At 42.2% G+C, this 68,434-nt stretch overlaps 9 protein-coding genes across 24 annotated transcripts in view; 4 read left to right on the top strand and 5 right to left on the bottom strand.

The window, feature by feature from the left end:
* Positions 1–3,319, bottom strand: part of LOC101775296 — a 14,943-nt gene extending 11,624 nt beyond the window's left edge. Inside the window, exons 1-2 of one of the 3 annotated variants that reach the window (XM_022827113.1) lie at positions 2,832–3,319; positions 131–2,728 (exon numbers count right to left, since the gene is read on the bottom strand). In XM_022827113.1, coding sequence (XP_022682848.1) covers positions 131–2,728; positions 2,832–3,192 — 2,959 coding nt within the window. In that variant the 5' untranslated portion in view covers positions 3,193–3,319. The remainder of the gene's footprint in view (positions 1–130; positions 2,729–2,831) is intronic. The other 2 variants (XM_022827112.1, XM_004968880.2) reach the window with 2 other exon arrangements.
* Positions 3,320–6,034: 2,715 nt separating this feature from the next.
* Positions 6,035–9,982, top strand: LOC101774086 (probable protein phosphatase 2C 5). 2 transcript variants are annotated; one of them, XM_004968878.3, is made up of 11 exons: positions 6,035–6,394; positions 6,485–6,613; positions 6,719–6,821; positions 6,943–7,056; positions 7,956–8,035; positions 8,149–8,202; positions 8,939–9,055; positions 9,166–9,220; positions 9,320–9,352; positions 9,491–9,537; positions 9,646–9,982. In XM_004968878.3, the coding sequence occupies exons 1-11, from the start codon at positions 6,075–6,077 to the stop codon at positions 9,770–9,772; spliced, it is 1,179 nt and encodes a 392-aa protein (XP_004968935.1). In that variant the 5' UTR covers positions 6,035–6,074; the 3' UTR covers positions 9,773–9,982. The 2 variants fall into 2 exon arrangements, with proteins under 2 accessions (XP_004968935.1, XP_004968936.1); XM_004968879.3 differs by having other exon boundaries at positions 6,037–6,394; positions 6,946–7,056.
* Positions 9,983–23,282: 13,300 nt separating this feature from the next.
* On the top strand, positions 23,283–25,006 carry LOC101773387 (zinc finger Ran-binding domain-containing protein 2). The gene is made up of 3 exons (XM_004968875.3): positions 23,283–23,920; positions 24,456–24,529; positions 24,674–25,006. The coding sequence occupies exons 1-3, from the start codon at positions 23,583–23,585 to the stop codon at positions 24,676–24,678; spliced, it is 417 nt and encodes a 138-aa protein (XP_004968932.1). The 5' UTR covers positions 23,283–23,582; the 3' UTR covers positions 24,679–25,006.
* Positions 25,007–26,617: 1,611 nt separating this feature from the next.
* On the bottom strand, positions 26,618–29,668 carry LOC101772977. The gene is made up of 4 exons (XM_004968873.3): positions 29,531–29,668; positions 28,896–29,436; positions 28,099–28,780; positions 26,618–27,522 (listed from the first exon to the last, which is right to left on the bottom strand). Exons 2-4 carry the CDS (start codon positions 28,916–28,918, stop codon positions 27,247–27,249), a joined length of 981 nt encoding a protein of 326 aa, XP_004968930.1. The 5' UTR covers positions 28,919–29,436; positions 29,531–29,668; the 3' UTR covers positions 26,618–27,246.
* Positions 29,669–30,185: 517 nt separating this feature from the next.
* Positions 30,186–32,299, bottom strand: LOC101772570. The gene is made up of 3 exons (XM_004968872.3): positions 32,030–32,299; positions 30,840–31,071; positions 30,186–30,754 (listed from the first exon to the last, which is right to left on the bottom strand). The coding sequence occupies exons 1-3, from the start codon at positions 32,230–32,232 to the stop codon at positions 30,458–30,460; spliced, it is 732 nt and encodes a 243-aa protein (XP_004968929.1). The 5' UTR covers positions 32,233–32,299; the 3' UTR covers positions 30,186–30,457.
* A 3,062-nt stretch (positions 32,300–35,361) lies between these two features.
* LOC101771372 (peptide deformylase 1A, chloroplastic) lies at positions 35,362–40,107 on the bottom strand. Of its 2 annotated transcripts, none has more exons than XM_004968871.4 (5): positions 39,703–40,107; positions 39,500–39,589; positions 39,332–39,399; positions 38,935–39,211; positions 35,362–35,990 (listed from the first exon to the last, which is right to left on the bottom strand). In XM_004968871.4, the coding sequence occupies exons 1-4, from the start codon at positions 40,078–40,080 to the stop codon at positions 38,971–38,973; spliced, it is 777 nt and encodes a 258-aa protein (XP_004968928.1). In that variant the 5' UTR covers positions 40,081–40,107; the 3' UTR covers positions 35,362–35,990; positions 38,935–38,970. The 2 variants fall into 2 exon arrangements, with proteins under 2 accessions (XP_004968928.1, XP_004968927.1); XM_004968870.2 differs by lacking the exon at positions 35,362–35,990 and adding an exon at positions 37,391–38,049 and having other exon boundaries at positions 39,703–40,106.
* LOC101756525 lies at positions 35,832–36,715 on the bottom strand. Its single transcript, XM_004971859.1, has 2 exons — positions 36,320–36,715; positions 35,832–35,990 (listed from the first exon to the last, which is right to left on the bottom strand). Exons 1-2 carry the CDS (start codon positions 36,713–36,715, stop codon positions 35,832–35,834), a joined length of 555 nt encoding a protein of 184 aa, XP_004971916.1.
* A 740-nt stretch (positions 40,108–40,847) lies between the features above and the next one.
* Positions 40,848–62,655, top strand: LOC101770976. Of its 7 annotated transcripts, none has more exons than XR_002677770.1 (19): positions 40,848–41,651; positions 43,301–43,703; positions 43,790–43,861; positions 43,951–44,013; positions 44,925–45,110; positions 47,499–47,847; positions 47,982–48,176; positions 48,795–48,883; positions 50,377–51,123; positions 51,322–51,597; positions 56,729–56,884; positions 57,681–58,078; positions 58,201–58,651; positions 58,724–59,062; positions 59,317–59,865; positions 59,967–60,006; positions 60,069–60,145; positions 60,255–60,313; positions 60,973–61,045. XR_002677770.1 is itself a non-coding variant. In XM_022826803.1 (19 exons), exons 1-19 carry the CDS (start codon positions 41,269–41,271, stop codon positions 62,444–62,446), a joined length of 5,667 nt encoding a protein of 1,888 aa, XP_022682538.1. In that variant the 5' UTR covers positions 40,848–41,268; the 3' UTR covers positions 62,447–62,655. The 7 variants fall into 7 exon arrangements, 4 of the variants coding, with proteins under 4 accessions (XP_022682538.1, XP_022682539.1, XP_022682541.1 ...); XR_002677769.1 differs by having other exon boundaries at positions 60,949–61,030; XM_022826803.1 differs by adding exons at positions 62,155–62,193; positions 62,264–62,655 and having other exon boundaries at positions 59,317–60,145; positions 60,949–61,398.
* Positions 51,666–54,841, top strand: LOC101770312. Of its 6 annotated transcripts, none has more exons than XM_012846421.2 (3): positions 51,666–54,042; positions 54,130–54,192; positions 54,381–54,841. In XM_012846421.2, the coding sequence occupies exons 1-3, from the start codon at positions 53,727–53,729 to the stop codon at positions 54,422–54,424; spliced, it is 423 nt and encodes a 140-aa protein (XP_012701875.1). In that variant the 5' UTR covers positions 51,666–53,726; the 3' UTR covers positions 54,425–54,841. The 6 variants fall into 6 exon arrangements, with proteins under 6 accessions (XP_012701875.1, XP_022682545.1, XP_012701874.1 ...); XM_022826810.1 differs by having other exon boundaries at positions 54,130–54,216; XM_012846420.2 differs by having other exon boundaries at positions 51,666–54,063.
* Positions 62,656–68,434: the final 5,779 nt, after the last annotated feature.

Raw genomic sequence — 68,434 nt, 5'->3', positions numbered from 1 at the left:
AAATGTCACTTATTTTTTTATTGGATGGAGTCTTAAAAAACAGGAGTCCATCTCCTATGATATTAACAAAGCTTGCGATCAATGCAGATTGAGAGAGAAAATATTTAAGGTAAATACAGAAAACCCACACCTGAATAAAGATACTGTACAAGTGCTCTTGGGTGATACGATGCCACAGGTCCACTCAGTTTATCAGCTATATCCAACAAGTTCCATAAACTATGAGAACAGTGACTATCATCTTGGTCTGTTCGCAAGACACTGTTGCTACCAATAGTCCCGCTGTTGTAATTTTCTGGTAACTTGAATTTACCAAAAGCAGTTTCATTGAAATTGTTAGCGCATGGTAACATATCATGCACATATATTGGGCAAGCACGTATCTGGGTAGTGTACTCATCAGCTCCTGTTACTAACCATGAACTGAAGAGTGAAAGATGGTTCTCATGAACAAGCGTGATAGTTGCCTTTGGCCCCCAAAGAAAGCCAGCAATGTCATGATGAGAGTGTGATAATGCAATACAGCTCCAAAGATGCTCTTCTTTTGAATTGTCATTGTGCAGCACATTCTGGACAGAAGCATGCTTATGAGAATATATACACAGCTCATTAGGTAGACAAACTGCCAGTAGAAATCGTCCATCACCTAAGGATAGCCCCTCTATACCAACAATATAGTCTTGCAATATTAGTGCATCTTCTAGCAGAAAACTGCCATCCCCGATGAGTTTAACTGCTTCCCAGATATGAATAGAGGTGCTATTCTTCTTCAAATTTCTGCAAACAGTAACAATTCTACCACAACTTGACAGTACAACCATACTAACTGGTCCTCGGTGAGCACCATACATGCCTACTAGTTCCCAGATGTGACTCTCTTTCTCAGTCTGCAAAGGGTTATCTGCACAAGACATCTTCCAAAGTTTCACAGTGCCATCAGAGCACCCAGTAGCAATATGATAACCTGGAACAGCTCTGTAAGGTTCATGTTGTATAGGCAAGACAGTATTGTTCAGCGGCACTACAGAAATGCATGTGGGATATTCTCCCTCCAGGCTAGAAGGAAAAACTGAAGAAGCTTCATAAACAACTGCTGAAAAAGTTTCGTTGTTAAAGCAAGTTACATGCCTCCCTTGGCTTGTGATAGAAAGAGAGCTCTCATCAAAACCACACGAACATCTTCCACTGTCAAATTGATTTTCCGAATGCAAGACTACTTTCCATGAGAAAGCTTGGAAGCTCTTCCTCCATATGCATACTACTAGAAAGCTGTTGTTCGCAAAACACCCACTACATTTAGAAGCCAATGGTATGGTATGAATGCTGTCAGGTGGAACTTCTACATTTCTCTCTCCAAGGAAGGGGATTGTGAAAATCCTCTGGCATGAAAGAACCTCTTTCTTAATTCCAACTATGAAACAATCAGCTCCACTTTCACCTCCAAGGACAAGAAATCTATTATCATGACTAACAGAAGGCGCCCAACACAAGCATGAGTATTGCACATCTTCAGAAATGTTACGCAAATCAAATTTGCACAAAAGATTCCATAAAGGATATGTAGGTGCATTCAACGTCGGTATGAGAGTTGAAAAGGTTGACAGAGACCAGAAAAATAACATTCTGTTTGAATCCATTGAAACGGCTAGCTCTATTTCACAGCAATACGGATGGACAGACACCTGTCTGATGCTACCCTTATGCCCATCTTGTTTGACAGGTTTGTTCAAACAACATGAGAAACTATTAGCAGACCCATTTGAAACATGGGTCCCAGAATCAGGTACCAGGCTGTTGGATAAGGCTGACCAAACAAACGAATCATCAGGCAGCAAATGAAGCAAAGAGCATGTTGTAGGTGGGCCAGAACATAGCCTTCTTGACATGACAGCCTCAACAAAAATTGACTGCTCTAAATATTTTTGAGGATCTGATTTAACATAAGACTCCCCCCAGCTACCCAGCAGTTTGCTCTGTTTCCATGAAGTAACCCGTGGGTACCTCGGTGGAAATACATCATCCAGACAATGAATAGCCCAAAAGTTAACACAAGGCCCTGGTCCAACACTCACAAGCCACTCACATTTGCCAACTTGGCTCTCCCTCGAATCACCTGAAAACAACTCGAATTTACCTTCTTCATCTCTCGAAACAACACTACCAGATTCCATAGACCATCTGACAGTAATATCAACTCCAAGGACTCCATTCAGAGTGTTGTTCGCCTCAATTACTGCAATGACGCTGAATGAGATTTGCAAACCACGCTGCTTCTTCGACTTGACCAACTCATCTTCACTCCAAAGCCGGACAGTCCCATCTAAGCAGCAAGTCATGAGAATCTCTCTCCTGACCTCAGACCGATCACTGAAACACAACGAACAGGGTCGCCACTGGATCATGCAAACAGGCTGCGGGTGCACAAGCTCGGCTTGCTCCAGGCCCCTTTTGGCATCACTCAGAAACACAAGAACAGGCACACTGCACTGAGCCGGAGCAACAGTTTCGACTGTCGCGACAGGGCCCTGCACAAACCGGGTAGTGGAGACAAGGGATTGTGGCACCTTCGGAATAGACCTCCAGGCGAGCTGCCAGGAGGACTGGGCTCTGGTCCACATGGAAACACCTGCGCCAACTGCCACAATGCCATCGCCCGCACTCGTCCATGCCACAGCAGTAATGGCAAATGTCTCGGTGATAGACCATCTCAGGAGCCAACCAAAAGAACCTGCAGGTTCCAATCTCCAAACACTGAGCCGTGCCACACAACAACCGCGTAAGCCAGCTAACGATGAGATGAAAATTGGAGGAGCTGGCTCGCAAGAGCAAACCTGGGGAAGAGGCAGCGGGCGCCGGCTGGAAGATGGAGACGGAGTTGTCTGCGGCGGCGGCGACCTCTCCGCTCCCGCTGCCGCACCAGGCAACGGCGGACACTGGGGCGCGGAGGTCTATGACCTGGCGGAAGAACGGGGAGCAGCCGTCGTCCCCAGCGCCGTCGCTGGTGTCATCCCGATAAGGGGAAGGGATGTGGGATACTACGAGGAAGGATCCGGCGGCGTAGGCGACCCAAGAGAGGCCACCGAGGTCGGGGAGGAAGGCGATGGCGCGGGGGTCGCGGGTGGGCGCCGGCGGAATCAGATGCGGCGGGCCGAGGGCAAGGGGCAGCGGCGGAAGCGCGTCTCGCTCACCCATCGTCGCACCGGCTGCTGCATGCGCCGCTGCGGCGGCGGTGGTGGTGGTAGCTTGGAGCTGCGGATCCCTCACCAGTTGCCGCGGCCGATCTCTCAGCCAACCGGCGACCGACCACCGTGTGCGCGGACGTGGGCAAGAAAACGGCTGTTGGGCCACGACGTGGGCTTTCCGGGCTAATAGTCTTGCTGTTGGGTATTTGGTCCAAGAGACATCTCCGACGTACAGCAGCACTCCAACCAGGTTTGGGTCCATGATCCTCCATGTATCGACAATGTAACATGTGAACTCTTCCCAGAAAGCAGGCGTTTTGATCCCTTAATTTTTCCCTGAGGATCAAATCATCCACTCAACTTTTGAATCCGCCAACATAGTCCCTCAACTATTGTTTTAGGGTCAAACTCATCCTTATACTGATGTGATAGTCCATAATGGCATGAGACTATTCCAAAAAGTCAACCTTGCCCTTAGGTCCATATTCCCATCCTCAATTTCCCCATAGTTGCTAGTGTGCGGATGCTCATCAATCTACTCTTTGCAAAGTTGAAGGACCAACATGCTTATTTTTCCTTCCCAGAGCAAATAAAACCCATGCCTTCCTCTCAATAAAAAAGTTTCTCAAAGCACTCTAACCAGGAAGAGTTACAGCTGTTGCCGATAACATCCTTACAAATGTATAATTCAAATAAAAAGACCATACAAAATTTAAGTTTGAATAAAAACTAGTTAGAAAGATAGATGAGCACATGCACATGAACAATGTAGGTAGCAGATCAGCTACACCGACTTGTTGGAAAGATTGATCAACACATGAATATTTATGTGAACTAAGGTCAGCTAGTAAAATTGCTTATGGTGGAACTTGTCTGACCAATTTTGGGCACTCGACTCAGCACAAGTAGTTATACTTTTCTAGATTTATTTCAAGATTTATTAATCAGCATTATCGGCGGCATGCTCATCAACAACAAAGTCAATCTCTCGAAGATGCTTATGGTATAAAACAAACTTATCTCGAGAGTTACACGGATTCTTGTGTGTATCTGTAGACTCTAGGATTATATGGGTTGTGTGGGATGGTCCAATGAATAAGAGTTGGATTTCGATGTGTAATAAAAGTATAGTTCTATATAGAAATTCAAAAATTGAAGTTGAGGGTATTACAACTTACATATGTAAGTGACACGGTACGCATCAATTAGGCTAGTATTTTATATTAATTTTGGCTTGAAAACCTAGAATAATGCTTTAAGTCATGCAGCAAACAATGCTCTAAGATCATATTACGTGAAGAAGAGTTTGATCCGATGTGTGAGACAAGACATAGTTAGATTTTATCTATATTTTAAATTGATTATGAGAAGCATAATAACACTTAACACATGGTACGTGGTTGAGTTAGGTTTGGACTCTGGGTTGCTGTGGACTTCAATAGACACCAGCTTGCAGGTTTGACGAGCTGGATTGGACAGCTTTGCGCACTTCAATGTTATTTCTCAATAACGAACTGAGCGTAACATAGTGAGTGAGGTTTTATGGTAAAACTTGCTCACCTAGCTTCGAGTTCTCGATTCGGCAATATGCTCGTATTTTTCTAAATTTATTTTAAAAATTAACCGATGCTATTTTTATGACAGGTGACATGTCCATCTACATCAAGACGCTAGTTTAAATTTGCTGGTTCAATTTCTTAAGGGTGCTCATAGTGGTAACGTTTTGTGCATGTATTATCCATGAGGGTGAGCTTCCGTGCATATTTGTGCGCATTACTTCTAATTATGTTTAAAAGAATAATAGTAGTCGATCGAGAATTTAAGGTAAATAAAGATGGGTGAGATTCAATACTGAACAACTCTTCTTACTTTCTCGCAAGCCGCTAGTCGTACCATTCAACTGTAAGATCCCATTTGGTAGGGCTCCAGCTCCTGCCAAAATGGCTCTAGCTCTGACTCTTTTGGTGGAGTGACTTCTCTAGTGAAGTTGAAGTTGTTTTGAAAAATGTTAGGTAAAATAGCTTCTCAATGGTAACATGGATACTTGTAGTCAATTAATACTTGAGAGGGAGAAGAAGTCGGTGAAGCTACTTTTTTGTAATTAATGGCAACATGGATTCTTTAGGGTCTTTTGGTAGGACTTCTCAAAATGCTTCTCCACCAACTTTTGGTGGAGCCCCTACCAAAAGAGCAACTTCAAAATGGCTCCACCACCGAAGCCGGGGAGAAGCTACAAAACGGCTAATACTAAGAAAACTAAGAAAAGGAGCACAAAATAGTGGCTTCACCGGCTTTTCCTCCCTCTCCAAGTATTAATTGACCATAAAATTACCCATATTGTCATTGTAAAGCTGGTTTACCTGATGTTTTCCAAAACGACTTCAGCTCCACTAGAGAAGCCATTCCACCAGAGGAGCCGGAGCTATTTTGGCAGGAGCTGGAGCTCTATCAAATAGGACCTTAGTGTAAGCTGTTTTGTGCCTTCTTCTCGACTTCGGTGATAGAGGTATTTTGAAGTTGTTCCTTCAGTAGAATTTCAACCAAAATCGATGACGAATCACTTTAAAAAGCGCTACCAAAGTAGCGCCCTAAATAAACTTGTTTCAACTCTCGACAGAGAAGAGAGAAGGGTAACCCGTACGAGATGAGATCACGGTACGTGTGTACTGCAGGAACGTTGCATTGCAGGTGCCTGTACTACCCCAGGTCGCCGCTGGTGTCGACTGACTACGAGTGTTTTGGACAGGAGAGAGCGAGTGATTAGCAGCGAACGACGTGACGTGGCAGACCCACGGTGCAGCCTCCGCCGCAGACGCAAATTTCGTGTGCGGTGCCGCTCGCCTCTTATCCCTCCCCGACCGAACTCCAGCGCCGCGCACGATCAAATCGAAAATGGCGCTGCTGAGCCCGCGCGTGCCGCGGCTGCCGCCCTCCACCTTCACCGCCGGCGCCGGCGCCGCCACAGCCGCAGTCGGGATCCGGTGCTGCGGCCGTGGCGCGCGGTGCCAGGCGACGGCAGCGGGCGGCGTGGCGGCCGCGGGGCCCCCGTCGTCGGAGCTGGAGGCCATCAAGTGGGGCAGCGCCAAGCTGCAGGGCGCCCGCGACGAGATGGAGGACGAGGTCGTGCTCCGCACGGGCTGCCTCCTCGACGGCTTCTCCTTCGCTGCCGTATTCGATGGCCACGCTGGCTTCTCCGCCGTCAAGTTCCTCAGGCACGCCCCCAACCCACTGCCTTACTATTTTTTTACCCAATTAAATGCAGTTCCGTCCTGGCTGCTTTGCTCACGGTCGTGGCGGTTCAGGGACGAGCTGTACAAGGAGTGCGCGGCGGCGTTGGACGGTGGCAAGGTACTCAGTACCAAGAATCTCGAGGCCATTACGGATTCCATCCAACGTGCCTTCGCTGCGGTGGACGCCAAGCTCTCCACCTGGTCAGGCTCCTAGTTTGTAGGATAGTTTTTTCTTGCCTTCTCTTTTGGCTTGTCAATTCCTTGCTGCTTGTTTATACATGTTGTTATGCTTTTGCTTCCCTTCAGGCTCGAGCAAATGGAGAAGGACGACGACTCTGGCGCGACGGCCACGGCCATGTTTCTCAGGAACGATGTCCTTGTTGTTTCGCACATTGGGGACTCTTGCTTGGTACCGACATTTCTCTCTACCTGTCTAGTATCATGCTGTTGTTATGCCTCTCAAGTGAAAATAGGACTCCACAACTTACTTTTCTGGTGATGATGACAAGGTAGTTTTATATCTTGATTAGCAGGTGATATCCCGTGATGGAAGACCTGAAGCTTTGACCGGCTCTCATCGACCATACGGGAACAACAAAACGTCCCTTGAAGAGGTCAAGCGGATCAGAGCAGCAGGTGGATGGGTGTGTTTCCTCTGCCAGAGTTCTGCTCGATATCCTATATTGCCTCTAGACTGATGCATTAGCAGCCTCATAAAGTTCATTACTCTGTTACTATAGGGTGGTTTCAAAACCTTATTCTTTGCTCCTTACTACTCGCATGCAAAAAAAAAAGAAGAATAAGAACATGTTCCTTTCCCCCTCATGTTTCGGTTCATTTTCCATTTATATAAGAACAATGATAACAAATCGATGCTGAGGCCAGGATACTTTCTTCCATTATCTGTAAACAATGATAACAAATGTCCTGCAAAATTTATAGCACATCAGTAGCATTTGGTGCCTTGCTTTGTTGCCACACCTTTTGTGATCGACAAACCATCTGCTAGATATGTGATAAAATTTTTACTAAAAACTGTGTCAATAACAGGTGTGCCACAATGCTAACAAACAGTATAGGGCACAATTTTGAAGTAATTTTTCTGCTGCACCTATTGTGATCTGTAACATAGCTAATCTATCCTGTGGATATAAACCATTATATTGATACCAGCACATTCTACATTCACATTCCAGTCTAATCGCTACTAATACTTCTGATTAGTTGGTGCTATTCATGCAAACTAAATAATGTGATGATAATTGCCATAGCTGTACTAATCGCTACTAATACTACTGATTAGTTGGTGCTATTCATGCAAACTAAATAATGTGATGATAATTGCCATAGCTGTACTATGTTTCTTAAGGCTGGATTCATACATTGCAAAGAATAATAGTTGCAACATTAAGCAGTCTTAGACATTCAATTGGAGTTAACGGTATGCTGAATTGCTTGTGTTTGCTACTACTGTGTTGATCTTGTTGCCGTGTCACCTTCATGCTGACTCTTGTTTTAACAAAGTTGAAATATTTCGCTGCAGATTGTTGATGGGCGCATATGTGGAGACATTTCTGTATCTCGTGCTTTTGGGGATATAAGATTTAAGACACGAAAGAATGAGTTAGTCTCTTGTTCCCACAGCACTTTGTCCATGCATTACATACTCCTTTTACCACATTATTTCTCAATAGCAACTTCTTTAATCTTTAACATTCCATTATGGTTTTATACAGGATGCTGATGAAAGGAGTTAAAGAAGGAAGGTGGACTGAAAAGTTCATCTCACGGTAAAGTGCTTAAAGCCTTTACTCGTACTCAATGAATATTCGTACATGCCCACCTTTGTTTAGACATTCATTAGGCCAGATGTATCTCTAGCATGTATTGACTCTCAAAGTTCATGTCATGTTTAAAGGTTATTTAATAACCAATATTCATGGTTAGTTCATAAAACCATGTATTAGCAAGTGTACCATTGCACATGACAAATAAAATAAATCACTTCACATTGAAAAATTACAGTAATTCTATGTTTGTAGCATCAGAAAAGTTTGCTATTTTGAGGAAACTGAGTTCTTCACAAGTTTCCTTGAGCTATCTGAAAAGTACTTTATTTGCAACTCCTGTCCATTTTTCTCTAAACCATGGTAACCAGAGTCATTCCTTCATGCTCACCACAAAATAGATCATTCATCAGGTGAACTATTTATGCAACATATCTTTAATTAGATCTTATGTTCTTCAGGGTATAGGGTGGATATGGCTCTGAACCATTTAATTTATTCTGATTCTAGTATATGCTCAGTATCAAGTAAACTATTTATGCAACATATCTTTGTGTCTTTTGGCGTTGGTATTTACAGTTATGGTGGCCGTACAACCTCAGATTTCTAATCGAAAGAGAGTATTGAAAAAAAAACTCCAATTGCACAACTTAAAACTTTTAAGATCTGTTGGTGCGCTTTCCAAACGAGCTCATTGAGGTCTATCGCTTCTAATGTCGTTGAAGCTCTGTCTCTGCAGAATAAAATTTAAAGAGGATATAATAATATCGTCACCTGATGTATCTCTGATAGAGCTTGGACCAGATGTGGAATTTGTTCTACTAGCTACTGATGGTCTTTGGGATTACATTAAAAGGTCTATCCAAATATATTTCATATTTATCTACAGTTTTCCACTGTTTTAAAATATTGTTATTCATTATTCAAATTGAGATGTTCTACATGTAAATTGACTGTCTTTTGTAGCTCTGAAGCTGTAGCTTTTGTCAGAGATCAACTGCGTCAACATGGTGATGTCCAGGTATTCAGTTTATCCGAGCTCAGAAAACTATAACAGTCACAATCATCCCTTTTGCAGCTGATTCTGTAATTTCACTTATTGTTCATTTGGTTTGTGTAGTTGGCCTGTGAGGCACTTGGTCAAAAAGCTCTGGTATTAATGCCTGCCACATTCATTTTTTCTGTTGTCCTTTCTTATATGTCGTAAAGCTGATTTGAGTATAATTTAATTGGTGTTCATTCCAGAACCGAAAATGATGTGCTAATTTCTTCCTTTTATTCTCAATTGCAGGATGAACGGTCACAAGACAATATTAGCATAGTCATAGCTGACTTGGGGTACTAATCTGAGAACTTTTAATTGATAGTTTGGTTGCTGCTGTATGCATGCTTCTACTTCAGCATCAATTGCAAAGTTTGCTTATAATTCCTACAAATTAATGGCAGGAGGACGAACTGGAAGGCGTTGCCAGTTGAAAGGCCAAACTTGTTCTTGGAACTAAGTCAAGCGGTTGTGACTCTAGGGTTTGTCTCAATTGGAATCTGGTTTTCGTCATTCCTTGCATTACAGTAAGTAGGACTAGTTCTGTTCAGATGTGTACATTACTTATCGAATTGCATCTTCCGCTTGTATAGCTGCAAGTATATGTACATTCTTATAGGGTTGATTAATAGGGTAATCTATCTGATAATTGTGAACATGTGAAGTACCGACGAAGATCAGCTGAGTGGCATTGAGTCCGTTGGGACGAAATGAATTATATGTCTGGATTTCCTTTTGCTTTGTGATGTTGAGAAACTGAAAGCTCAGGAAATATATTTGTGCCATTGCAGAAAGTATCAGGTTCAATAATAAAAGAAGATGGCCCTCTCGCCTTGAAATTCTCATCAAAAGCAAAACTTCTGGCCCCCAGTCCACCACTCTCCGCATGCCCATATATTGATATCCTGGCCAATCACAGCCGATGGATCTGAACTAAATGCCCTGCTCCTCCAATTTCATCCCCACGATGCGACGGCCCTCCGCAGGACTGGAGGGGCGCAGCGGTCGTGACGGCGATTTGTATGATTACCAATATGCAAACCAATGCCCTCAACGGCCACTAAAAAAGATCCTTGGCTTTGGCTAGCCGTTGGTACGTCACTCCTTCACCATCTGTCTCCTCTCAGAGTCTTGATGTGCAAGGAGCGTGTAAGCATCCTGACCCCTCTGTTTCTAAAAACAAAAGCTCAATCGCAGACCTATACTGTTTCTATCTAGATGTGCACCGATGTTTTTCTTTTCTTTTTTCTATAGAAGGTGAGTACAAGTAGACTAGATGTTGGCCATTTGAACATATCACCAGATCTTTCATTGATCCAATGAACTCCTCATCAGCAGATCTTTCATTGATCCAATGTAACTCCTCATCAGAACATCCACTGAGGTACTCTTGTCGCCATTTTGTCTGACTTGCAAAGCTTTTGTGAACTTGGATGGTGCATTACTTTGGTGTATCACAGGATCATCCCGTGCCACATTTTTCTCTTCAAGCTTTGGATCCTCAACCCTTCCGGGATTGCTCCATTGTGTTTATCAATCCAGTGAGCATCTTGCTCATCACTTGCACATTCGGTGAGTAAGAACTCACCGGGTTAACGAACCGGTGAGCACCCCATCACCAGAAGACCTGGTGAGTGGAATTTCCGGGTTTTGATGACTGCATTTCTTTACTGTCTTCTTTGATCTTTTACTGGCAAACATTGTTATTCACATCAACCATGTTATCATTCAACCATCAAAATTACGTTAACCCTATACTAGGGTCATTAACTCTTCAGAGTCATCTCTAGGCAGCTACAAATGATTAGAACTCTATGAATCTGTTTATATTTGTCACAGATTTATTGATTCTTTTTTTTAGGAAATGCAACAAGCAACAGCTGAACAGCTAAATAATTACAAGATGATGTTGACCAACAAATATGGAAACATGTAATCTTCAAAATGACTTGGGAAGGGGACGATGCATCTCAGACGATAGCATTTTTTTCTGAAACTACCGACGATAGTATATTTGTGCAGAAGTCAGGCTGGTTTGATGCATCATGCATAAGTAGTTCATACAGGTGTATATGTAGCGTGGAGAGTATTACATGATAATTTTGCATGAGGACTTTTTTACCATATATTATAGAAACAGAAATGCTCCCTTTATACCTGATGGGGATTCACGACAAAACAAAAGATTCTATTTCAAAATTTCCACTTTTGCCACCACAGCAGAAACACTTAAAACTGTTTTTTTTAAGAAAAAGAAATAGTCTTTATTCTGGCCCCTGCATGAGTTGTGCACTCAACCATCCCAACCTCCGGCTGATAAACGAATGCTAGCAAATAGCAACACCAGTTTTGAAAACAAAAGTACCAACTCAAACAGCAATAACTAAACGCTAAACCTATTAGAAGACATCCATCCATGATTAGCGAAGATCTCCATCACTGCTGTTTCTACATGCAGCAGGCCCACTTCATCGTTGCACGAACGCTCTCCTTTTGTATCTGTGACCAAAAACGGATCTGAGCAAATATAAACACAACTGTAGATTAGCATACATATGCAAGGGCGACTATTAGTTCTTTCCGAAAAAATAAAATTACTAGTTTGATGACAATCTTGGGAAAGGGATTGTTGTGACAAAATGATTTCTTGGTGGCGTCATATGGATGGATTCCGCCGTAGATGGAGAGAGATGACCTGATCCAACTATGACTTTAGATGAATGCATCTTCAAGCTCAGATGAGAACGACTAGCTATAACGTCTACACTACCAAATAACGAAGAATACTCAAAACTGATAGGTACGTAACCGAAAAGGAAAAATAACTCAGCATTTCTAACAGTGGGTTAGAGGTGTCTGCTTCCTGCTTGTCATACTTGGCTACAATTATTTTAGCCAAATTAAGCTCTACCAATCGAATCCATAAAACTTGCCTTTGTTTGTCGATGCCAATGCCAGTATGTGTATGTTCATTTTTCAGCCCAAAATATAGACTAGCTAACAAATTGCCAATTGGTGAACTTCCAAGTAAATAAGGTTATCTCAAGGATGACGATCTAGAAGGCCGAAAGGCCCGAAAACGGTTCCTCCAACAAAATAAACCTATCTGCAAGAGATATTTTCAAGACAAAAAAGATTGATGATTGAGGAAAAGAGGTTCAGAAAATTCTTCAAGCTAAGAATCAAACTGAATGTCAGTTATGTTATCATTGAGAAGATTGATCAGGAAAGCTAGAGCATGCCTAGAGCTAGGATAGTCTAGGATAATACTATTTAAGACACACCTATTTGTGTAGGCAGGATAAGGCACTTGATAGTTGATAATAATGGGAAACGCATAAACAAGAACAGAAGGATTCCCCCAACAACTGCTCGTCATCAACAAATGTTCACTGTTTCTAAGGTTAACCTGGAAAGGAGGAAAGGAAAATGGGAGAGATGGGGACTTGGAAAGAAAAAAAGATGCGCTGTCAACAAGGGAAGAATCTATCAAGCACTTAGTTGCTTTTTCTTTAGAGTTGTTCCTTTTGTGCATGCAGCTAACATTTTTGTCAGACTAGACAGTTACCAATTCACGCAGTTACATCTGGATGTATCAACTGTACATACTTAGAATATTGCTCGAGGATGGAGAATGGACGGCTGTATGCATCAGCTAGCTGCGAGCATGTAAGCTAGGTCCTCCAAGTTGGTAACACTTGTAAGTTGGGCTTGACATTGATTTCTTCCGACAAAGATAGATCCCCTATCATCAAGTTGTCTGAGAAAAGAAGGGAAACACAAACACCATGTTGAATAAACACTCCCTTACATGCTGGAAGCTGTAGCAGTCTTTTGTAAACAAATTATTGCTTGTATGGCATGTGTTTAAACTTTAAAGCTACACATGTATATTATATATACGTATATACGCAGTTGTTCTCCTCATGATCTCGTCTGGAATATAGGAATATTTCTCTGCCCATGTGGGAATTGAATAATTTTTCTCCAATGGAGAGGAATTCCCATATTCCTAGCAAGCTCTTGCATCACTCTCACCAGACATCTCCATCTACCTAGGGATCAAGGAACAATATGTTGCGGCAATAATGGAGCCCGTGCCGGGAGGGATCAAGGAGGGATGAGGAAAACCAAGAAAAGGAGAGGTCAACAAGGCCCACCACAAAAATCCTTTTCTTGAAATAATCACCACAAAATTCTATGCCCAAGCACGCAGCAGCAAAGCAACGCTAAGCCAGTGACTAACCTCCCATCTATCCATCCGTTCGTCCATTATGTTCATCATCAGCTGCTGGAGCCTGATCGACGTGTGGATTCGATTGATCTTGCAAGTGGGCATCCCATTCCCGGGCAGCCCGTAAAGCCGGCGAGGGCTCGGGGCATCTCACTTTAGTTTCCCTCTTACTAACTCCCGTTCACCGTCAAACCATGGTCGTCATCAGCACCACTATTACAATAATGCTACGTGCCATTTGCATTCACAGTATCATGGATTTGTTTATTTATCGAAGAAGAAGGACCAACTTGTTATTAGCCCAGATCTGTACTCATGTTCATGAATGTTCACTGCGTTCATATTTCTCTTAGTATTCCTCGCACCAGAGGCGGAGCTAGAAATGCAAAAGAAGGGTGGCGTTGGTTGCTATTATGGTCGGATAGGTGGTAAATTACTCAAATTTGAGGTGTCAAGCTTCGTGTTCTTGTTATAATGCAAACATACACAATTTACTCTATCCGTTCCAAATTATAGTTCACTTTAATTTTATCCTGAATCAAACTTGTCTAACTTTGATAAAGTTTATAAAAAATATAATAATATCTACAATACCAAATAAATGGACTATACAGATATATTTCACAGTGGAATCAAGAGAACTAATTTAATGTTGAAGATATTGATACATTTTTCTATAAATTGAGTTAGAAAAGTTTTTACTAAGGACAAAGCTTGGCTCCATCCCTGCCTCCCACAACCCTACAAATGCTTGCCTCCCCCTCTTCTGGCCCTAACCTCTATAGACAGTTGCCGCAGAGTACATAATTGAACGAGTAAAATCAGTTTGAAAGAATCATTACTTTTCATGTACTCCTTTGCGACATACTCGCAAAAGAATCATTAGTCTTCATGTCCTTTGCGATATACTCCATTGCCATTACGTATGCGGTAGCCTTTCTTTCTTTCTTTCGTTCGTTCTTTTTCAGGTCTTACATGCATCTCCCAATTTTAATTTCTTTGCTTTTTGAATGAGGATAAACATGATAATGTCCTTTTTAGATATCACTCGATAATGAAATATTTCTTTTCACCTTTTGTGCTCTCCAAGCATGCATCATCGAACAGCCGCATCACATGCTCTTGAAAGCCACAGATGGCCCATGCACACCTTTGAACCTTATATAAATTAAATTGGAGAATAATATCTCTTTCATGCATCCAATGTATAGCGCGGGAATCTGCATGAGTGCTAATAGGAATTTGACAGGTGGTCCGATCCGCCTCATCACCCTATGTGCTTGTGCCATCTGCTACATCCTAGATCTTCAAATCTCTCACCTGTCCCTGCATGCATGTCATGTGTTCACCGAACCAAAACTCTAGAAGGCCATCTCTTCGCACAGGTGTCGAAGTTCGGACTGATCAAAGGCTAAGCAGTAACGCTAGCTCTGAGGAAAACCATATCCCGATTTTGTGCTCCAAAAATTGGATGCACTATCAACAGGGGTTGATGTGAGTAGCTTGCCAATGACTTCTAAAATAAAATAATTATGCTCATTGAGCAAATGCAGGTGGCGGTGAGCGGAGTTTGAGCATACGTAGTGAAGAGCAAATGGCGGTGAAATGCAACAATATGTAAGCAAAACTTCTCCAAACCCCTCCATCTAACGCGCTCGGTCTGACCATTAGAGTATTTCAGAAACATATATGCAAACACCACTTCCCAAAAGTTCGGCTTGACTAGGAAGATGTGATCTAATTCTCTAAACCATAGAGCTGAAGATGAAGAACACCTGAAAAATCACGCAATAGAGCTTTGGACCGAACACACTACAGGGCAAAAAAAAAAGCTCAAAAATCAAAGATCCAAAACTCCAAAAATTAAACCAATCAAATGATCTTTAAATCCAAAGAAGTTTTAATGAGTAAACAAAAATTTCACCAGGTTTCATGAAAACTCTAGGAAAGGCAACTTTGGATAACATCCATACATTTGAAGTGCTCGTGAAGGGATTTGGTCTAAGATCAATGAAGAGATGTGTTCCCATATGCCATAGCATTGAATCCATCCAAGAAATCAATCGAAATTGCTCCTGATTGTTAGTTACAAAAAAAAATCCAAGAAAAAAGCTTTAAAAAATCACAAACAGAGAAAGAAACTCGAAGAAGAGGACTCAAATTAAATCAACATGAATTTGCAAATTCCGAGAGTAATTGGACTAAATGTAGTCAATCCGTATACAAGAGTATCGGTTAGAATATCGCCCTCATCCTATCTTTCTTGAGGAAATTAAGAAAATGTAGCTTGCCTCTCTCCCTTCTCTCACATGAAGTCTTAGTAGTCTAGATGCAAAGAAATAATAAAACTACGATTCCAAGAGGTTGGCTACAACTTAACTAGCCATCTCTCGCATAGATAGGTGAATCGGACATCTCTCGAACTGCTCTACTACTTAGTACTAGGTACATACCTCTAAGCGGAAAATCGTTCAACTTTTTACTCTTGCATCAGATGGACCCGCCACCTTTACAACTTTTTTGCTTTGCCTCTTGACACAAACTTGTTGATGGTGCCACTAGAGGCGGAGCATGACATGAAACTTAATTAGGAGAATCCAGTTCGCAATGCTTTTGACTGCTTCCATTAGCTCAATCAAGTTCCACATATAGCTAACGTACTCATGAGAAGAACAAAAATGCAGTGGTGGGGGCTGCATGCATGAGAGCTCTTAGCACATGCCTTGTAGTTGCAGCTGTGCTCGAGCGCAGATGGAGGTGAGTCGAGCATGTTGATCTGTAATGGTGGCAGCGCAAGCACAGAACGAGGTCGGAATCAACCACCTTGCATGTTAGCCCACATTTGGCACCGGTGCAAACTTAAGCATCTTATTGAATTTTAAGCACTGGATGCATGCAAAATTGCAGATGATGTGATGAAAGTTTTTTGGACTAAGCACCTAATCTAAACACCTCCATTCTATATATATGCTCTAATTAGTTCATTATGTTTTGTTTTTCTAATCTAACAGAGGGCGTGCTTGCATATGCATGTAGCCCATGCAGCACGACGTGCTTGCATCATGGGTGATGTCTGCATGCATATCTGTGTATCAAAACTTTGTTGCTTTCTATACGGTCAACTTCCGAATAACAACTGTCGGCGTAACACGAGGAATTCAACACTAGTAGTACTGGTACATATCCTTGGCTGCCCGTCTTCGTTATCCCCGTTGAAGAGAATATAAGATGTCCTCATCGATGCATCTCTAAAAGTCACCTGAGGAATGAAATCAGGGACGTCAAAGACAGCGGCGTGCCTGCACCTAGACGCCTATGACTGCTACAACATGCATGCAAACAGCAAACGTGGTCTGCCAAAGACGGAAGCAGCGTGAGATCGTGACTTAAGCTTTGATTATTTGTGATATAGAGCTTCAAATTATGTCTCCAATATGCAGCGTGTCGATCAATGTCGTAACAAGGAATTTAATTCACCAAAAAGGGTAATATGTAACTAAGGATCGAGTTTTACCAAGTAACAGCAATATCGATTATGGTAGTGACGATTAGATGCATATGTCGGCTATTTCCTGACTAGCTGCTCCTGTCGGTCATTTCCCCACCGTCAGGAATCGTATTCTTGACAATTTTTTAGGCTTTCTTGACGGTTTTTGGCCGTTAGGAACGTTCCACCCTCTGGTAGTGATTTGATTTCAAATATGTATACGTCCTTTTCCTCCTCCGGTTAAAAAGAGTAGCTTTGATCATTAATATGTATCTAAAGCATAACATAGATTAACAATGTAATATGCTCCCCCATCGTCATGAAACTGTTAGTATAATGTTTGAAAAAAAATCCACAAAAAGTGCTTTAAAAACTGGAGCACAAATTGGACCTACTTAATTACCTTGCGTCAAGCGGCCAAAACAGATTTTTTGCTAGCCTTAATTGCATTGTATGATATGGTTTATACTATCAAAAAAAACGAAAGGCAGGACTTCTAAATAGGTAGACTTGGGTAACTAATAAGGGTACAAAGGTCATTTGGCAATAATACTAATGTGTCTGAAAAAACTATAAATGCACTCTTCATGGAACGGGGGAGTGTTATTACTAGGTGGTTCATTGGCACTACTTTTTATTATATTTAATATAAGGAAAAAGTCCTATTTTCACCCTCCAACTATGGTAGAAGTCTGATTTTCAACCCACAACTACAAAACCAGATAGAGAGAGCCATCCAACTATCAAAACCGGGCAAATTTCACCCTTTGGGTGGTTTCAAGAGTGGTTTTGCGTTTTCTAAAAATTTTAAAAGTTTAAGTTTAATTAAAACATTCATAACTAATTCATTTCAAATTAGAAAAATATCAAATTGGTGCAAAAATTTCAAAAAAAATATAAAGTTGGTGTTCTATTTGGCATTATTTGAATCTTAATTGTTCATGTTCCTTAATAAAACACTAGGAATAGTAATAAACATGATGTAAACAACTTCAAATTGAGTACCAACAAATAATCTATATTTTTAGAAAACTTTTGGTACCAACTTCACATTTTTTGGATTTGAAACGAATTAGTTATGATTTTTTTATTAAATCAAAACTTTTTAAATTTCTAGAAAATGGAAAACCACTCTAGAAACCACGTAAAGGGACAAATTTTCCTGGTTTTGACAGTTGGATGGCCTCCACTGTCCGGTTTTGTAGTTGTGGGTTGAAAATCAGACTTCTGCAATAGTTGGAGGGTGAAAATAAGACTTTTCCATAGAAATTGCTAGTCAATTATATATCTTGTGAACATTATCAGTACCATATATTTTGAATTGGAGAAATTATTAATTTGTCAAGGTTTCCATTAGAGAGCATATTACAGATATTAGTATACCAGTTGTGGAAAGAAGGCATGTATATATGAGGCATCAAATGAATGCGCGCAAATGGCAAATGGCATTAACGTTTCTTTGGTAATTTGTAATTTCAAAATTCAGAATGTGATTTATAATTGAAGTAGATGGAGTACTACGAAATTCTGCTTCTCACTTTGGAATTACAACTCTATCATGCTTGGTAATTTTGGTAACAAAATACATGAGATATATAGTTTAAAATTCCATGCATGTAAAGCTAAGTGAGCACAGGAAGGCTGATTTGTGGAGACTAAGAGTGAGCACGGTGATGTGGTGTTTTTAAGTATTCTATCTACTAAAAGTTCTTGGTCTCCAATGCATGTCCAATCGCGGAACGAATCACCAGGCGTGGTCGAGCGAAATGGGTCTCCAATCCTACAACAACAACTAGTTTCAATGCACGGTTTGTCATCCCCGTCACCCCATCCAGATCTTTTTCATTCAACCGTCATACATGCTGTGGCAGGAATCCCTGGCAGGGGGATAGCATTTGCACACATGGTCATGGGCGGTGAATAGTTCCATCGAAGAATGGATGGAGCGGTCGAAATCAGGCTCCAAGGAGTGGCAGCGCTAGCTGGAGGGCTCTGAGCTTTAAAATTATAGGAGTGGGCGCAGAGCGGATCGGCTATAGCTCGCTCGAGATCGGAAACGATCAATAATGGGGGCCGATCCGTCGCCGTCCTTCCGACAGCGCGCAGCGGAAGGATTTGATTCCCCATGACACGTACGCGCAGCATGGTGACATGCCGAGATGCCAATTGGCCTGCACCGTCGTACCGGCGAACGGGCGGGCGAAACGAGTGAAATGAGATCCTCCAATTCTATCTGGACCTGCACATACTGCACAGGCAGGCAGAGGCAGGAGGCCAGCCGTCTGCACAAGTATGTAGCAGGCTCACATCCTCTCCATGCGTGCCATTGTCGTGGAATCATGTCGTCGGCGATCGACGCTATCTTGATTCTTGACCGCCTCAAGTCTGATCCGTCGACAACTCAATGATCCAAAACTGATGCATTACCTGAAGATGTGATGTGTTATGCAGGCTGAGATAAAGACTTGATAAGAGAGTAGGCTTTGGTTTTATTGTTCATAATGTTATTGTCCATCCAGGTTCGCGTGTCTAATTAATTAAGCAGCATGGGTGCTTGCATTTATGGCTAGTTATTTTCGGTGGTCGTAGTGCAGGAGCCACTACTCGGGTGATGGACGGTGCCCGCAGTGGGAGCATATATAGCTAAAAGATCACTCCTCTCTGTCTTAAAAAAATAACTTATTCTACGATTCAAAATTTGTCCCTCAAGATTTGTCCCTCAAGTGTACATGTGCATGTGGGCATACGGCAATCAATTAGCATCAAATATAGCTAATAAATAATAGGGATAATCAAGATCATTTTACCTCTTGTTAATCGGTTCTAAAATTCCTAGGATAACCTGTATTTTTTGGGATGGAGGGAGTAATAGGCAGCACAAAGTTAGTGGTTTGGTAGTCGGTAGATGAGCATCTGACAGGTTAATTGAGAAATTTAATTTCGAGACTTAGAGGGCGAGTTTCTCACTAAACAACTTTGGTTTTGTACAATTTATTTCCTATGCCCTTGTGTATTCTTGAAAAAAAAAGGTTTTACAAAGTAGAAAGAGAGAAAAACATGCATATGATGGGTGTTTCAAAAAAGGGGGAGAAGCACATGGTTGTCTTATAATTAAAAACAGCTTGAGATAATTAAACACATGTAAAGTGACATCAGTGATATATGCTACGCTTACACAGTGGCAATACTCCACGTATAATAGCAGAAGATACGAATCCAAACCACCCATGTAGCTAGATGCATGAGGGGTTTGTGTGGACATTACATGATGGAAGGGGAAGGGGCCGGGGCATCTACCTTGGGGATGGGCCGCTGCATGATTGTGGGTTGCTATACAGCAGAGAATATGCAACCCCCACATAAGACCTGCCTTGCATACTCTAGTCCTCCTAGATAGCTTTCCTAGCCCCTCTGCATTGCAACATTTTTGACACTGAAATAGCCAATAGCGATCGGTCGATCCTCTTCGCCTTTTCTGCACGATCAGCTAGCTCGGAGCAGGCCCTTTCACGATCGGAATCACATAAAGCCTCCCGGCCGGGTATAATTTGGGGGCTCATCTTGTCTCAGGGTCAGAGCATCAAATGTATACTGTATACCACATGTGTTATACCACGTCTCTGTCGGCCCCACACCCTACTCATTGTACTAGCCATAGCTATCTGGTTAGCTGCGTGCCCTCAGAAGTAGCACCGGCATTGAGTATGTATGGTATAGTTGAGTGGATTTGGCAAGAGAAAATTTAGCTGTTGAGAAAAGGTGGGACAGTATACATGTACTTTAACAGTATAGCATGTAACTAATCTTATTTTTACAACATAACATGCGACATCATTAGCATCGTTATACCAACCGTTTGTCGCTGCAACATAGCACTATCATCGCTAGCTACAGCAGCTGCTACGACCAAGTAGCGGCTGTCCCTGTTCCCCCTACAGGGTACACAGCTATGGCTCCTGCCGGCCGGCATTGTAACGGTACGCACCACTACGGCACTGCTATTCATCTTATAAGCAAACACCGTCAGTAAATCGAAGCAAAAACTATGTATATGATTTTATTTGGATGAAGAACGCACATGTTCCAGCTAAACTATACATAAAAGATATCTCCCTGCTAGCTTTTGACCTTTTTGTCTGGGATGTATTTTAGCTCTCCGATCCCAGCAGCAAACGTTTTACATGTGCCACTCAGCAATTAGCTTGTTGACCGCATGCTGCACGCACGCGTGCATCAGTATCTATATATACATTATTCATGCATGGCACTGGTAATAAATAAAATTGGGATAGGTTCATTGTGCACATGGAAAAAAAAACTTTTTGGTCAAAGATGAAATATTGATCGTCCCCATTATACATTATTCATGCATGAGCTTTAAACTTTTTGTGCCCCCCTGCTCCATGGATAAACAAGAACACGGTCTCCGACCAACGTATCTCACTTTTCAACAATGATGAAATATTTTATTTAATCAAATGATACTCCCTCCGTTCAAGTTACATGTCATTTTAGCTTTTCTATTATGCATCTAGACATAGAGTATATCTAAATGTATAACAAAGTCTATGAATCTAATAAAGCTAAAATGATCTATAATTTGGAACAGAGGAAGTATATAATATAACTGCTTGCTGACGTACTAGCAGAGGGGACACCTGGGAAATCTGAAGAGTTTGGGAAATTAATACTGCCTTGATGGCTTGCTAGGGTGTTTGATCTACTCGGCTGGCCACCTTCTTTCCTAGCTCAGCAATGGCGGCGGCGACGACGGCCGCGGCACCTCCTCATCACTGGACCTCATTGTCATGCCGCCTCCCCCAACTGTGATTCCAGTCGCGCATTGTATTCACGCTGGCACCGCACGGTATGGAACAACCTAGCTTTTCTTCCTCTCCCCTTTATGAACCAACCTAGTTCAAAAGAGTATATATGTATGTATGTGCTTGCTTTTCGTTTTTTCAGGCCACACATCACGCTCATGCACACCCTTGAGTATGCCACCATCATACTTCGACAACATTCCGCTGGAAGCCTGAAAATACTCGCGCGCGGGCGTGTGTGCGTGGGAACCAGGGTTAAAATTTTAAATAACCCAAGACGATGAGGTTCCCCGTGTGCTTGTTGCTTGTCACAGTGTTTAATTTTGCATACCATTTTCTATTCTTGTTACGACGTTCGCATATGAAAAACAAATATATTTTCGATTGAAAAAGAAAAAATATATAGCTGATTCATATTCCTCACGCTTTGAATTGATCGATTTATCACCCAAATCAATAAAAAAATTATATAAAAGATGAAACTAAGAGAAATATCCTTCAGAAAAATAATTGAGATTTTGAAGAGGTTCCAGATATAGAAAAGAGTACCTAGTGTAAATTAATAAATCGGTAATAGGCCAATCTAGAGAAAATCTTGACTAATGCAAATTAGAGAGAATGCTTTCGCCATAGTTCAAAAGAATTAACATGTTTTAAAATACAATAAAGCAAGAAAGTAATAAAAGTTTAATAAAATTTGTATGAATTTTTTTTGTCACTATTTCAGTTTAGAGACCAAGCCCAAAAATCACTGAATTTAGTTTTTACTTAAGAGAATTTCCAACTGCACAGAAAGGCCATGGCCACCTTTGGCCACAACACATTAAGCTCCGCCCCCTTGCTGCCTCCTTAGTTTATATTCGCCTTACACATTTTATTTAGATAAATAAATTGTGGGCATCAGGGTTTTACTCCTGTTGGGTAGATCGTAGTGTCTACACTTATGTTACAAAGAAGAAATATAAAAAGGAATGAAAAATTGGCCAAAAAAATATATGACAAGAATATTTCCTACTAAAAACCACATATTTTTTAATTTCATCCAAAGTTTAATTTTCATGCGAAACTTCAGAGACAAAGGTTAAATGCTGGTAGTGTAGTACTCTTGAAACTAGACATGAGCACTGAGCAAAGACGCACCACTCAAAGGTCAAAATGTGATCAGTACCAATGGCGACATGGATGCACCTGGTCCCAATGCAAGACGAGATATCGATCTCACAAGCTAGCAAAGGCATTGGCATTGCATTGCCTGATGAAGTTGGGAACTGGAGGAGGCAGGTGGCATTTGGTTCCTCATGAGTCATGACACACCCCACAGCTATCTAGCCCAGCTCGATCTCGTGCATGCTGAGAACGCATAGGTCCCCATCAATCGTGGAGATTCCCCAGTTATGGCACAGTGATACAGTATAACTGAAAAGCGATATGTGATGAGCCAGACAGACAGACTAGAGCGCACACTCAGACGACTCAGCTCGCACACCAACTTTGCCTCGCCTCCTCCAGCAGCACACCAAACCCTATATAAAAGCCCGCGCGCGCCTCCTCCCTCTTCAACCCAAGCAACAAGCCTTCCATCGCCACTCGCCCAGAGCAAGCGAGCTCAGCAGCATTCCAGCAGCTGCAGCTAGCTCGACCGCTTGCTCTTGCTCTGATCCCGATCGGCATCGATCGCCGATCGCGTAGGTAGCCAGATACATACAAGAGAATTGAAGAGTAGCTAGAGAGATTTTCTGGTAGATATACACTTCTTTTGGTAGGAACAGAGAGCAGAGCCTAGAAAGGCAAGGCGAAATGGAGAAGATGAACATGGTTGCTAGCAGGAAGCCCGGCGACTGGAGCTGCCGGTCGTGCCAGTACGTGAACTTCTGCAAGCGCGAGGCGTGCCAGCGCTGCGGCGAGGCGAAGCTGGGCGGCGAGCGGACGGACTACGCCGCGCTGGGCGGCGACTGGGACGTCAAGCCCGGCGACTGGTACTGCTGCCGCTGCGGCGTCCACAACTACGCCTCCCGGGGCAGCTGCTTCAAGTGCTCCGCCGCCAAGAACGAGGCGGCCGCCGCCGTCGCGCAGGGGTGGGGGTTCACCGTCGCCGGCCAGGCCGGGATGAAGCCCGGCGACTGGATCTGCCCAAGGTTAGAACGAACCTGCAGATATATACTTTACACAATTATCGTCCATGATTCTTGCTAATCCGTGCTGCTCGGCGGGAATGCAGCATAGTTGCATGCATGATGCATGCAGCAGCACTTGCTTGCAGTTTAATAACTAGCAGTGGGGTCACTTAGCTAATTAGTTATTCTAGTACTACTACCTTTATTTGGCAAGGAACAGATTAAAAATGCTAAACAGCATGCATGAAGCCCCCCTACTTACTTTGCACAAATATTAAATGGAGATCATGTCGTGAGGAGAGATAAAGATTTATATTCATTATTGAGCCCTTTTGTGCTAAAAAGATTTGCAACTCAAGTCCCCTGGAATATTCTGCCTACAAGAATGCTGAGCCGCCAAATGGAATTTCTTGTCGTGTCGGCTCTGCATTCTTTCTAAAACTAGAAGTAGTAGGAGTACCAGCAGTTGCTCAAGTAGTCAAGTGTGTCTACAATTAATCCTTTTACTTGCTTGCTGAATGCTAATGCTGCTTCTTGTTTGATTTCGTCTCTGCAGACTGGGCTGCAACGTGCAGAACTACGCCAACCGAACTGAGTGCTTCAGGTGCAATATGCCCAGATCATACTACGGTAAGCACTGGCGGCACTCCCTTGTGCTCATGTCAATTCAACTGATGGCATTACACACACACACACACACACACACATGACAGTGACAGACTGTCCTATTGCTCTCAACTAATCCAACCTACCTTTTCCTCATCCTTTTTTCAGGTTGATCGGGCAACTACACAACAGAGAAAAGCATAAAACCAAAAAAAAATAACTGTACGAGATTGAAGATCAATTGATGACCATCAAGGATCGCGCCGCCGGATCACGAGGACATTTTTCCCTTCTTTTTTTTTTCTTTTGAATGAATGTAACTAATCCTCGACAACTCGAGGAGGGTTAGCCATTTGGAAGAGCAGCAACCGAAGCTAAAAAGGAGGAGGAGGATATGTAAAAGTAATTAGAAGAAAGAGTGTGGCTGATGCCAACAGTCAGTCTTACTTTGTCCCGTCCTTTTTAATTTCCAATAAAAGCCGAGGTTAAAGAAAGGAAAAATGCGAGTTCCCTTGTTCTGTCCCCCCCAACTTTTTGACTCATCCCTTTTTACAGTTAACAATTAAGTTCCTCTACGCACTTTTGACGGCCGGTTCCACTCTGCATGCAATTATAGTAAAGAGAAATCCTGATTGATCGACGAATAATGGAGCCTGACATGGATGATTCCCAATCTCCTGACTGTTTACCGCAATTCCGATGGCAGCCAATGCGAACAAAACAAAAAAAATCTATCCATAAACACACAGATGCGTTGCTTCTCCGCTAATCGGTTTATAGCATATGCAAAAGCCGAATGCCGCATTCTATTAACGGCTGGGGGGGCAGGCGCAGGGGAGGTGACGACGACGTCTTCCTCACGGTGCCATCGGTCTCTTCCATTGCATGTAGTTGTACTAGCCGCAGCAGGATAAGATTCCGGGGACAATCATGGCGCTGCTTTAACCCCCCCAAAGCTAGCCGAGATGCAGCGAATGGTTGCCACTTTGGGCTTGGATCACAACCCGCAGCTGAGACGTGTGCGGGTTGTGATCGAATGCCACGAGGAGGAACTGAGCCTATCGCAGTTGGCCACGAGGAACTGAGCATAGCACAGTTGGTGTGCACCCCCCGCCACCGAGGTTCGAGGCTGAGGCAACAATGGCCACAAACTCTTAGCATTTGCAACCCGGTTACACATCTCAGATTCCGCCTTCAAATCATCGACCCGAAACACCGCCTTTTGTGAAGATGAAAAGAGAAAATATATATGTAAAAAATGGAAAAAGTGTGAGATGGTGATGAGATTTCAGGAGCAGGAAGCATCAGAATATATAGATGTAGCACATAATGCATGACCATGCAGATTGTTCAGTATGCATAAAAGAAAAGGGTTTTAGTGAGTGGTTCAGTCTTAGCCTCAGTGCCTTGCCTTACCCTCAACAAAGGGAGCCAATTGGTGCCGCTGTGCAGTGTCTTTCAGTGGCTTCCTGCCCCTTTTTGTCTCTGACCCTCTGGTTCTTCCTGCATTGGGAGAAAGGGCAGGAGCCACTTGTTTGGCGCAGGGCCTGCAGACAGCCTGTATCGCTGCTCGCTAATCATGCACTCGCTTTTGCAATCCCATTCCAACCCCGTCTCAGAACATTCAGCTATGCCCTCTTCTGCATTCCACACCAATCAGTGGATTCCAAGGGAATACCAGGTGACCAGGGGCCCCACGCCTGCTTTCCTAGGTCAATGCACTGTTGCAACTCCTGATGAACGCACCGATCAACAGACTTTTGCAGGTTCCGGCATGTAATCCTGCTGCGATAGAGGAAGATCGGACGCAGATGCCATCTTGCAGAATTCGCCAAAATATGGGGATTCTTATTAATTTGGAGTGGACACGCTCGCCTGCGTCTTCCAGGTCCTGGCATGTAATTCTGCTGTGATAAGATGCTCTGTCTGGATTAATGCCTTGCGCAATTTGTTTGTAAACTACTCCCTCCGTTCCAAATTATCCAAATTATAAGTCATTCCAACTTTCTTGGAGAGTCAAAACATTTCAAGTTTGATCAAGTTTATACAATAAAGTACTAACATTACCATTAGTTTCTTTATTAAATATATTTTCATAGTATATCTATTTAGTGCCATAAACCTTTGTGATCCTCTATGTAATTCTGGTCAAACATAAAATGATTTGACTCACCAAGAAAGTTGGAATGACTTGTAATTTGGAACGGAGGGAGTAGCATTCACCAAAATTTGAGGATAGATTCTTTCTAACTATGATGGAAATTTAACATATCAAGATGCTGCTCCCCTTCTCTTTCAGACGTCAAAGCGAAATATTGCGACAGTTACACTCGCAACTTATCTGAAAGGAGAATGTGCTCCCTGCGCGAAGTTTAGATTCGACGGTGTCTTCATTTGTTCTACTTCTATCAACAACCTGATCTCGAGAAACATCACATCAGTTCTTTGGTTCCTATATTCTTGCTTGGAATTCTTCTCCATGGAGTAGCCAAGCCACAAGATGTTTCACATATCTGGGCTCACAGATGGAGTCATCCACCATCCCTGTTGACTTGGTTGCAACTTGCAAAGCAGAAGCATACCACAGATCAAAATGCATAATTTGTTCAATCATCAATGATGACGAGATGAGTCCTCCTTTCTATCTTAAAATCTACAAATGTGCTCATAGGCAGTCAATGTGCAAGCAGCTACTATTGCTATTGGGGACCTATACCAGAACCAGAGTAACCTGAGGCATATCATGGTCGAGGTATTCTTGCGCATAGAATGGCCTCTCGGACCAAGGCATCCAATGGGTCTATACATTTCTTGAGCAGAGGGTCATCGTCAGGCAAGATGCCTACAAGGTCATCAGACGCAAGGATTACCGTATTGACAGCTCTCACAAGAAGAACCTGGAGCGACACTCGCAGTAGATTTCTTGCACCTTCGATGTCCCCCTTCCTAAATGCATCCACTGATGGTAACACCGTGTGCTCCATGGAAGCTTTATCTGGACATAACACTTCAAAACCCTGATGATGAAATTTAAACAAGAAACAGTTTAATCATACACTCCCAAAGTGATGAATGTAGAGTACTGTTAAAGAAAATATCAAACAGAATATTTTAAGGCATCTCACTAGGATACAAATTGGCACTTGTACAAGTTATCATGGGACTGGCAAATTAAGAATGGACAACCTGGCCGTAAGACCTGTAGTTGTCAAATCTTTTTTGTGACCTGAGCTTTCAGACAAAGGTAGGTATCATGCAAAGTGACTGAAAAAAATCTGGATCCATCAGTGACGTAGGAACGGAATTGTTTTATTCGTGGAAAATACATATGCATGATGTCGTGTTGTCATATACGAACTTTAAAGGAAAGGCCTTGCTTCTACTAAAAATGCCTGAACAAAGTGGTCCAAAAAATATATAAGTCCTGCTATTTCATTTTTCAAGATATATAAACACTTCCATAAAGAGGATTAAACCCATCTTATATTGAAAGCCAACATTGATACCACTACATTACTGAGAATGAAAAAAAAGAGGTAGTCCTTAAGCATACAACAATTGATTTTTTTTAAAAAAAAAGGAGTCTGGTTTACCTGGCTCTCCAGCTTGTCTAGGTAGCACTTTGTGGCCAGTGTATCATTGGTAGCTAGAACTCCTACACGGACATTGCTTCCATACTCAACAGGTTTCAAGTTTGCAGCTTTGAGTTCCTTTGCAACACAATCACCAATATGGAGGAAAGGAACCGAGCAACCCTGTGAAATCTCATCATGCCAGGCATGTAAGAACTGGCATGGCATAACAATGCAACATGCTCCAGATTGCTCCAAGAAGAGCCTCTTCTGCCTTAACTTCCCAAGAGTAATACTAGAGTCAGAAGTGAGCAGGTTTCCAGATGACAATAGCTCTTTCTTGATGAATGGATCATTGCAGATGACGAATGGAGGTGCCTCTTCTCCATCTCTGGTACTCCAACACACAAATTTCTCTAAAAATCTGAGAGAGGAAGTGGAAGATGCTCCCATTACTCCAGCAGTGCCTGATGGATGACAAGTTGCACTGTAAGGTCCACTTCTTGAAGCTGAGGAGCTCGCATCCAAATTCTTTGGTTCGGAGGGATCAATTGCACTGTCGGTCTTGAGAACGATCGGAGATGGTCTCGCACTATAAGCAAACCGTGAAGACTGGGATCTACAAGAGGCCCATCTTCTTCTTGCAACACCCGCACGAAGCAGCGATTCAGATAAGGAGCAACGAGGAGAAATGGCTACGCTCCTGCAGGAACAGTTTTGAATCATTGTGTAACAGCTGTGGCATTCTAGGTACACGAAGACACTAAGTACCAGTAAACACAAAGCTGAATTTCAAGAAGTATAAAGGAGAAACTTACCTCTGTAAAGATATCTGAACCATGGCAGTCGAAGCCTCCAAATTCTGAACACCAGCAGTCTAGTGTGTAGGAAGATTGGCAACGGATGTAACTGGAGAGGCAGAGCTGGAATTGGGAGACTCTCTCTCTTCTTCCCAGCAGACAGGGGAGGATAGTGGCAGCTACATGTACTTTTTTGGTGGAAGGGTGCGTGGGCTACTGGGCTTAAATCTTAACAGCTATTAGCTACTAGTAAACAAGGACAACATCAAATGCACATGTATTACTCATACTGGCTAACAATAACAATAATTATAACAGCAGAAAGGATGGAACAGACAGAGAGGAATCTCAATTATTGAACTGGAACGAAGATACGTTTGTTTTTATCTTTTGTGAGGAGGGCTCTAACCAAAAGGAGGCACTGCGGAAGATTGTGACTGGTGACTTGGAAACTGCCTCACATCTCAAACATAGAAGGTTATCTCTTCAGCTCATAGCAGACACCAACTCCCATCTCCCTAGCATTGCTGACTTCTGAAGATTCAGCATCAGTCTTCAGCTGTCAAAAGGGGTAGGTTAAAAAAATTTACAGGTTCAGTTTTTACTAGCGAAAAAGCAAGAAAGCAAGCATACAAGATATGGACAATACTCACATGACAGTGGGGCTCAGCTCATCTCCTCACATGTGTTATCATCATCTGCCACTGCCAGACATCAACAGAGAGCAAGAGACAGGGCAAGCCACTTGCAGTTATGCAGCCTTGCCATCTTTGCACAATACAACAAAACAAATGCCAGGACAGCAGTATTGCTGGGAATGATGGACCACCTTGTAAATTGGGCAAAGTGTAACCACTACATGTGTCCTTGTTTCCTCACTTCAGTCTGTATGATTGATGGTTTCCCAGGTAGCAGTTAATTTTTTTTTTAACTTCAAAAAAGAAAAATCCAAACACAACAATGGAAGCAAGACAGAATCTATTAGGAAATTTCAAGATTCTTATGAGAAGAGAGACTATTACAATGTGATTGAACACATTAAAGAGCTGAATAAAATAAGTCATTCATTTGTTTTGCTACCCCCCCCCCCCCCCCCCAAAAAAAAAAAAAGCACAGGGATTAGTTTTCGAAGCAAGTAATGAGAAGTATGAGAGGGTTTAGCCACACTCATAAAATTAACTGGTTATTCTGGATACATGGCACGCCATAAGTCCTAGTATTTCCAAAATCCAAGCAAAATAAATGGGAAAAATGTCTTCCTGGAACTTGCAACAGGAGAAATAAATTGGTGCCTTGATGCCAGGTATCTCAACATTGTAAAAGACACTCCTGCCTACAGCATAACTATTCAGGGCAAAAAAAAAAAGATTTGCCTATTTTTGTTCAACATTACAGATGTGGTTTTGGTCAACATTACAGATGGAGTGACCATGTGAATCATCAATGCAAGGGAGAAAAGTAAATGTTACAGTATTGAAAGTGAAATACACCATAAACATCCTTAAATTATCCTTAAACCTGTCTTTAGCACATAAATAAGTGGAAATGAGTTACAAGGATCGAAGTTGCAACAATAGTGTCTACTTCAGTTTTGACTTGGCAGAACTTTTCAGTGGCTTCGCAATAGAAACAGGAGGACTACTTTTTGCCGTCTTCTTTACATTGTAGGTTATGGACATAAATGCACAGATCAGTGCAATCAAAATGGTCGGGTAGACATAAGCTGATTGTGTTGGATCGCTGTTCACTGGTTTCCCGAATAGTGCTTCTTTCACTAGACCCCAGATAACCAAAAGGGTACCAAACAAAGTCATCCTCCCAGGATTTATGATGCCAACAAGTGCTCCAGCAACGCAGAAGTAGCTCCCAGCAAGTATCTGATTGAGAAGAGAGGCAGTTATGTAAAGAGATCATACAGGCATTGTTCCAGAAAGATTTGTAGATTGGTTATTGAAAAAGCACCTCTAGACGCTGGAGATCAACTACTGCAGAAGCATTTTTGGCTTCTGTCAAGTTGTAAATGTCAAACAGGTCACTCCACCTTGGAAATGCAATTCTTTTAGTGAGGCTGCTCACAATAGCTCCAGGGTAGAGCATGGCCTTCACAACAGCTGGCGGGAATATCTCATTTGAGACCAACTGAGATGAGGTGACTTGAATTGGTGTTGTGCATGTGCCTGCTCTACAAGGGACCCTGAAATGGCAGAAGCAAGCAAAATCTACTTATTACGTCCTTGCTCAAAACAGTTAAGTCTTTTAGTCGGCCAACCAACAAAGACTAAAATAAAATGCAAATGGATAACATTACTGTTCAGTATTATGAAGGGGCTCAAAGGAAATGCACTAGGTGCCCTACCGTTGTGGTAAAAGAATGAAATTAGATTATGAAATGTGTGAAAAAGAAAGGACTTGCTCTACTGGACACATCCAGACAGCCTATCACATGCACTGGCAGAGTCGCCTCCCAAGTATCCCAAGTGCTACAAAACCTGATGAAATGTTGAATTTTGCATCAATGCATTTCCATGGCCCTTTGCAACTAGTAGCTGACATGTGTGTTTTCAAAATTTTCTTTGTTACGCAAACATGATTAATGTGGTCTAGCGTTTTTTTTCTTCTTCCTGCCAGTATGGAATCACCTGATACTAACTGCAGTTTGCTTATCTAGTCAGGTTCAGTTGCACTACATGGAGGGCCTGTTTGAACTGCATGCTAAGTGCATGATTCCTTTCAGTTTAGCTTGTTGGAGATCACAGCCAATATTTTAACATGAAAAAGGTGGGAGCCAAGGCTGGAATTGATCACGCTAAGCACCAATACTTAAATAACTGATCAATAAGGTTTACCACAACAAGGCATGGGAAGAAAATACCTCTGCAATGAGTGAGTAAAAGCGTTCGACACGACGACATCAAGGCATGGAATCACTCAAATTGCGTTCAACCCCCTCGATGCCCACATATAGTAAGAACGCGAGTACTGATCGTGAGTGAGTAAATAATGGATCTAGTCCCAAAACGTAAGCACGCTTGGTGATCAGAGCCGCCGAAATCTATGAGAACTGGACGATTTGTGGAGAAAAGCAAAGCATCTGGTTGATTATTGCTTGGGGGAGCATACAGGAAGGAACGTGCCAGCGATTCGATACCGACCTGAAGAGCGGGATCTGGAGGATGAGGAGGAGGAAGTAGGCGCGGGAGGCGTAGATGGAGATCCGGCGGCTCGTCCAACCGCCGCCCACCCGCCGGCGCTGCACCTCGACCGCCCTCGGCCCCGCCGGTGCTGCTGACGGGGACGACGAGCTCGGCCTCGCCGCTGCCGCCGCCGCCCTCTCTCTCCTCGTCGGTGGCGCCATGGCTCGCCTGCACAGCCGGCTTCCTGCTGCTTTTTTTGCGTTACAAAACCATGGTCGTGACGAGCCAAGCGAAGCTTCTTAAACAACATAACACGGGCTAGACAGATCGGATTAGATTAATTAATTAATGGATCAAAAGGTTGAATGTTCGATCCCTGGGCCTAAGGAAAAGCCCGGTAGCCAGGTTTGTTGTGGGCCGGAAAAAGGAAGCCCGGAGAGGAGCAGCAATATAGGCCTGTGATGCACTGGAAAAGGAGAAAAAAAATACTAGTAGATGTCATTTTCTAACACTTCTCAAAAAAAGATGTCATTTTCTAACACTTCTAAAAAAAGATGTCATTTTCTAACAACACATTTTTTGGCAATAAAAAACACTTTGAATTATAAATAGGGAGAGAGAATGTTCAGACTTCAGAAAAGAGGGGTGGCAGTAGAGCTTGACTGCTTGAGGTCGATCTGATGGTTGATTTTTTTTGAATTTTCGATCCGAAGACTCAGAACAGGTGACCGAAAATGTAGATGCGTAGAAAATCGCGTGTCCACGTCTCTCTTTCCTAGCTATAGTTTGCTCCACACGAACCCAATCATGGCGTTTTAGCTATTCGTGTGCTTACACGTTGCCCATTTCGCTCCCACCTAAAGTTGATGCCGCGCCGTGCCGACGAGCAGTCGCATCTCTCTGCAGTGTTGTTCGTTGTCTCGCCGGCCGCTTCACTTGGTAAGAAGAAAAACATAGGTTGCTACTTGCCCGTCGTGAACAATTTATCCACTACCTAGGCGGCTAGGCGGAATGAAGTAAAATGATTTGCTACCACGGGCGTCAAAATTATCTGCTCCATTTCCCCTAGTCTGTCACGATAGGATCCCATTAGCAGTGTCTTCCCCATGTTGCCCAGCCCCAGCGTGACAACACCGCCTTCGTCATCACCACCACAAACCTTCCATCGCAGTCACCTGCCACAAACCTCGCAAACACCCACCCATCTGGGATCACATTGCAACTCAACGCATCTTTTTTTTAATAATGGATAGTAATTCCGGCTTCAGTCCACTCCGAGGAGGAGCTTCAGTTCAAATTTATTACGCATCGTAGCACACTATTACTTTTCACAATGTAAACCATTTAAAAACCAATTCTTAAATTGAATGACCATCCATCGGAACTAAAGAAACACAGTGCCGCCATTTCCAAAGAACAGCATGCCGAAACAACGAATTCTGGGTCGCTCTCACTTTGCTGCAACTTTGCCCAAAGACGGAGTCAATGTGTTCCCCTGAATAGTACGTGCAAAAAAATTTTCGATCGACATTTATCAAAAACCACATCATTTCTTGACAACCATATCGCCTAGCAAAAAGTTGCACTCCCCGTCAATAAATAATGATTTGGCTTGTGTCCCCCTTGTTTGGCCCAATGATTAAACATATCACTTATATTAATCGGTGGAGATAAGCCAAATACCATATGAACGGCACGCCAGATAAATTTGGTATAATGACACTTGAAGAAAAGATGGTTGATGGACTCCACTGAACTACAAAAGCTACAATGTTTGTCCCCATGCCAATTTCTCCTAGCAAGGTTATATAACACCATTTTTTAGATACCACATGAAGATCTTAATCTTTAAGGTATTCTCATATGCCAAATTTCCTGTGTGACTCTAACCCCATTACTGACGAGGTGTTTATACATAGAACGTACGGTGAATGAACCATTTTTATGAAGGGACCAATGAAAAGCATCTCCCCCTTCGCTTAGGTTGATATGTATAATTTTGCCCACAAGACTGTGCCATTCTAGTAGCTTAATCCCCACCAGTGATCTCTTGAAGGAAATATTTAGTGGTGTAGCACTGAAGACATCAGCCACTGTAGCGTGCTTCTTTCGCACTATGTGGTACAAGTTAGGATACTGAGACTTTAATGTCCTGTTTCCTAATCATATGTCCTTCCAAAATCTGGTCTGTGCCTTAGACATAACTTCAAAGTGCTCCAAATTGAGAAAGTCCTCCTTGACGCCCATTAAACCCATCCAAAACAGCGAATCACCCGGTTTCTTATATACCTGACCTAGTGGTTTATTCCTAAGGTATTTATTCCTCAGTAAATCATGCCAAAATCCCTCCTCATTACAAAGTTTAAACATCCACTTACTTAGTAGACATCTGTTTTAGTCTCTAAGTTCATTATTCCCAGGTCTCCCTGATCCTTCAGTTGACATAGTAAGTCTCATTTTGCTAGTCTATATTTTTTCCTATGCTAGTTGTTCTGCCAAAAGAACCTTGACCTGAAGTGCTCTATGTTTTTAGATCTCCCTTCGGGACCTCAAAAAATGACAGCATGAACATAGGTAAGCTAGTTAATACAGAGTTAATCAGTACTAATCGTCCCCCAACCGAGAGCATCTTCCCTTTCCATCCACTAAGTCTTTTTTCAAATCTACCTTCAATTGTCCTCCAATCCTTATCACTCAGTTTTCTAAAGTGCATTGGTATGCCCAAATATGAAATGGGTAGGATCCTAGTTTACAACCAAACAAAAGTGAGTATGTAGACTTATGCTCTCATGCTTGTCCAAAGTAGATCTCACTCTTATGGAAATTTATTTTAAGACCAAATAATTGTTCAAACATACATAAAATCAGCTTCATATTTTTTGCTTGTTCAATATCATGGTCAAAAAAATCACCGTATCATCTGCATATTGCAGAATTGAGAGCCCGTCTTCTACTAAATGTGAAACTACCCTTTTTACGTGTCCTTCATTTTTAGCCCTTGCAATGATTATCGCTAGCATGTGTGCCACTGTATCAAATAGTACGGGAGACAGCAGATCACCTTGCCTGAGGCCTTTCGTTGTTTGGAAAAAAGGACCCATCTTGTTGTTAACTTTAATACCAACATTTTCCCGATAGTGAAGGCTTTAATCCAATTATACCATGTGACCGAAAAATCTAACGTTTGCTGTAAACCATTTTCCTCCATCTATCAGTTAAACTTCGTCCATCTACTAGTAGAGCAGGTGAAAACAGAACAAACAACACCAATCCATTTTCCATTTTGTGAGGGTAGCTAAAACTGCATTCACCGAATGATGGCATGAAAAACAAAAGAAAGTTCCATCTGGAATTTCGTATGAAAGAAAGTAGAATAGTAGTTAAGTGTTAAGACAACAGTTGCATGCCAAAAGCAAACATTTTGATTCTGGCTCCAGGCAACACATGACCAAACCGTGCCTTACAGTGGCCCTCCCTATGGGCTATTGCAAACAGATCTGCCGATCAGGAATCTTACAACGTGACCTTGACCGGGATCGTTGCAGCTTGGCAGGCCAGAACTGTCCCTCAGCAAAGTACTCTACACCGAAGCAAGCACTCCCATCATTGCTTCCAAACTGTTAATTTAGTCTACAACAAGGGCACCGCGGTACGGCCCCACGTTCACCTTTCACTAGCAAGTTGCCACTCACAAACAACAATAATTCAAGTTAGCTCTTCAGCTCCAAGCACCAATATTTTACAAGTGTCGTTATCATAGGGCTGGACTGACCAAGCCCTTCATGATGGGCACAAAAGCAAGCCATCTCATTACAGAAGCTCAGGATGCTAGCACTTTCCTTATCTTGGTCTTGAACAGCATCACGATGATTTTGTCCATGGAGAAGTAGAGGAAACAGCCTCGGGAATGTGTCACGAAGGAGCCGTAGCTTGTGCCAACGATGCAGTGCCACGTTGGCCCATACACTTTATCAAACTCCTGTTGGATATCAACAAAAGTGCATCAGATGCTGATTCATAATAAGTGTCCTCTGAAACAAAGGTAGGTAAATGGAATAGCAACAAGTTAAGATCGAAAAGTATAAGCAGATAAGGTTTCATGCTGCCCAAGTGCAGAAAACATTATGATTATATTGATTTCAATACTAGCAACTTGTTATAGACAGCTTCACTGGGTAATTTGTGAAGTTTGATTTTACAAAGAACTCATCTTAAAGACAAATCTGAAAGACAAAGGAAAGAAAGAAAGCAATGGATGCTCTTCAGATGACAAAGCAAGACAAAGATCACAATCAGCATACAGCTTACCTTCTTCACATCATGGGCCAGCTGCCTTGAACTGAACTTGTCCAAGCTATCATGGGATCGCTTAGCACACCGGAAGGCATGCAACTGCATGAATGGCGGCATGTCTGCGGCCATCACCTTCACCCCGAGCACTCCAACAACTTCTTTCATGTTGATCTCCATCTCCGGCATTGATCTCCTCCCGGGCGCAATATCAATGCTCTTTCTCTGCCCCAGACCAGATACATGTACTCTAGACTTCTCAAGGCAGATGCCTTCATCCTGAACGACAGCAGGATTCGGAGGCTTAGCCTCAGGAACAACAGGATGTCTTGTCTCCTTCGAGGTTCCCCTCCACTTCCCACCAAACAGCCACTTATCTGCCTTCGTCGTCCTGCTACCTTGACGGGCTGCCATTGCTAAGCCTGCTAATACCTCTGCTACTCAACAGGTTATTGGCTCTGGATCTGTATGGTCCTTCCCAACAGCATCTATATAGCAGCGTGGAGAATGGCACACGCAAGCGGAATCCTATAGTCCAGGCACTAATTAATCAATGGATTATGGATTTGGATACTCTGCAATGAGTGGGTGGGGGCAAGGGACAAAATTTTCTTTTCTTTGAAGAGGAGAAGAAATATAAAGAAAGCCGCAGACCATGTGCAGGTTGCCTTGTTCTGCGGTCTGGTGATGGTGCCCTGTATGATGGAGAAAAGCTAGTGCATAGGTGGTTAGCTCCACCATTAAGGCCAGATTTGAAGGATCCTAATCCTTAATCATTCTGACAGAAAAGGAACATCAAGTCTTCAACCACCTCACTATTTTGCTCAATTAGAACCTAATTTTGTGAGATTTCTGCCAGTCCATGATAGGCTTCTTATCCCCAGGAAATGGTTGGAAACTTTGTCCCCAATTTGGAAATGTTTAAATATGATGAGTGGTTAACACCCTTTCTCTATCACAAGCCATATATGGTCCTCAATTTCATGCAGTCCAACCTATTTTTACAATCATACTTCAATGATAATGGAACAGAGACAAACCCGAACAAATTATTGCACAATTAGTCCTTATATCACAGGACAACCTAAATAAAAGAAAGATGCAAATGATAAACGATGAACAAGTTTGTCTCTTGTAATCTGTTACAAACGAAACACACGGTGAAACCATAGAAGCTCTTATAGGTGGGCACTTAATAAGTTAAAAGTAAAAAAAAATCACATTTTTCTCTGTTTCTAACATTTTGTACTTCTCATTGCATGAGGTACCATGAATTTATGATAAGAAAACCTCAATTGCTAAACTACTGCAACCAGCTTCAGTGTTCTTTCTGCTCCATCATTCCACGCCTCCTATGCCAAGGAACACTAGTCTGATTTGTATTAGTTGTGTTCCCTGTATTATTTGTCTTATTTCCTTCCACAGGACCTTCATATTTCTCTTTCTTTGATTCTAAACTATAGCATTACACTACACAACTGATTTCTCTCTTGCATCCAGTAAAGCATAAAAATCTCAAGAGCAAGAGCACAGATTTGAACAACTGTTATTTTGCAAGTTATGTTGATGGCTTTGGTTATAATGCATGATTACATTTATCATCTGAAAGCTCTTCTACATTTTCATAATCATGACCTGCAAATTAATGCCTCTGAAACAGTTGTCCAAATTTTGTAGCCTTCCTGGTAAGAGTGATTGAAGGAAAATAATCACTCTGCTGCCCTGATTGTATGGAGCCATCTAAATGCCTGCAAGCGACATCAAAAATTATTTTATTTTGAGCGCTACAACGTCTCATGAGATCATTTCTGTCTAGAAAATTCTTCTCATTGTGAAGTGTAGTTTTAGTTAGTGCTACTACTAACTACCCATCATTGTCTTTATTTGCTCTTGGGGCCAAAATATTCCTTGAGGGTCTTCACTGTACAATTTGGTCCTGAAACCATAAACTACACAACACAATGATGTTGAATCTATCATATGGTTCCTTACTTCCTTCTGGTAGCTTGTTTTTTAGAGTATATTAAAATTCCATGGCACCAAAGGGGAGAAATCATATAGAGCCAGTCCCTGTAGCAACCATAGTTTACAATAATTTCATTGTTCTTCATCATATCTGCTGCCCCCCACCCCCACTAAGGAGTACAAGGTTCAAATGGCAAGAGTTAGAAGTTGAAGAATGTCACAAAGATGATGAAAAATTGAGCAAACAAAATGTCAACATTTCGAGTTTCGTTCCAGAAGGCCTCCATATAAACTACTCCCTCCAAACAAAAATATAAGTCTTTTTAGGATTATTCCGGTCAGTCAAACTTTATAGATTTGAAAAAAAATCATGTATAGCGAAAGGTAAGGCTGATGTTGTTAGATCCGTCATGAAAATACTTTCATAATGTGTAATCCTTTTTATATGAAGTATCTTGTTTTCTTAGAAATCTAGTCAAATCACCTTGTAGACCGTGCAGATGCCCACTTATAGTTTGGACCAGAGGGGTATGTAGTAATGATTCTCACATTTCGATAGAAATGTTACTGTTGGTTGGATAGTTGAACAAAGATAACAGTTAAACGGGAAGCAAAAATGCATTTTTGTACCGGAAAAAAATTAAGAAAAAACTGGAAAGGGCAATTACCTCTATTTGATGAGGAAAGATTGCAAGCTATCCACATTATCTTGCACCGAGTGGAGGACATCCAATTGGAAGCGGCATATCCAAGTTATCAACAATTCTGAATGTCCTTGGGACCATCTTGTCAACATACAGCGTGCCTTCAAGATGGTCACATTCATGTTGTAGGATGCGTGCTTGCCATCCTGAGGCCTGTACCTTAATGGGGTTCCCATTATGGTCCAAACCTGAAACTTCAACGTCTAGATGTCGCTCCACGACAGCCCTATATCCATCAACACTGGCATCAAGGGAAAACAAGTATCAGCACATAATAAAATTCAATGCAGCTTTTATATTCACAGTATCTTCATATACGGACTTCCTGTGGCAATGCAGAAAGAAGCATTCCAATATGTACCTCAGACAACCCTCGAAGAAAAGTGCAGTTCTTTTACTTGTGTTCTTAAGCTTGGGATTAATAATAACCTGAGTTCAAGGAAAGACGAGGAAAAGCACAACAGTGATGAGAAAACTTCAAATGGTTAATGGGCAGTGAATGCTACACAATGTGGCAAAATGTACCGACAAGAAGAGCAAAAGGGCGGCGATCTTGCTCTTCTATGTCCTTCTTGGATGTATAACTGATGTACTCTTGGGTATCCTCGAGAACAATAATCTGTAATTCGATGATTAATCATCGGAAATATCATCATGTTTGTAACAGGATAGCCATGTTGGTGACTAACGGATGCTCTTGATGATATAATACAAGCAAAGAATTAGACATACCCTGAGCGGGACGCCGATCTGCGGGGCGGCGAGGCCGACGCCGGGGGCCTTGCGCATGACGTCGATCATCCGGTCGATGATGCCCTGGACCCTGTCGGACCGTACGTCCCCTGGCGCCACCTCCTGTGCCGGTTCATGCAGCACGGGGTCGCCGGCCTTCACGGTCCCCGGAGTCACCGTCATCGCCGTGGGCGCGCCGCCGCCCTTGCCTCCCAACAACCCGGAAAGCCAACCCCCACCGGCGTTCGTCCTCACGCTTCTCCACCGCCTACCGCTGACAGCACTAGCGGCGACTGCGGAACTAGTGAGCTGCGCGGCGGGGGCGAGGAGGAGCGTGGCGGCGGCGGCGGGGGGGAGTGAGCGGAGAAGCGCAACCATCTTGTTGGTGTAGCTAGCAGGGCCGGCTCGTCTACGGCTGGATGGATTGGAGTGGGTGAGAATGACGTGGCAAGTGGGCTGGGCTGGAAATTTTGCTTTGGTCGGGCCAATCCACACCACTGCACAGTTTGGCTCAGAGCGCACAGCCCATCACACTGCATTATTCCGACAATTTCTCCCCCTTTCTTAGATTTTGAAATATAATATATTGCGTCCCTTTTCTTATACCTTCAAAATCCAAATAGTCACAAAAGATTCTAGAAAATTATGTATAGTGTGCTCTGTTCAAGATATTCACAAAAAAAATCAACATAAATAATGAACATTACAATTAGAAACAAAAAAGACAAATTTCTGGAAAGAAAACTCCTTTCTTTATTTTTTATTTTCATTGGACAAGAGACTATTTATTTTGAAACTTTTGAGAACCTGAATGTGTCATTTAACCACTAATTTTTTTCACATATTTTCTAAATATTTAGGGTGTTTCTGATCCAATAAGAAGAGAAAGTGCTTTTGGTTTTCATTGTGAAACCGTTTCTCCCACCTGATAGGTGTCATCCTGCCAACCATGCGCTGAAATAACCAAGAATATACCAACAAAATACATGATATCAAGAAATCATATCTTGATGAACCTAATCATGTCAAATGCTAGCTGGCCTTGAAAGTAAAAAAAAAAAAAAGAGTGGTCGAGCCCAAGAAGCTGGCCCAAAATAAAATCACTAAATCATCCAACAATATATCCCCAAGTGGCCAAGCCCATACGTCCTCCAAATCCTAGGCATCAAGGGCATCGCCGCCGCCAGCCGCCACAGACGTCTCGCCGCCGGCCGCGAACAAGTGACCACCACCAGGCACTCGCGCCGCCACAGCAGCACAAGCTCCCGTTTGGACCGGCGCTCCAGCCGCCTGCGCACTCTGGGTCGCGTCACTGGCGCTCCGCTCCGCGTTCCGGGAGAGAGGAACGAAGTAACGGGGCTCGTCTTTCCCGGTGGCCACCAGATCGTGCACTTGCTGCCCTACCCCTTCGGTTTTCTTTGCTGCGATTGCTAACCCGAGGACGCCAGCACGACGCCGACGAGAAGATCGGGTTCATGGGGGTTACGTTTTGCCCTGTGTTCGGTTGCTCTAGTATGTGAATCGAACCATATTGCTTTCTCTGTCCCAGATTTGCTTTATTTTGGTATGGGCATGGATATGCTCGTCTCGGCGGCTTTGGAGGAGGTGTGCGCCCGCGGTTCGCTCGGTCTCCCAGTAGCCGACATCTGGACGGCGCTCTCCGGCGCGTTCGAGGCGGCCGGTCTCCCACTTGACCTGGTCGTCAAGCGCGTCCTCTTGGCCCGTCTCATTGCGCTCCCTGTCATCAGCCTCGTGGAAGGGGAGCGGGAGCGGGAGGCGCTCGTCCACCCGGCGGAGATGGACGTCGAGGAGGCCGAGCGGCGTGGCGCCCGACTGCTTGCTAACCCTGCTCTCAGGGACAACTTCCTCGGGATTTATGACCACAGGTGCTCCGTTTCGGAGCTGAGTGCTGACCAGATGCAGACGCTAGAATGTCTCGGGACAAGCAGGTGCGCTCTCGTGTAACTTTTGAGCAAATTATCATATGATTCCTACCACCTATCCTGCATATTTTTCTGACAAAACAGTAGGTGAAGGCCCTGTGGCAGTATATATAGAGAGATATTGTATATTGACTCAGTTAATTATTCCCTCCGTTCTTAATTCTTAAATACACCACGTTTAGGACAAGCTTGTCTACGTGCCATAGTCCTCTCTCACCTTTACAACTCCACTACCAAACCTGCAGCAGCCACTACTCCACTCTTTCCTAGCTCTTCTTTTCTTCCACAAATGCAGCTCTGCCATGGCCATGAACCTTTACTGCCAGCCATCATATCTCCTCCATGACTAGTAAAATGGATAGCCTGTGTCAGCCTCGTCTCTCTGGTACCCTTGATTTCCCTTGGGATAACGGACTGCGCTGCCTTGACGTGCTCCTCTTCAATGCCAACCACATCCTGTGTTCTCCGTCATCCCGTACTCAATCTCATGTTTGTGGTGGCAGCAAGACAGCTATTCTTGGATCTTGGCTGCCATCTCTAATCTCCTCTGCTCCTCAACTTTCATCCGTTTCGGTTCACTTAGGCCCTGCGTACACCTCCGCTGTTTCGGAGTGATTCAGTTCATGTGCGAACCACAAATCGATTCTCGCGAGCTGAATCGTGGCTCATGACCTCCCTGTGCAGTTCTGGTAACCATGGTTTGATTTGTAGGATGAGGTCCAGGTCCTACTTTTGTGCAACTGTGATGTAGCTAGGAATTTCTGGGATGGACATTTTACTCACAAAATATGAGTTGTGATGTAATCTGATGTCACAAACAATGTAATATTGATTTCTAATACTGTACCCTTGAAATGTGATTATTTTGTAAACTATTTTTTAAAAGCACATTGAAGTTCCTAGAAGCTAGAACATCAACAGTCAGGAATAAAAATTATATATAGGTCTACAGAGCAGTGAGGAGTTCACAAGAAGAAAAGCGCAAACTGGAGAGAACTTTCAAAGTAAAGTTCAGCACAGTGCTCACTGCTGATGCCGAATGCACAGTGCTTAGATCAGTTGCCACATATTTTGTCATGTATGTAGTTTATCTAAATTTCCTTAGATAACTCGTGCTACTTGCTTGCAGACCCCCTACTAGTGTTTGGCTTGCTTACTGGCAAGCTTGATGCTTCCTCCCAGTGCCTACTGCTACCAGCCATCACCTTGCCAGGCCGCAAGCCACTTGAGGATTAGCATCTTGGCTTGGGAGTTTGGGCCATTTAATTGGCCTCGATTCAAACACAATTTCATCCCTTCATTTGCTTGATGACCTTCATCTTTAGCCCAATGAATCGATCTACCTTTTGATAATTCCTTCAACCAAGACGCCTGCCATGCCTCCATGAGGTATAGGCCTCTAGGTAGCTTGGTGCATACCTAGGTCCTTGTTGGGTTGGGACACGACAGAGCTACCCCTCTCACCCAACTGGTGGCTCCTCAATTGTTTGCAAGAACCATTGAGTTTTATACAGCTTCAACTGCAAATTACTCACAAATAATGATATAATGCTGTTGTAATTGTTTTGGGAAAATAATGCCTTTGATAATAACGTATGCAATTTCTTATATCTTTTATTGTCCTTGCAATTTCTCATATCTTGTATTTGCCTTAGGACTTCTGGTCTCACACAAAGCAGTCTAAGCAAAAAGGTTCACATCAAAGGAAACAACTTCCATTATGTTGTAAAGACCCTTAAGTCGCGGGGGTTAATTGTTGGAAAACAAGCAATTGTAAAGTTTAATGACCAAGCTGGGGGCAAAGCTGCTTCAGGGAGTAATCGTGCCATCAGCACCAACTTATTATATCTCTCAAGATATGCTAAAGGCTTGAATATGAACTCGCATCAAAGAATTGAGATTACAAAGCCTAGACTTGTGAGTGATGAAGAGACCAAAGTAGATGCTTTGCAAGAAGATGAAGCTCTTTGTGCACATTATAAAAACGGTGTATCTATCCAAGATTATCTTCCAAAAATGAAAGCCATATGTGACAAACTTGAAGAAGCTAGTGGAAAGGTCAACTGTTTCTCTTCCTTTTGTTTGCATGTTGCTTTTTATTTTTTATTTTGCTAACTTTGTGCAACTATTTCCTCTATATATAGGCTCTTGCTGTGTCAGATATAAAAGAGGACCTCAGTTACAGGATGCCATTTGGGCACAGAGAATGGAGAACTGTAGGTTTGCTTGGGATACTTGTTGCATATGTTCTATATTTCCTGGTTGCTCTTCCTTATGGGATGCTACTGTGACCCCCTTTCCTTAGGTTCTGCATAGGCTTTTGGATGCACAACTTGTTCAAGAAATTAATGCCAAAGTTGACGATAAGGTGACTTTGACCTTGCCCTGCTGTTTTCTAATCATTTGCAATTACCATTTTATGCCCTTTCCTAACATATTTTGGGTTCAGTTCTTCTGGTTCATGGCCCTTCTCGTAAGGACGGGTAATTCAAGAAATTGACTTAATATCTTTTAGAACATTCAGGCTTTTAAAATCTTGCCCTTCATAACTCTAACTAAGGGGCTGTTCGGTTCTCGGGCTGGCCTTGCCTCGCCTCACTGGCGCAGGCAACGAGGAGCTTGCCAGGCTCGGCAAGCCAATTCGGCTCTCCTACTTTAGCAAGGCCACGAGTGTATGAACCTTGCCCACACAAACCCTAGAGAATCTTGCCTGACATCCAAACTTTTAGCCTTGCTCGATCTCCTGGCTTGGCAAGGCCACACAGTGGCAAGCAAAGAAACCAAGCATACCCTAAGTTCAGATGCTGATGAACTTACCTTTTTGTCCAACAAAACTATGTTCAGAGTTCTTTATTCCATTATACAAATTTAAAACAGAGCGTGTAAGGTGACAGAACTGAGAACTCAGAATCAGATGAAACATCCAATTTGAAGAGAGGGAAGGTCAGACTAGAGACTCACATGAGACTGAAACTATGAAATGACAACAAATAACTCACACTGAAGTAGAAACAACAAAAAATTGGGTAGCATGCCGACAAGTTATCTCAACGGTTGTAGTGCTTCCATTCAATAGTTCGATCTATTTGGCAACTGCAACAACTTATGCAATAGTTTCTTTCATGGCTGGAATGAAAGGAAATTATACAATTTATTAGGCATGTAGTGACACAGTTAATTCAGTCTGCAGTGCGCCAGTGCTCTGTTCGAGCTGCAATCATTTACACAGTAGCATACTCCGTGCATCCTACAAGCTACATAAATAATTCCTTTTCCCAGGTTATTCACTGCTTACGGCTTCTAAAGAGATTTGATCCAAATGAGTTTACGCCAAAAAGTATGACCTCAAACTACAAACTTGGCAAGAAAGGCCTGGCAACTGATCAAGTCATGGAGCTTCCTTTAGAGAACTGTATATATGATATGATCAATGCTCAAGGGACAAAAGGTGTAACCCTTGTTGAGGTACCTCACTGAACCTTTCATCAGGGCAACTTTGGTGTGTATTCTTTCTAATGACTAATGATATGTTAAAATTCTTCATAACATGAGTGTCTATATATTCCGTGTTATCATTGTGCTATTCAGCTTAATTCTGGTGAATTCTTGACAGTGGCGGATCCAGCCCGTGAAGCTAGGAGGGGCTCTCTCTTCTTCTCCTTCCTTCCCTCCCTCCCTTACCTTCTTCTTCCTTCTTCCTAAAAAATCAAGGAGGGGCTTAGGGGGCTCCATTGTCCGAGCGGTGGTAGGGGGGCTTGAACCCCGCCCGCCCCACCACTGGATCCACCCCTGATTCTTGTGATACATATATTCTTTACCTAAATTTCTCGTAGCTGTCCAGATATACAATATTGCACCTGCTTTAAAAAATAGAGTTGTTCCCACAGCTGGTTGTTTAATTTAGTGAACCTGGGGGACAGTATTATTTTAGTTCTCTTGGTTTGGTAGGATGTTGCCTCCACTTCAAAATCATTCTGAAGATCTTTGTGGTCAGTGTCATATTTTCTTAAGAAAGAAGAAAACTGTGTAATCTTATGAACACAAGGGAGTGGGAGCTGATTAAGTTTTCAACGTCAATAATCATATTCAGTCCATCGTCGAACCCCAAAGTTTGGCTCTCTCAATATGGGAATTTCGTAAGGAACATGACAATTTGCTCATAGATTTTGAAAATCGTCGTTGTTCTAATGGGCCCTTATCATTTCAAACTAGTTATATGGGGGTTAATTTAGTCTGGACTAGGCGAGGGTCTGTACCCTTTAACAGTTTCTGAATAATGATCCTATACTCTAATTCTAAAAAAGCCAAAATAATGATTTAGAAATCTTAAGACTATATATAAATATATAAATTATATCCTCCAGCCATCTACATATACACATGCAATTGTTTATGATGTAATTTCCTTTTGAACATTCTAGAAGTGACACATCTGTCTGCATAAATCCATCCACACCAATGTTTTCAAATCATAAAGTCAAGCCTAGTTGCTCCGACAAACTGATTAAGTTGCAACTAACCATTGACTAGTTGCGATTAGGATAGGGCTAGTTGATCCAGTTGAGACATGTTGGGCCAGCCCAGGTCAGGCTATTGCCTAGTCAGCTTGCTATCTCTGACTATAAATCTAGTTAACCCGTATATTCAGTACATTAACATCTTGCCAAGCATGGAATAGAGACTAAATAGAGTGGAACACAAATCTTTACATGGTTTTGGTTTGAACCCAACCTGTAACTGTTCTTTGTGAGTTTCTTTGCTTGAAAAAACCGGGCTGCTGCATGTGTGGTATAAACCAAGCTGCTGTAGGCTGGACCTCGAATTCTACTGGGCTGAAGCCCAAGATACTGGGTCCAGCACCTAGTCGCTCGAGTAGACATGTCGACTACTTGTGACTTAACTGATGATTAATTGAATGGTCAGTCAACTAGCCAATATAATTGAATTGATTCACCTAGTTGGTGTCCAGGGACTGATTTCTCGATATAATCGTGATTAATAGAGTGATTTGAAAACACTGACCCACACAGGATCAGCATGCAACACACCAGCACCAGGGATGACTTGGGTGTCTCAGCAGGGGTTAAATCCCAATAATAGATATCAAGCCTTGCCGCATATTAGCCACAATGGTACTATCACGTGATTGTAGCCTGCCCAGAAATGTGTGGTTTCTATAGCGTTCAAGACTTCAAGTGCAGTGTGCATCCGCATCAGTAGAGGCTCATAAGAAAAAAAAAAACCACTCCATTTTTATGCAGTTGAAATATGACATTTGATAGGGAGTCTTAACAACTTTGCTACCAGTAATCTCTACCATATTTATGCAGTAGAAGAAATATGACATTTGGTAGGGAGCTTAACATCTTTGCTACCAGTAATCTCTCTTATCTTATATTATATGGCAAGCAAATGCAAGCGAGACTATCCAATGCAGCTTATCATCATGATGTTAGGCAATTTTAAGTACTGAACCAGTTCTGCTTTCCGCATGGCTCATTTCTAGCATCACAGACACTTTTTTCCCGTCTGTTTGAGCTGCAATCGCCTCAAAAATTTATTCATTAGAATTTATTGACCCATAAAATAGTGCAAAACTCCCTGTCATGAAGACAAATTATTTTACAGGCTTATGCAGTAGTTTGAGTGTTGTTTTTTGTATTATGCATCGATGCTTTTGTGATGGGAGGAAATTTCTTTGTTTGTATTAGAGCTTCTAGAATATGGTGTATTTATTTGAGATCCGTCACTGCTCACAATCTAGGGCAATATTGTTTTCTTATCACATGTTGCTTATAGTTTTCATCATTTATTGAAATCAGCAACTCATATTTTCATTAAACTTCTAATCAGCTTGGCAAACGTCTTGGGGGCAAGTTTATCAATCCGAAGGAGCTACATAATAGAATGCTTTCTATGTCTAAAAGATTCAGTTTGACTTTGGACATTGAAGCAATAGGTAAAACTAAACAGTACAGAGTTTGGACTTCAAAAAATTTTTTGCTGTGCAAAGCTGCTCTACAAAATTGTGATGCGCTCGATGATCATGAGTATTGTTCGGATTTTCGGCCTCCGGTTCCATCTAAAGAATCAGATTCTCTTAATGAGCTCTTGTTCGAAGAAGATCGTCATGATAAACCAGTCCATGATCTCCTGAGTAGCCATGAAGCTTGTGTTGGAGCTTCTCAACTATCTGAACAAGGTGTGTCAACCTACATTCCTGTGAGTTTCTGTTTTTCCTCTTAAAGTTGTGCTCAGTGTCTCTTCGGGAATTGCCATGTGCTGTAATTGTGGTATTTGTGCTACCTGAAACTTTACTAATTTGGCCTTGACTAGCGTCCATAGATCCAAATGAGCTCTTGTTTGAAGAAGATCATGAGTATTGTTCGGATTTTTGGCCTCCTGTTCCATCTAAAGAATCAGATTCTCTTAATGAGCTCTTGTTTGAAGAAGATCGTCATGATAAACCAGTCCATGATCTCCTGAGTAGCCATGAAGCTTGTGTTGGAGCTTCTCAACTATCTGAACAAGGTGTGTCAACCTACATTCCTGTGAGTTCCTGTTTTTCCTCTTAAAATTGTGCTCAATGTCTCTCCGGGAATTGCCATGTGCTGTAATTGTGGTATTTGTGCTACCTGAAACTTTACTAATTTGGCCTTGACTTAGCGTCCATAGATCCAAATGGCTTCATGTAATTCCAGCCAGGTAAATATGCAAATCATATACCCTGTTTCTTGCACGAGGCGGGTAGTATTTCCAATTATGAGAGTTCAATAGTTTGAAACATGCTGTGCCAAGCTTGATTTGTTAAGCTTTATCTGTGAAGCTCTATTTATTTATTTATATGTGGTCCCTTCATTGGTTTCTATAATTCGCTTTTTGACTTGGCGCAGTTTAACAGTTATTTTTTATTATCTTTTTAAAGATTGGAAGTTTTATTAAATTGGAAGTTATGAAGCAAATTATTTTTAAATGCGAATTTAAGGCCTACTTTTATAAGCCGCTACAACCCAAGCTGTATTTTATTTTTTTATGCTGAAACACTATAGAGTTTGGATCTTTGATGCATGAGCACCTTATTGCAATCAACAGTCTTTGTGGACTTCAGGAAAGATTTACTCAATTGAAGTGCTCCTTTTTTTCTTTTAGATAAAGTTGCCTTTCAGAGGAAGAGGCGTTGCTGGCCCACTTCAACTTTTGATGATCAAAGACAAAAAAGGATTCGTCACATATTAAAGGTTGCTTGCTGAATCTGTTTTTCGATTTTTTTTCGTACGAACTATCTGTCAATTACTGTTTTTTTCTGTACGTCATTGACTTTCTACAAGCTTCATTCGTGGCATGAAATTTACTCCAAAGTTGCTCTTGGCTTGACAGTCTTTATAGGATCATAGGGTTTTCTGTGGCTTGTTGCACTTTGCATACTTCCAATCGCATTGTCTAATTATACTAGCATGGTGCCTTTGCGTTGCTACAGATCTCAAATAAATATACCATAAAATTTGATGCAATGAATCCAACATAATTATCCTTCATTCTTTATGTATATAATGATCATATCAAATAAGCTGAAATCACACACAGACACACACACACACACACACCTGCATAGAGAATACATATTTTACAAAAAAAGAACACCTTGCAAATAACATGCCTTTCTACACAAATATATATCCACATAAGATTTTAGCTGAGGGGTTGGCATAGAGCATACCACCAGCACTCACCTTTTTAAGTAGCTAGAGATGTCAACTTGCCCTTTTTAGAGGACTTCAGTCACTTGGAAATTTCTTTCACACGTTTTATGCATAGAGCATATTCACATTATGCATCATTTGAATTGGAAATTTCTTACACACGTTTTATGCACCAATACTGTTCCCTTTCTTCTTATGAATCTCGTGAAATTGTGGCATGTCAGCAGCCATCAACACATGGGACCAGGCAGCTTGTGATGTCCTGTCCTTGCTTTCTCGAACTACGCAGGAGAGCTGCATGTGTCCTGTCCTTGCTTTCCTCATCTATAGCTTCCCTTTTTCACTGTGTACTGTTGGTAGCTCCGCAAATGGCAATGCCTGCAATAGATCCATGTGTCATGTGATACGAGGGACAGTTGTATGGCTGCTGATATGTTAATGTTTGATGATAGACAAAGAATTTTAAAAAATGATAAAAGTAGATCCGTGTGTGGTATTTATAAATGATAGCATGATTTATGGGGATGTTAATTATGCAAAATGTATAAGAATAAGTCTATCTAACCCCCTTATGTACTATTCAAAACCATCTAAATACCCTAGGCTGGACTCAATATCATTTGGGTCATCCTCAGACAGAGAGGTAAGGATGCCATCTTCTTACCTGTGCAAAAAGAGGGCCTGGTCTGATCAATCTCTGACATGATCGGACAACCTTGTAGGTAGCTTGTTTCTGACACGGATTATTGCCTTATCAGAGATGTGAGAGATAAAGGGAAGTGAAGGCCTGAAGTGGGGGTAGATATATTGAGGGTAAGATGCAGATGCGCGGGTCCAGAGTGCTTTGTTGTGCGACACAGACAAAACTAGATGATTTTGATAAGTTCAGGGTGTTAGGCACTCTAGCCTATCATTCTGGTATGGTTACACAAGACTAATATATAGTTTTATCCTAATTAGGGTTTTGTAAAAATCTCTCTCTCTCTCTCTCTCTCTGCATCTTTGTAACACCTTTTAGTTTCCCTTTGCAGAAAAAGAATTTTGTTCTGATGGTGGAGTTACATAAATTTTTAGAGAGACTTGAGAAGGAAAATGGAAAAATAATGGACAGGAAGACATTGATTCGCACTTTGAATAAGCTTCAGCAAGAGGGTAGTTGTAAGTGTACCAAAGTTAATGTCCCTGTGGCTACAAACTATGCTGGCTGTCGTACTATTGATGTAATACTGAATCCTTCTGTTGAGATCATGACACCGGAACTCATGGATCAAATTAGGAACAGACTAAGGAATTTTGATTCTCGAAGTCGTTCAGGTGCAGCAGCTAAATTGAAGCAAAAGCAACATGTAACTGCCATACATGGATTGAGTGTTCAATGCAAAGTCAAAGTTAAAAAAACATCAGTATTAGAAGCTATCCATTCCAATGGATTCATAGGTGCAAAGATGATTCGGGCAAAGTTGTTACATAAATTTCTATGGGTATATGTTAGTGGTCTGCCACATTGGTGCAAGCTATTTGATTGTGCCAAAGAAGAGCAGCATGAAAAGAACCTTAATCAATTATGTCAGTTGTTTTCGGTCACAGCAGCTATAAAAAAAATGCCTCTTGGACTCTTTCTACAAGTTGTGGGGTCAGCAAAGATTGACAAGATGATAACTAAGTATTCTCTTGGAAAAACACTTTCAGATATTCCTATAGACGTGTACAATCAGCTCATGAATACTCATGCTAAGGGCCGACTATCACGCTTGATAAATATTTTATATAAGCTCAAGGTATGTCTTGATGTTTGCAAATAATTTCTGTGAATATTAGGTTGCAAAACTGTTTTTTATGTTGATATTTACCTGCTGCATTTCTTTGTTATATAAAGTTCTGTCATGTTTAATGCAATTTAGCTTGCATGCTATCTTTGTCTTAAACGCAACAAATTTGAAATGACCCTTTCTTTTTTTTTTGGCAATGTTTGTTAGTTGATTGGACTTGTAAACGAACTTGTAGAGGATTCTGATGTGCAATCAGATGATTTGCCTACACATTCACTGGAGCTGAGGCCTTACATTGAAGAACCTACACCAAGAATCATTCTGTCATCGCATGTTAATTCAAACCATCGTCCGAAAGTTCGGCACGATTTTCAGCTTTTAAAGCAGGAATCCGTCGATGCTTACTGGGAAACATTAAAATACTGTTATTTAACATCTGACTTTATTGAGCCAAGTGCCTTCCCTGGCTGTTCTGTACCTGAGGTATTTCATCAACGCTAGACATCGTTGCTCTATCTTTATCTTAAAAAGAGGGAGTTGGGAGTGCTTTTGTGTTCTCCACGCACACCTCTTGCTACTGAACATCTTTTCTGGTTGCACTTTATAGACATGCTTTTGCTGTTTGCAATATCATATGTCAGAAATTGCATTATGTCATGTCGTAATGATGAATATATAGAAATGCAGTAGGGGAGCCCCCCCACTGAATATAGGTTTGATCTCGTATATGATCTTTTAGTTTTGAGATTTTTTTTGCATCTTTACTTTCAATCCCATAGTTAATTTCATTGGCATCACCGCAATGCATGGCATGATGCTCTTACCTAGTAATAAGCTTATCTTACAATTTGTTTATCTGTTATAATTTTATTGAGCTTCTTTGTTATCCCTTCATGTGCTCAGAAAACATGTGTATGTTTTCTCATTTGGGCTCCTGTATGTGTGTTATTTTTGCTAAATTGTAGAGTGAGTTATGCACTAACCTAAGTTTCATTGTCAACATACTCTGCATTTCGTACATTATGTCCTTTCTCCTTTCTAAAAAGGTTGTTCTAGAATGTACTGTCTATTAGAACCTTTCTGCTATAATGGGCAATGGTGTGTATTTAAATGAGCAGTGCTGGCTTGCATCCATATCATATCTTAATTTCATGGCGTTCAACTGTTGACACGTGTATGACTTCAATACCATCTATGGCTCCTGTTGCTATTAACTGTTTCACTGTTATTTTATTATAGTCTACTGCAGTGCTGTTGCCCCAATGTAGCTATTGAAACCCTAGTTGACTAGTTGCATGTATTTTGATATATGCTATTTCGTGTTTGTAATATATTTTTAACTATAATACTCCCTCCGTTTTAAAATATATGACGTCGTATATTTAAAAAAGGAGGAACTATATTGTCAACTGCAAGCAGGTTATTAGTTGTTGAAAATTTTTCAGTAGTTAATTCTGCTATTTTATGGGTTCGATGTTATTTGCTGGCTTTGGCTATTTTGCTAGCTTATTGATATCTGTCAGGCCTTAATCGTGAACTTGTGATTTGTGATTTTCATTGTTAAGGCCCATATACTATAGGCCTATGGCCCATATGTTCTATATATATATGTCTCCACTGTTAGCATCTTGACTATTCTCAAATCCAAGGTTAGTAACATGGAATCAGAGCATGGTTTAGGGTTAGGATTAGGTCTAATCTAATCCACCCAAGAGCCATTTTTTTTCCGTCCCCGTCGCCCGCCGCTTCTAGCGGCCTCTCCTCCGCCCTCGCGGCTCCTCCTCTGCCGCCCGTCGTGGCTCGTCCCCGCCGCCTATCGCGGCCTCCTCCGCCGCCCGTCGCGGCTCCTCCTCCGTTGCCCATTGCGGTGCCTCACAATCACCGTCGTGGCTCCATCTCAGCCGCCGGTCGCGGCTCCTCAGCCGCCGTTGCGGCCTCATCAGCACCCACCCTCTTCGTCTGCTTCCTCTGCTGCTGGTGTGCTATTGTCTGCTGCAACTGTACTTCTCCTCTACTGTCTGTCTGTTGCTGTGCTCGGTGTGCTGCTGGTGTTCTACCATCTGCTGCGACTGCTCTGCTCCTCTACCCAGCCATGGTGATATCTGCTCCTCTGCTTTTCAACATGTCAGATAAATGCAATTGTTGTCAGTATGACTCTAGATGGTCACAATTATCCTGAGTGGGCTTTCTGTGTAGAAATTGCTTTGAGGGGCACTGGTCTCTATTTTCATCTCACTGATGATGCACCTGCACTTAAGCCTGATGGTAGTAATGCTAAAGAAGTCACTGATTAGCATATTAGTGATGGCAAAGTGATGGATGGCATGGTCAACAGTACTAAGCAATCTATGATTATGAGTCTGTCTAAGTTTAAAACAGCCAAAGCCATTTGGTCTGCCCTGAAGGATAGATTTGTTCAGGACAGTGGTGCCCTTCTACATACTCTCATGTAGCAAACTCAAACAATTGAGCATAATGATATGTCCATTGATGATTACTACTCAGCCTTTGATCGTCCGGTAGGCTCTTTGACCTCCATGATAGGTGCTTGTGCTGCTGATTAGTGTTCAGCACACAAATTTATTGAGAAGTTCTTTGTATATCGCTTTGTCATGGGAGTAAGGGAAGAATTTGATTCTCTTCGTAAAAGGCTGTTACATGATTCTCCTAACTTAACCATGGTACGTGCTTTCTCTAAGTTAATTGCTGAAGAGACTCGCCTTCGGTCTATGTCTGTTGCATCTATGTCAGTATCTCACAGTGTGTTGGCAGCTTCTCAGAAGTTCAGTACACCTAAAGGTACTTCTTCAGATCCTTGTAAGCACTGTGGCAAGACTGGTCATTCTCCAGAGAACTGTTTCCCTCAGTATCTAGAGAAGCTGGCTGAGTTTCGTGCTTGTCGAGCTGCTAGGACTGGTCGTGGACGTGGTACTACTCCTACTCCAAAAGGTGCAGTGTCTGTTGCTGCTACCGCTTCTGTTGGTGCGCTGGTCTCATCTTGGGTACTTGACTCAGGGGCTTCTTTTCATGTGATATTGGATCAGTCCCAGCTTGTTGGTTGCAAGGCAGTTACTGAAGGTACTTCTATCCAGACAGCTGATGGTACATCTTGCTATATCACTCATCAAGGCTCTCTTTCTACCTCTCATTTTTCTGTGCCTGATGTCTCTTTTGTACCTACATTGTCTATGAATCTTCTCTCAGTCGGTCAAGTTACCGATCAAAATTGCTTTGTTGGATTTGATGACTCATCTTGTTTTATTCAGGATCGTCGAACAAGGACTGTGGTTGGGACTGGCCATCGCCGTAGAGGTTCACCTAGCCTCTATGTTCTTGATACTTTGCATCTTCCTCAGTCTTCAGCTCGCGTCTCATCTGCTGCCTCATCTTCGGCTTCTTCCTTCGCCAAGTGGCATCATCGTTTAGGTCATTTGTGTGGGTATCGATTATCTACCTTGATAAATAAAGGTTGTCTAGGTCCTACTTCCATTGAGTCTAGTTTTCATTGTAAAGGTTGCAAACTTGGAAAACAAATACAACTTCCATATTCATCTACTGTCTCTCATAGTACTACACCTTTTGCTCTTATTCATTTGGATGTATGGGGACCTGCTCCTTTTTCTACAAAGGACGGTCACAAATATTATGTCATTTTTATTGATGATCATTCTTGCTATACTTGGATATATTTTATGAAACATCGTTCCCAGTTGTGGTCCATTTATTAGTCTTTTGCTCGCATGGTTCACACCCAGTTTTCCACTCCGATTAAAATTTTTCGTTCTGATTCTGTCGGTGAGTACTTATCTGCTAAATTTTGTCAGTTTCTAACCTCAGAGGGTACTCTTGCTCAGCTCTCCTGTCTAGGTGCTCATGCACAGGACGGTGTTGCCGAGTGCAAACACCGTCATCTTATAGAGACTGCTCGTACGCTTCTCATTTTGTCTTTTGTTCCATCTCATTTCTGGGGTGAAGCCGTTTCCACTGCAGTCTACCTCATCAATAGACAACCATCTTCAAAATTGTCTGGCCTCTGTCCAGGTGAGGTACTCTTTGGTATTCCACCAAGTATGATCATCTTCGTGTTTTTGGATGTACTTGCTATGTCTTACTTGCTCCACGCGAGCGGACAAAGTTGACTACGCAGCCTGTTGAGTGTGTTTTTCTTGGGTATAGTCCTAAGCATAAGGGTTACCGTTGCTATGATCCTTCTTCTCGTCGCATACGTATTTCACATGATGTGATCTTTGCTGAAGACCGTCCTTTCTTTTACAACCCTTGTACTCAGCCCCATATTCTCCAACACAGTCCACATCATTTCTTACTCTTCCTAATATTCCTGATCCCACACTTCCTAATATTCCTGATCCCGCTCCTTCCATTACACCCATCCCTGTTGAGCCTCCACCTACTACTTCAGCTACACCACCACCACCACCTCCACCTCCTGAGCCACCTATCATACATTTCTACACTGTCGCTCCACACAACCTCCACCACCTCCAACCTCATTGGCTAGTCCTGATTCTCCTGTTTTTGATGATTCTAACAATAATGATGAGTCACTTGCTGTTCCTGATGAGTTACTGGCTGGGTCCCGCTACAATCTTCGAGATCAGACTACTATTGCACCTCCGGCAGATTGGGTTTTCCACGTGTTAATGCTGTCATTGATGAACCCTCTAATTATAAGGAAGCTGCTGGTATTCCTGAGTGGCAACTTGCTATGTCTGAGGAACTAGCTGCTCTTGATCGTACACATACTTGGGATATTGTTCCATTACCAACATCAGCTGTTCCAATTTCATGCAAATGGGTATTCAGAATCAAAACAAAATCAGATGGTTCCATTGAGAGGTATAAAGCTCGTCTGGTTGCCCGCGGTTTTCAGAGACACAGGGGCGGGACTATGATGAGACATTTGGGCCTGTGCACATATGACTACCGCCCGTACATTGATCGTTGTGGCAGCTGCATCCTCTTGGACCATCTCTCAGATGGATGTCAAAAATGCCTTTCATGGTGATCTACATGAGGAAGTTTATATGCAGCCACCACCTGGTGTTGCTGTTCCTTCAGGTCGTCTATGCCGTGCCTTATATGGTCTTAAACAAGCTCCTCGTGCTTGGTTTGAGCGTTTTGTCTCTGTGATACAGGCTGCTGGGTTTTCCTCTAGTGATCATGATCCTGCTTTATTTATTCATATCTCTTCATGTGGATGCACATTGCTTCTTTTGTATGTGGATGATATGTTGATTACAGGAGATGATGCAGAATATATCCTATGTGAAAAAGAAACTTGGTGAGCAGTTTCTGATGTCAGATTTGGGTCCTCTCAGTTATTTCTTAGGGATTGAGGTTTTGCATTCTTCTAAAGGATATTATATTTCTTAGTCTCAGACTTGAGAGCAGCATCATTTTCATCTGCTCAAACTCAATGCTTCAAATCCACCTTTTCCACCTTGAGTTTGAAGGGGGGTGTTAAGGCCCATATACTATAGGCCCATGGCCCATATGTTCTATATATATATATGTCTCCACTGGTAGCATCTTGACTATTCTCAAATCCAAGGTTTGTAACATTCATCTGTACATGTTATTACTGTCCATGTAGGTTTCTCATCCACGTTCGTGGAGTTCACTAAGAGTAATGACCACTGAACAACAACTTGAATTACAACAGCGTCTTATGAAAGAAAGTGAGAAGGGGAAAGTTTCTTATAAAGTTTGCCGTATAATTGCAAAGGAGTTAAATCTCTCTGTGCAGCAGGTATGTGGTTGAAATCACCCCATTTCCATTTGGAGATTCATAAGAATTACATTTTTTTAACATTTTCTTGTTTTGTGCTAATGCATTAACCAGACCTATTAGATACTCCCTCCATTTCAAATTGTAGGTCATTTTAGCTTTTTTAGATTCATAGACATTATTATGCGTCTAGACATAGACTATATCTAGGTGCATAGCAAAAATTATGTACCTAGAAATGCCAAAACAACCTACAATTTGGGACGGAGGGAGTAATAAATTGTGAAAAATTGTTTAAAATTTACTAATATTTAAAATTGTGAAAATTCGTCCAAAATGTACTTGGAAATTTAAAAAATTGAACCATCTATACTGATTATGATATACATTCACACAGAAGTTGAAGTTCGAAGTAGCTATAGTTTAATTCATACAAAGATTACAACTTTCGGGTGCAGATGCACTGGATGATAAATGTTTGTGCATTTATAAGGGGTTTCATGTATCCTTCTTGTGTTTTCACATTGTAACATTTGCTTGCACCATTCTTTTATGAGAGAATTCCCTATATAGCATTGGAAAAAAACTTGATTCCCTATATAGCACTGGAAAATTTTGTCGTCCCTATTTGACACCCACGTTGGCCTGAACTTGGCTCCGCCAGTGAACTACATTACACTAGCCATGTTGTTTTGCCATCCTAATTGCAATTTTTTGTGGCTATTTTCTTTTTAATCTTTTTGTTTCTGAGGAAATTTTGTATGGTTTGTTCTTGTTCAATGTCAATGACTGGACCTGATTGTTTCTGCTTATACAGGTGCTCAGTGCTTCCTCCAAGAATAGACACATCCATGGGCAGCCAAGTATTTCTAGTACACAAAATCAGCAAAAATTTAGTTCTAGATCAGCTTCTCAGAAAAGGAAAAGATCTGCTCATGAGATTTGCATGAAGTTTACTAAGCAAAAAGTTGAAGCTAGTGGATCAGATGAACAGAGGTCAGCCCAGTCTATCCTTGATGAAGAAGTAACGGAGAGAATCTCTCCAACATCCACTGATCGACTACGTTGTCTGCTGGTATCTGGAACTGGCAGCACTGGTAGTTCCATGCATACAAATAAAGATAAGGAAAGCAGTCCACTGATCAGTCAATCTACCCTGTTAAGAAAAAAAAATACGGGAAAGAAAAATTCCTTTTGGACATCCGAATCTGACAGGTATTCCTTGATTGATCATTCAGTTTCGTGTAGAGTTATGGTAAAAAAATTCAGTTATAAAATTAATATGGAAAGATATTCCATGATGCTTGGGGCCTGATTTGTTTTTTTATTATTTTCAGAAAATTGCTGATGATATACACTAGATACCGCACAATACGTGGAGCAAAAATCTCCCATGTAGATTGGAACTCTATCTCTGACCTTCCAGCTCCACCAGCTGCATGTTGTAAAAGGATGTCAACCTTAAGAGCCATACCAAACATAAGAATAGCTGTGAGTCGAATCTGCAACATTCTTGCGATACGGTATAATAGGTACCGTGAAAAGGAAATAAGATCAAAAGCGATAGGAACCCCAAATTCTGGTTATGAGAACTCTGCAGCTTCAGATTCTGAGCAATTCAATTGGGATAATTTCGATGATCCTGAAATAAGAAGTGCACTTGAGGAAGTGCTTGAATTCATTCGAGTAGGAAAAATGAGCCAGACAAAGCAGAACAGTCCAAATAATAAAAGGATCAATGCTGATAATGATGTCGCTGAAGATATTTCAACCGAGCAGGAACGACCGGTAAGTAATTATCTACTTCTCAGCCAACATGTTTTTTTATTGAATACTGATATTTCACCTTGGAATTATCAGGTTGGGCAATATACAACCAGCAAGAGCACTGTATTTCAAGAAACTGGATTCCACGAACATGCGAAATTGTGTAGAAATTCCAGTTCAATCCATGCAAGTAAAAACATGGCAATTCCCTGCAGATCTCTTGAAAATGTCATGGAACTCAACAAAGCTGAGATTACTAGAGGAGTACGCAAATCCTTGGCAATTGCCAATGCATTAGAACTCCTAAAGCTGTTTTTTCTAAGTGCATCATTAGGCTCAGAAGTGCAAGCTGCATTAACAACAACCTTCCAGCTTTATTCAGAGAGCGAAATTTTTACTGCCCTTTCCTTTTTGAGAGAGAAAAATTTCATGGTTAGTATGTGTTAATTCTTTGTCAATATATCATTCTCTTCTATTTATTTCTTCCCTAAGCTCTACCCATCTTTGATGTTTTAATACTGCTCCCCTTTATGGGACCCACTTATGAAAAAACAAATGTACTGATAATATCGTGTTAAATTTAAGATTTTGCATGCAATGTTCAGCTCCGTTAGCTGTAAAGAGACACACTTTTTCCTCCATTTCTTGCAGTGTGATGTGGTTACCTACTGCCCCCTGCTTTGCAGGTTACTGGAAATGGAATAAGAACCCTTTCTGGAAAATTCTTCTTTGATGCTTCTCATTCACCCTTCCCATTCGGTTCAGGGAAAAAGGCTTCTGAATTTTCGAAGTGGCTTTTAGGGCAGCAAAAGGATATTGTTATAGACAGTACAATTTATTTGTATCCAGATCTACAATGTGGGGAAACAGTACACCTCTTTTCTCTACTGTTGTCAGGAGAGCTGCACATTTCTCCTTCCATGCCAACTGAAGGAGTTGGTGAGGTTCATGAGCCTAACAGCTTCAGTCCTTGCATTGAAGATACTAGTGAATTGGATGACCGTACGCACAAACGTAAGCATGTGGAGTTGAAAGGCAGTAAGACTAAGAAACACAAACCTTTGCCCAAGATGGATCATTACTGCTATCGTCAAGAGAAAGGTTTCCCTGGTATCCAAGTGGCTTTGAATCAGGAGAGGATTCAAACAAGCAATCGCATGCAAACGGTACATCATAAAGAATGCCTTATGTTTACTTTAGACAGGGAAATGGGCAGCAAGGATGTCAATTCCCAGGTAAACAGTAAGACAATAAACAGTGACATGTTATCAGTTTTAAACAACTTGAGTTCATGTCGCTGTTTATTATCTGCATCTCATTTGGAAAGTTCTTGTAGCGGATGGCCTTGGGATGCTATGAAAATATATGCAGAACAGGTATCATCATTGTCTTGTTATAAAAATGAAACTTCCGTTCTTTCTTCTGACCTGTTTAGAAGTGCATTTTGTATTATTCATGAAACTGGTGAACAAGGAGTTAATTTGACAGAAATTTCAGAGGTGTTGCATCCACTAGGTACTCTTTATTCTCATGAATAAAAATTATTGAAGTTTTGTTTATAGGACTTGCATAAGGCTACATCTTTTTTGCTAGGATTTATTTTGTTTGGTTTTATCCCCTGCAGGCATGCAATCTATCAATTTGATTGTCGATACGCTTGAGAGATTTCAGCTAGCCTTTAAGGTAGGACTATAAATATGTGTGTAGTAGATTGCTGTACCCTGTTTTTTTAATTACTGTTTATCGATAAATTTAGTAAATTCACTGCATATGCCTGGGAATTTTCTATTGTTCGCTTTTCCATCATTTCTTTTCCTTTTTTTTCTTATTCCGAATTCTCTATAGATTTCAATACTGCAATTGTCATCAACATTCCTGCTTTATATATAGTAAGATCATATTAGCACACTGCAATGGTCATCAACATTGTTAAGTATGGACTCTTTCCAGTTCACAATACACTCTTTCCAGTTCACAATACTTGTTACTTTGAAGTTGGGGACAAGAACCAAAAGTAGATAAAATGATCATCTCACCCTATATTAATCTTCTTTAAAGTGTGCATCCATAGGGAAAGAAGTTAGTTAATGATGCAATTAGTTAGGTCAAGACTAGAAAAATAGGCCAAAATTACCTAGAAATTGCAGAACATCAAGTATTTTGAAGATTGTGAAATATGCTAAAATGACAACTATTTTGAAGGAGTATATGAGTATGAAACTGATTAATAATGCCTGCCTGCATGCTTTATCGTGCCTTTTTGGTCATTTCATCCGCATTAACATATAGGAGTCTGAATGTGGTCAATGGCTTAACAGGTCAATGCATATGATGGTGTGCAGATTGTTGACTCATTACATAAGCCAAAGTATTGTATAACCACAATGGCTGAATACAGTGATTGCAACTGTTTGCGAGCTCCGGCTTCTGAAATTGTGTTGACTGGGGACGCCAGAAATATGCTGAAAGAGAAGCATGCAATGCCTAATAATTTTTATGGAACTATAAAAAACCTAGGAGATGGGCACACTGTGACAGTTCTTAGTGTTCAAAGGAAGTCAAGCTCTCATTTGCACAGCCAAAGTCCTGGAGATGATGAAAGACCTACTTGGCAAAGGGGCAGTTGTTCATGTCAAGTTTGCAAAACCCATATTTATCATCCAATATTACCATGGATAAATGTTGATGGCAGCAAAAATAGCACTGTCTATGAAGGTTTAAGTCGTCGAATTATTGGATATGTCATGCATTATCCAGGAATGCTGGAGGTATGTGTTCATTTTTATTAATTAGTTCCGCTTATTTTGTGATTTATGATTTTTAATCTCAAAAGATATATGCAAGTTGGAGTTGTGAGTTCTTGAATTGGTCATATTACTTTATAAGAAGAAAATACACTTGTTTTTATATACAAAATAACTAGCCTCTTAGGAAGATTTTATTAGGAGTGTCAATTCTAAACTTCTGGCAAAAAAAAACAGGAAACTCACATGTAGATCCAAGATTTAATGACACGCGAATACTGAAATTACTCCTTGTGCATTTGCTGTTTTTAATGCTTTCTGTTTTGTTTGTGCTATTGTGCTTCCACTGCACCTGTTTGCTACGTACTCCCTCCATTCCAAATTGTTGGTCGTTTTGGTTTTTCTAGGTTCATAGATATTTGTTTTCTAGGTTCATAAATGTTTGTATGCACGTAAATATAGTGTATGTCTAGATGCATACAAATATCTATGAACCTAGAAAAAACAAAACGACCTACAATTTGAAACGGAGGGAGTATGTTCTTTTTTGATTCTCTTCATATTTTAGTTTCTAGTTTCTAGTCACTTGAAACCCTCAGGGCTTGTTTGGTTTGCTGGATAGGGGATTTGCAAATTAAATTCCTTTCAGGTCAAATTCCATCCAAATCCTCTTGGAGGGGATTAACCGAACAAGCCCTGATGGAGTTATGGTTCTACTTGTCATTAGTCTGTATTTTAAATCAAAGGTTTTGATCATTTGCTCTGCTGTTCATGTATCAGGAGGACATCATTCATCGGATGTCTGTACTGAATCCTCAGGTTGGTCAATATTATTTTACCCTTTTTTTTCTTATTTCCTATCTAATTAGTTTACATTCAACGATGGCAGACATGCAAGACCTTGCTGGGACAACTGACATCTGATAAACACCTCTATGTTAGGGTGTTTGATGAACCTGTGCCTACTGCTCCAATCATACTGCAATCTCTTTTGAAGCATGATCGCTATAAAGAACCCTCCAAGTGTGGAAGGCAGTACTTCGCTAATCCAATGAGTACATTTATGCTGTAGAACGATGTGGATGGCTTCTTAAATATCTATTACTGCTTAAGCTTGTGTAACGTGTCCCAAATATTCTTGCACTGGGTGGTTGCGTAGTCATTTATCCTTAATTAAGTATTAGTACTGTTTATGCTATCGGTAACATGATACTGAATGTAACAGATTCACATGCTGATCAACAAAAGACACAGTAAATTATTACAGCTTACTTTAGAGATGGTTAGGTCTCGTTTGTTTCCGCTTCTCTACAGTCATATTTGGATTATAATCTAAGGTCCTGTTTGGTTACACTTGCTAAAGTTTAGCAGCTAAAATTTGCTAAACTTTAGCAAAAGTTGTTTGGATACTCTTACTAAAAGGCATTTAATAAGCTGTAAAAAGACCTATCTACCCTTATTAATGATACGCAGGGGGGAGACAAGCAATAAATGAGGTCCAACCTACCTTTTAGCAAGTTTTAGCAACCAAAAACTTGCTAAAGTGTTAAACTTTAGCAACTCAACTTTAACAAGTTTTAGCAAGGGTGTTTGGCAGTTTAGCAGCTAAAAGTTGCTAAATTTAGCAAGGTGGAACCAAACACCCCCTAAGTGAAGATTTTCTCACTTTTCACTTCGTGTAGTTTCTCGCTTTTAATCTTCACGCTTTTCACTTCATGTAGTTTCTCGCTTTTCGCTTATTACCACGTACTCTCTCCATCCCATAAAAAGTACAATTATGACATTTGAAAAAAAAATATGAAAGAGTCCCATCCTAGGAATTGGATCTATATGTCGCTATTAAAAGAGTCCAATCCTAAGAAAATCCATAAAGGTTCTTGTACTATTTTTTGCTGACGTGGCCTCTTATGTCACTCTCCTATATTTTCTTTTCTCTTCCCGTCCTCCCCTATCATCGTCTTCCAGTTCCAGGAAGGCAGGAACTCGACATTAGCGCAATCCTCACTGCATGGAGGATTACGCGCTCACTTGCCTGGCTGCCTCCACGACGTGCGGCTCCAGCACGCCATGTACGACTTCGCCGTGGAGGTGTCCGACGCCGCCAAGCAGGTGCTGTCGACTATCACAGAACGTGTGGAGGTCGCGCGGTGCGAGTGCTGCATCGTCAGGGAGAGCTACTGCGGATGCGTGTGCGGGCTTTGCACGGAGGGCATGAACGGTGAGGCTGAGAGCCGGCCGAGGGGCCGCATGGAATATATTTCTGCAGGATTATGCTTGCGAGATCTGGTGATGATTTTGTGTGGCCAGCCACCTCCAAGATGTATGCCTCCGTGTTACTTATATTAGATGTCGATTTTGCAGGTTGCTCAAAGCTCACAAGGCTCACGCTAGCTACGCTCGCACGCTTGCTGTCCTTCCGCACTCTTTTGCCATCTGCACTATTCATAGGCAATCCGTCGAGCACATGAAGTGCATCCGCCAACGAGGCCCAAGGCGACAGCTCAGGGAAGGTGGAGGGATGCGAGGAGGTGCTCACGGTGGGCCCGAATGAGCAGGGGAATGGCCGGCGACAGAGAAGGAGGCGAGCTCGGCGGCAACAACTTGGCCTCTGCGACAGAGTCTTGTCTCTAGGCCCTCCACGTGAAAAAAGGAGGGAGACAACATTAGAGGTTGAACATTGGAGCACAAAGGCGAAGATTTCATCGATGAAGCTCACCGACGGTGAAGAAAAGGGTCGTCGAAGTTGCTCACCGGAGCTCCGACGAACTCGGTTTCCCGAGGCTAACTCCACTTATCCGAAACAGAGGTCACGGCATCCATAGGGATGAACGACGTCGCCCGGAGCTTGATGTGGTCACGGCCAGCGCGGAGTTCACCGAGGTTGACGAAGCAGGAGCCGGGAAGAGCTTTTGTGGTCCGTTTCTTGCTCCACTATCCATTCCACCACTTGGAGCAAGAGCGCGATATGTTCTGTGCATTCAATGCTCGGGGTCGGGGGTTGTGAAGGATTTCTTCGGGGCATTCAATGCATCGCAGATGGGATCGTATAGGCCGGCGACGGCGAGGTGCTGGCTCAGCTAGCTCCTCTCGGCTCTATCCGCGCGGGGAAAGGTAGAAGAAGATGCCAGAGGATGCCATGTGGGTCCCACAGAACATGTTGCCGCCTAGGATGGGTGACGTGTCACCAGCTCGGACAAGATCGGGGAGGTCGCGCCCCGCCGGATCCGTCTCCGCTACCCCAGCCGACGTTATTCGAGCATGACCTCCCTCCGCACCCCCAATATCCTCCACGGTCATATCAACTGGCGGTGTCCCCGCCGCCGCGTGTCATAACCCGTGGCCGTCGATGGTGAGAACCGATGCGTGAGGAAGACGATGATGGTCATAACCCGACCGTGGCCGTCGATGGTGAGAATCGAGGGTGGCCGCCGAGGAGGAAATCGTCGGGACGATCTACATCTCATGTCCGGCGCCGGTCGAATCGCTGCCGCCGCCAGGCCTACCGCCGCCCCTCGACCTTTCCCTCTATGCCCGGTGGCCATTAGAGGCCCCGGGCAACCCCGAACTCTAACCCTAACTCCGTCGGCTGCCACCTACCGCCGCTGACCTCGACCACCGCCGGCGCCCGACGGCGACCTCGCCGCCGAGCCGCTCCCGCTCAGTTCCCACCCCTCCGTAAGCTCCCACCCTAACCCCGGGTTCCCGTTGGCGCGCGGCGGCGGCGCCCGTCAAGCATGAGCGGTGGTGGTAGGGAAAGGGAGCCGACAATAGAAGCTATGTAGCTTCCGGAAGCTACCTAGGATTCCGGAACAAAAACGGCGCGAGGCCAATGAGAAAGGGCACCACAAAGAGAGAAACCGCGGGCAGGAGTTGATCGGCGAAGGCCGATGGGGACGAGCTGCTCTTCAATCCTGTAAGTCTTAGTCTGCCTTTCTGTTACTGTCTTCATCATGAATGGCTCTCTGAAATCGATAGAACTTCCTATCAGCAGGTTGCTTTGAACTTGATCAAGGTTCCCCTTTTCTCAAGGAAAAAGGTGAGCAAACAAACTTGGTAAGTTGAAAGAAAAATGGGCAATGTAAGCAGACATTTTTGAAGCACTAAAGTTGACGCTTCCATTTTGCAAGTAGATATTCTAGCAGCAATTCAGTATGCCGTGACTTGTCAGGCTTCCAATGAAGTTGGTGCTTCCATTTTGCAATCAGGCATTCTGGGAGCAACCACTCTGTAAAAATGTTTGGTCATTCACCAAGCAGCAGCAGAACACATTGTCCAGCATAGTCTTAAATCCAGTCACTTCTCCGATCCGTTTAATGTTTGTGCATGGACACAAGTAGCAAATGATATTGCTTCTAGATTGACATCCTGAATTGATGGTCTTTTGCTGCTGTTACAATCTTCACACGTTCAGTAATTGACATAATAAATTAATAATCATAGTCTCAAACTGACAAAGACGTCCATTTTTACAATCTCACTCCTAATCTGAAACTCTGGACATCGGCTTCTGAAGCTAGTGTCACCCACATCCACAAGGCAGTGTGCTGCCTGTGGTCGCCCTTCCTCTTGCGCCCATGGTGTGGGTTTGCCAGCAGCTGTCTCCCAGAAGATGCAGAAGCTGCCGTCGTTAGAGGAGTTTGATAGACTGGATGTGCTCTCTGAACTCCACCAGTTCTCGGAAAGTGAAAAAGAGAGTGTTGACGCAAAATCCTGGCGGTGGTGGATCCTGCGTCAGCACATGAGGACCTGGAAGATCTACTTAACTCGAGTGCAGAATCCAAATCGGCACACGTGGTGTGCGCAGGCGTGCCAGTCAGTGTTTGACCATTCAACTGATAAGGAGATGATAGTCGTTGTGAAGTCCGAGGCAACCGGCCGATCAAGCTGATATAATCGTGGCACAGTAGCGATAATGGTGCAACAAAATAAATCATGACAAATATATTAGCTGTGAAGCCGATTCCAGTACCTTGATGAATGGTGAGTGATTCATCGGCTATCCAGCCGATTTAATATAATTTACAATAACCATCAGCCAGACGGCCGATAGAAAACAGGATGCTGTTGAGTTGTTGCCCCACCATAGCTAGAGCCACAAGCCGATGAGATCTAAACTAACGTCACCAGTAATATTTCTAGGTGAAACCACAGCGATGCGCCCGGTAGTTGCAGTCTAGAAATATTTAGCAGGACGTTAATCTGAACCCCGCTAGCCAATGAATCCAATCACAACGGAATTTATTCCCAACAACACTCGAAGGATGGCCAAGATCGTCTATTCCGACAGAATTAATAATAATTAATATATCGTAAACGGTAAGACGATAGAATAGATAAATATCAGCCGATACAAGCTTAATCAAGGCGGGATAACTGGTGAATACTGTAGATCGAGACAGAAGCGATGCGCCGTAAGTCAAAGATCCAAGATACTCGATAACTGGTAGATGAAACTAGATGAAACCACAAGGATGCGCCCGATGGTTAAAGCCTAGAACACCTGGTGACGGAACTTGCAGCTCGCTAGAGATCGAGGTCGATGCAGCCCAGCTTGCTAGAAGGAACTCGTCGAGAAACTACATTACTCCTACTCCTTGGGCAATGGCGTGGAGCCGAAAGGTAAAGGTAAATATGTTTGTTTATTGATCGTGTGATGATTCTTTACAATGGCCACATCCCTTTATATTTATAAAAACTCTATCTCTAACTAACCCAACTCTATCTCTAAAATATTTTATTCTATGAAACAACCTTCCGTACATGCAAAGATCAGCCGCATGCATAATTATTCTGGTAGCCTCCCACGTATGGCATGCAAAGTGCACCAGAATCCATGTTGTATATTCTAATCATTTTTATCCATACGTGCTGGCCTTTCCTTTATATCAGCCTTGCCTCTCCTTGCCAAATCAATCCAATGAAGCCGATTTGGACTCCATACCCATGTGCATGCATGCTAGCTTTCTTATTATTGTACGTGACTCCAATTATCTCGTACTCTGAATTTATAGGATTGGTTAAAATCCGGTGTCAACAGAGAGAATGGCGGAAGTTAAAAAGGGTATGGAGAAAATCTGATACACGGACGAAATCAAAGCAAAATAATGATCTAGAGACAGGGATATTAAGGAAGGCGATAGGAACACCTCCTACTTCCAAGCGCTTGCCAATCAAAGAAATAGGAAAAAAACCATCAACACCTTTAAAGGTCCTGATGGTATGGTTACTGAAAATAAAGATATGTTGGAAATAGCTGTTAATTTCTACAAAAATTTGATTGGTTTTGAAGAAAAACTACATTTACATCTAGATAATGATTTCTGGAATGGGGCTGAGAAAGTAAACAGCGAGGAGAATGATCTCCTGGAGGCCCTATTTACAGAAGAAGAGATTAAGGAAGCCGGTTTTAGCTCCTATGCCGATGGGGCACCAGAGCCTGACGGCTTCCCCTTCTTCTTCTATCAGAAGTTTTGGGACCTCATCAAAGTGGACTTGATGAATGTAGTGAAGGCCTTTGAGCAAGATGAAGTGGACCCCTTCTTCTGCCAAAGGAAGCTGAGGCTACGGAAATGAGAAAGTTCAGACCCATAGCATAGCTCTTATTAACTGTAGTTTTAAAATCTTTAGCAAAGCCCTAAATAACAGACTGATCAAAGTTAGCGGGAGACTTATCTCCCCTAACCAGACAGCCTTCGTCAAAGTAGGTATATTTTAGAAAGTGTGGTAGCAGCCCATGCAATTATTCATGAGGTACCTAAACGGGGGGGGGGTTGTGATTATTTTGGAGCCTATGATAAGGTGAATTGGAGCTTCCTTGAGGAAGTCCTTAAATCCAGGTGTTTTTCACGGAAATGGACCAACTGGATAAGTAGAATGACAGAAGGTAGTTCTGTCTGTGTGAGATTAAACGAAGAGAACAACAAGTATTAAACAAGTATTTTATTATAGGCAAAGGGTGTAGACATGGAGATCCCTTGTTCCCTTTCACTGGTAGAGAAGTGAGCTTTAATCCCGGTCGGTAGGGTGCTTTTATCTCGAAAACGCATCCCGGATAAACCAT

Source organism: Setaria italica, chromosome V (assembly GCF_000263155.2).
Source record: "Setaria italica strain Yugu1 chromosome V, Setaria_italica_v2.0, whole genome shotgun sequence".
NCBI lineage: Eukaryota > Viridiplantae > Streptophyta > Magnoliopsida > Poales > Poaceae > Setaria > Setaria italica.
This window is presented reverse-complemented; position numbering and strand designations above follow the sequence as displayed.

Coding starts and splice junctions, on each gene's coding strand:
- LOC101773387 (XM_004968875.3), top strand. CDS start 23,583: ATGGAGAAGATGAACATGGTTGCTAGCAGGAAGCCCGGCGACTGGAGC. Junction 23,921..24,455: donor GGCGACTGGATCTGCCCAAG/GTTAGAACGAAC, acceptor TCGTCTCTGCAG/ACTGGGCTGCAACGTGCAGA.
- LOC101774086 (XM_004968878.3), top strand. CDS start 6,075: ATGGCGCTGCTGAGCCCGCGCGTGCCGCGGCTGCCGCCCTCCACCTTC. Junction 6,614..6,718: donor GACGCCAAGCTCTCCACCTG/GTCAGGCTCCTA, acceptor GCTTCCCTTCAG/GCTCGAGCAAATGGAGAAGG. Junction 9,538..9,645: donor ATAGTCATAGCTGACTTGGG/GTACTAATCTGA, acceptor AATTAATGGCAG/GAGGACGAACTGGAAGGCGT.
- LOC101772570 (XM_004968872.3), bottom strand. CDS start 32,232: ATGGCGCCACCGACGAGGAGAGAGAGGGCGGCGGCGGCAGCGGCGAGG. Junction 31,072..32,029: donor CTCCAGATCCCGCTCTTCAG/GTCGGTATCGAA, acceptor CTGCCATTTCAG/GGTCCCTTGTAGAGCAGGCA. Junction 30,755..30,839: donor TTGATCTCCAGCGTCTAGAG/GTGCTTTTTCAA, acceptor CTTCTCAATCAG/ATACTTGCTGGGAGCTACTT.
- LOC101772977 (XM_004968873.3), bottom strand. CDS start 28,918: ATGGTTCAGATATCTTTACAGAG. Junction 28,781..28,895: donor GTTCAGATATCTTTACAGAG/GTAAGTTTCTCC, acceptor CTGTTCCTGCAG/GAGCGTAGCCATTTCTCCTC. Junction 27,523..28,098: donor TAGACAAGCTGGAGAGCCAG/GTAAACCAGACT, acceptor TTTCATCATCAG/GGTTTTGAAGTGTTATGTCC.
- LOC101770976 (XM_022826803.1), top strand. CDS start 41,269: ATGGGCATGGATATGCTCGTCTCGGCGGCTTTGGAGGAGGTGTGCGCC. Junction 48,177..48,794: donor TTCTCAACTATCTGAACAAG/GTGTGTCAACCT, acceptor TTTTTCTTTTAG/ATAAAGTTGCCTTTCAGAGG. Junction 48,884..50,376: donor GGATTCGTCACATATTAAAG/GTTGCTTGCTGA, acceptor TTCCCTTTGCAG/AAAAAGAATTTTGTTCTGAT.
- LOC101756525 (XM_004971859.1), bottom strand. CDS start 36,715: ATGGCAGCCCGTCAAGGTAGCAGGACGACGAAGGCAGATAAGTGGCTG. Junction 35,991..36,319: donor TGGCCCATGATGTGAAGAAG/GTAAGCTGTATG, acceptor GATATCCAACAG/GAGTTTGATAAAGTGTATGG.
- LOC101770312 (XM_022826808.1), top strand. CDS start 53,727: ATGGGAGTAAGGGAAGAATTTGATTCTCTTCGTAAAAGGCTGTTACAT. Junction 54,217..54,380: donor TTCTATCCAGACAGCTGATG/GTACATCTTGCT, acceptor TGTTTTATTCAG/GATCGTCGAACAAGGACTGT.
- LOC101771372 (XM_004968871.4), bottom strand. CDS start 40,080: ATGGTTGCGCTTCTCCGCTCACTCCCCCCCGCCGCCGCCGCCACGCTC. Junction 39,400..39,499: donor GCCGCCCTTTTGCTCTTCTT/GTCGGTACATTT, acceptor CCTTGAACTCAG/GTTATTATTAATCCCAAGCT. Junction 39,212..39,331: donor TTCTTCGAGGGTTGTCTGAG/GTACATATTGGA, acceptor CCTTGATGCCAG/TGTTGATGGATATAGGGCTG.